Here is a 59,039-nt window from a genome sequence, read left to right on the forward strand (position 1 = left end):
AATACCTTAGTTAACATGAACACCATTAGTAAATTACATATTAGTTAACTGTTAATTAAGGGTTAGTTAATGCTTATTAAGCATTAAGTAACCCTTAACTTAGTGACCCTTATTGTAAAGTGTTACCAGGTAAACAGTAGTATTTACCGCTGGCATTGTTTCTATACATGTAGGCCTATGTGCATTTGCAAAGTGACATAAGTGTTCTATCGTTTTTTTCTGAATGTGTGAAATGAGAGAACTTTCTATTATTAGCTATTAGTTACCTTTTCAAAATATAATTCACTAGATAGCTGGCTGTTTACTTGCTACAGCTGCTGCCAGCAATCCCCCCCAGTCACTTACTTTAGCTTAATGGCTAGCTAGCTAGCTGCCAGCTGTGGTAGCAGCTGGTTTGATATTTATATAGGATAACCAGTTATAATTGCCAAAACATAGAATTACATTTCCTATGCAGAGGAGTAGCCTATTCATTTCCATTTTTGACATATTTTACACAAAGCACCTGGTATTTACCATCTGAAAGCAGAGGTGAACAGTGTTTCTTGTTTACCAGTTGATAGCAGAGGTGAACAGTTTTTTCTTGTTTACCAGTTGATAGCAGAGGTGAACAGTTTTTTCTTGTTTACCAGTTGATAGCAGAGGTGAACAGTTTTTTCTTGTTTACCAGTGGAAGGCTGAGGTGAACACCATTTTGTAGAAGTCAGGGCTAAATCCCAAATGCATGAATGCAGCACTCACTAAAGCAGTGTGTGTTGAGGAGGAGGGAAAGGGCTAAATGATTGAAACTGTGTTTTATACAGAGAGAGAAACAGGCAATGAAGATGGAGGGGAGATGGTGAACGTGTGTGGCATTCCAATCAGCTATATGTCTGTATATCCAAACATGCTAATTATGTATTATGGCCGTTAATGAGCCATGGCACTGATTGCCAAACATTAGCGCTCTCTCTCTGAGCCAATCAGGGTTTTATGGGTCTTCTTTATGTGGATGGGATTTCATACCAGCTGCATCTGTCAAACAGACACACACACACACTCATAGGTACACATGCGCTTGTGCATACATGCACAGAAAGGCACGCAAAGTACACAAACCACACAGTACACACACGTGCAAGTGCTGTCAATCGCACAACAGACACCCCCAAGCCCACCCACACACACATACACACATACACACATACACTTCCCGGAAGGAAACAAACAAAAATCAATTAGTCTCTTTAACATGTGTTCTACACACTCTCTCTCTTTCTCTCTCTCTCTTTCACACACACACACACACACACACACACACACACACACACACACACACACACACAGGGTTAATTGCATAAGTGGGCCCTTGCACACATTTTACATGCACAGCTGCTTCGGAGGGTGAATTGTATTCCCTCCGGTGTGTATTTTTTTATGGAAATCTGTTTGTTTTTTTATTCCTCAGTGAATAAAACATCCATTATTTGTCACTAGGCACAATACCTGTAAAAGAGAGAAAGGTGTTAAATATTCACATGGCCTTTACCTCCATACAGTGTCAACAACATGTTTGATGTGAAAAGTGCATCAGAGAGGAGCCATTTGATTTTCTCTTTGAAATACAAACTGTGGTTTAATTGACAATTTTGCTGCATGTTCTACCATGCTTGGCCTTCAGAAAGGGGCAATAGCATTAATAGATTAGCAATCATTTTGAAAAAATGGGCAATTACTTGTTGAGTGATGCAAAAGCAGTTATGGAAGGAAAAAAGACAATTATAGATTGTGAGATTTTTGGACCCTAACAAAGCTTTATAGCTTTTTCTGGGTGTTTTCAAGCTTGTAGTGCATTTGCCGAATCAGGGGAGAAGTTGTTATTTTGTTGAATTTATGATTTGATTTGGTTATGTTCACACGGCAAAATCTCAGTCAAACCGTAATTTGTGAACAGCAGCCATGTTTGGTTCAGGAAAGGACTTTTTTTTCCATGGACCATCATTGACTTTTGTACAACATTAAACTCTCAAACTGTGGGAACTGTTGATTTGGTCAGATCTTGGTATTTGGTGCCACCCGAGTTCAAATGGCGTCGTTCTCACCTGCCCAAACAAACCAAACTGAACGCTCCAGAGTTCAAATAAACTGCTCCAAAAATGCTTGACAGAAAGCACTCCAGGGTTCAAAATAACTGCTGTAGTTTGTTTGGTGTGGTTGAAATCAATCCCTGGTTTGTTTACCCCCCTGCTTTGGTTCGTCTGGGGAGGTGAGAACACCCTGAAGGAAGGTGTTCCCAAACAGCTGATCCCTGGTCAGCCTCAGACAGCTTTCAGGTGAACCCTGGAGTGGTTTGGTTTCCAAGAGTACCATTAGGGATGCAGCAGTCATGTTTTTTTTTTGTAAAAACTGCAAGTATAAACAGTAAAATTTCACTTTTTCAATTTCAGCACTGTGTTAACAGATTGTTCTTATGGCTGCATGACATTCCTGGCCTAACTATGGAAATAATCACATATAATAATCATCCAAACATAATAATTACATGTTAGTGTATGCTTCACTCTGATAGGTAGCAGGTAGTTTTTCATTGAAGCAGCATAGACTCTGCCTTCTGTCCAATACATTAAATTATTTCTAATTATAAAGGCTGAAATCAAACTGTACATTTGACAAAAGACAGCAGAATAGTCGGCAAATTGTACCTTTAATAAAGCTAATTCTAAATTTCTCATATACTATTCCATAAATCTACTATTCCATTCATGTATGTCTACAAGGCCATCATTTTTTTGTTTTTAGTTTATTGGAAATAACCTAACAACATAATACTGAACAAATCAGCCAAAGCTGAAACGACAATATTGATTTTGGTAAAACATCAATATCACTGGCTGGCCTTGTTCATAAAGTATATTGTTTCTTTGCCAGGTTAACACTGCAGTATGGTTTGTTTGCCAATGAAACCCTGCAGTAAAGGAACATTCTCAGCTCTGATTTAGGAAACTATAAGTGGGAAGATGACCTCAATCACAGTCTGTAAACTGAATAAACTATTCTGTTGTTTTTCTCACAATAGGCCAACATAGTCTACAGGTTCCTCTGAGGCAAAGTAGTTCAACTGAAAAGAATAAGATGATGCTTTAGCAGGTAATCAGTCATTTGTAAAAGAAAGGAAAGAAAAGCAAATGAGCAACAGAAAGGAGGAGTATAACAGCAGGGTGTAGAGAACTGGGACAGCAGGCTGGCTTGTGTGTGAAGCCAATATGAAACTGTTGACATGTTACACATTCAGAATGCATCGCCCATCCTTGAGTGCCCTCTACCCTGGAAAAGCGTGAAAGTTGTCCCAGAATAAGTAAAGAGGAGAGCGTCGGTGGGTTCGCATGTAAATTGCAGGTATCAGAATTCATCGCTGTTTGCTCCCGTAGGATCAGATCCTGCCTGTCATATCTTCTGTGTGTCCTTTTACTCTCTGTCCCTGCCAGTTTTTCTGCTAGAATTAGACCAAGATGTGGGTCAGATATTGGCATTGTATTAAAAACCAGATCTAGTCCTAGTCATTGTTGTCTAACTCTGCTGTGATGCAGCTTGTTTGGTTACATAGTTGTTGTAAGATACGACATACAATATGATACGACACCATATGATATGATACAACATGATAATATACGATATGACATATGATACAATACGATACGACATAACATACGATGTGATACAATGCAATAGAACTTTACTGTCAGATTTCCCTGACATTTATTATGCATCATAGCAGCTCTGTTTTACAAATATAACACACATCATATACAGGGCAAACACACAATCACATTGCACATAAAACACATAAGCCCATATATTGCACCCTCCACTCAAAATCTTGGTATTGCACATTATAGAATTGAGCATGCATGAATGTTATGAGTTTTAGTGTCCCATGCTGTTTTAAATGCTGTTTCCGCCCTGCCAAGAATAACATACAGGGGAAAAAATGGAATACAATATATTTTTTTTAGGAATTATTGGCATGAACATGGCACAAATATCGGCTATTGGCAGCTTCAATTCAAAAATTTCTGTATCGGCCTTCAAAAACCTGGATAAAAATATGTATCGAACCTTATATCACATTATATTGTGTCTACTGTCAATGACCCTCCTTTGAAAATATAGATTCTACTATACTATACTGAGAGCTGATGGATTTCCACTGACACACACACACACACGCACACACACACACACACACGCACACCACACAAGTCTCTGCTCATCACCCCTTTCATCTTGGTAGACACATCCCTCATCCTGCTTTAATTGGTCTGGTCTGAATCCCATCAGCTCCAATGGGGCAGCCATGATGAGACAGGCTAAGTTTATTAGCCTCCATCAAAGGGGCCAGTCTCAGTGTCTTCCTGCACCTAACACTCATCTGCTGCATGGCTGCTGACCCACTGTCCTCTGCTTTATAAAGCCCATTCTGGACACTGGCTCTTTGAACTCTTCAACTTTGAACTCTTAGATGATGTCTTATAATACCGATGGAGAGGAGTGAGTGGCGTTTTAGAAATGATTGAGCGAGACTGCAAATTGAATTTTGTTTTAAAAGGAGACACCCAACATAACATTTGAAGAAAGTGACACTTTTATTTTGAAATGTAAAGCTTATTTTGGAAAAGAAAAACATGTTATTACCCATTTTAAAGCGATACTATACAATTTCCGCACGTTAGCGGCCCCTAATGGCAGCAAGAGGTAACTGTTTGTTTGTTGAATTTTGAGGACTTCACTGCCCAGCTTCCTCACTCACTGCTGTTTGTATTTTGCTTTTAAGTTTCGATTTGTCACTTTCTGTGTGGAGATTTCCCTGTGACCACCGGAATTTCATTTGGGCAAATAGGGCAAATCTATGGCATCTCAATTAGTGGGGATGGGACACTCTTCTTTGTTGCAGCCCCACTTATGATTTAGGCTCAGGTGGGTGTATTTTTACATGGAAATCTTGCTTGTTGCCTTGCATTGGCATCCTTGCAGCTGCTGAATCCTGCTGTATTTTTACATACAAATGCATTACCCAGCTTCAAGACTTTCCTACCAAATACTAACATTTCTAAGGATGTAATTATCTATATTTACATACTGCTGACTGATGAGGTTTTTCCTAAAATCAAATTTATTGCATTTTGTAATGAAACCCCCTTATCTTCTACTGTCCAACACACATTTTGCCTTTTTTTTTTTGGACATTGCACATTTTTTCTAGTACTTGATGGGCAAAATAATTGCCCTGCACACAGTGAGTTCAAAAACACTCCGAAAGTCTTCTCGGCTGTATGCGGAGGGCCAGTTTTAGTCGGAATTCGCGTGACTCATGAAAAAAAAAAAAAAACCACGACTCATCCCCCAAAATGGTCCGCCCGGCTAAACCTGGAAAGCCTCCCGAATGCTCCGCGCGGCGCACAGTAAATCTTGGGCTTTTGAGACGCGGTGTACCTGCCAGCTGGCCCTCCGGATGTCATGTCCTTCATCCATTATTGGAGCGAGCGTACTATAAACTCCGGGCTAATAACCGTCTGAGGATTACGCGGACGCCGGCTGGAAGGAGGGGAAGAACTCTCTCTCTCTCTCTCTCTCTCTCTCTCTGAATGCTGGAGGATTCACGCTGGAACGGGATTGTGTCACTCTCCCTGCGTGTGTCCGTGTCGAGGTTTTGGGGGGGAGAGCGCGGCACAAACATGTTGATTTTCACCCCAGCGTGTGTTAATAAGCACATATGCCGGGCTGATAATTAATGCGATGATGCCATATGTTTACGAAATGTTTGGTTTGTTGAGTGATCTACAGTAGGTTTTACAGCACTGAGGTGATGACACGGGCCAAAGAAAAAGAAAAAACACAAAAATGCCTAAATTTGCACTGAAAACAGCCCAAAATCTGTTTTTCCCAATTCTTAACTTCTTAACCTTCACTTATCCAGGAAAGATTGACTGAGCTCTGGTGCTGTTTTCCAGAAATTCCCTGCTTTACATTCATACAGCTCCACAACTTTACACTGGGAGCTGCCCAGTACAACCACAGCCTTCTACTGTTGACCTTGCTCCAGGGCAACAACATATCTCTCTCTCTCTCTCTCTATCTCTCTGATATTTTGATTGACAGCTCTTAGCAGGCTGAAGGCGCTGGACTTGTGGCTTGTTTCCAATGCAACATGTAGGCAAAGTTGCAATTTCAAGATCCCAGTAAGTGACTACAAGTGTGGTCTTACACTACATATTCGATGTGTACTGATCGTATCTGCAGTATAGGGATTGGTGCCTCTCCAGCTTCATACTCATGCTCTAATCAGTAAATTCAGCTGCTTACTGACACAAACTTTGGCACAATACAAAGCTTTTCCAACAGAACAAAGATTGTCTTGAAAATGCTGAAATGCTGCTATTTTTGAAGTTCATAGTCATAGCAGCTGTTGTTTAGAAGAGGATCCTTGGCCATGCAGGCTGAATCTCACTTTGTTTTATTAGACTTAACCTACCACACTGTTTTCTATCTGTTAACAAATTTTGAATAAGCAGTTTTTAACCATTAACCTATTGTGAATAAGCTGTTTTATCTGTTAACCTATTGTGAATAAGCTGTTTTATTTGTTAACCTATTATAAATAAGCTGTTTTATCTGTTAACCTATTGTGAATAAGCTGTTTTATCTGTTAACCTATTATAAATAAGCTGTTTTATCTGTTAACCTATTGTGAATAAGCCGTTTTATTTGTTAACCTATTATAAATAAGCTGTTTTATCTGTTAACCTATTGTGAATAAGCCGTTTTATTTGTTAACCTATTATAAATAAGCTGTTTTATCTGTTAACCTATTGTGAATAAGCCGTTTTATTTGTTAACCTATTATAAATAAGCTGTTTTATCTGTTAACCTATTGTGAATAAGCCGTTTTATTTGTTAACCTATTATAAATAAGCTGTTTTATCTGTTAACCTATTGTGAATGAGTTGTTTTATCTGTTAACCTATTGTGAATAAGCTGTTTTATCAGTTAACCTATTCTAAATAAGCTGTTTTATTTGTTAACCTATTATAAATAAGCTGTTTTATCTGTTAACCTATTATAAATAAGCTGTTTTATCTGTTAACCTATTGTGAATAAGCTGTGTTTCTGAGAGTCAATCAATAAGCTTTTTTTACCTATAAGCCATATCTTCTAGCCTATGTTATGGTTATTTTCCATTTTTTTCTAATCATATACTATTATTATTTCGTTTTTTTATTTGAGGATTGCTTTAAAAATATCAGTGCATAATTTATATAAGTAATAAATAAACACAGTTGATGCACTTGTTCTGGTGATTGTTTTATAATATGCCAATAGTAGGCAGCCTGGATGATTTGTAAATTGGGCAGAACTTGGATCAGCACAATGAATCTCCTTAAAGTATCAGTGCTCCTCCGCTCCATGTGATCCACACGGCTAAATCATAATGACTCGCTGCTTCTTTGTTTATCGCCGCCTCCTCTAATGGTGTGTAATCAGCCGCTGCTGTAGAGCCACTGTAGCACTGTCACCGACCCACTGCTCCCTCCCACCGCTCAGCTGTTCACATGACTCCCGCTAACATTTCCTCCTTTTCAGCAGAGCCACACGTCACCAACCGCTCTGTTGCCTGGCTGCCACTTCTCTCTGTGGAGATAACACTCGGGCTTTGACAGATATATGGGGCTAGTGTTGGTCTTTTATTAAAAATCAGATCTGGTCCAGTGTCGTCTGATATGATGGATATGATGCGGCTTGATTGATTACATATTGTATAATTGATCAATACACTGGTTGTCTATGGGAAGCCTTTAACCTGAAGTGATTCTAATGCAACACGCGTTATATCCTGGGTTTCAGTGGAGAGTTTTAGTGTCCCATGATGGTCTAAATCAGTGGTTCTCAACGTGGGGTCCGGGGACCACCAGGGGTCCTTGAGGGGGTTCCAGGGGGTCCCCAGCAAATGATGAATTTTTAAACTTCACCATTATTTCATTTACAAAAAGTTAACATAATCAGAGAATGTGGAAGAATGACTGTTTTGATCATAGCTTCACTGTTATCTCTCTACCTACAATACAGATAGTCATGGTATTCTGGACAAAATCATATCTAACAATAAAAATATTCTCAGATTTGGGTCAGAGAGACAAAATCTCATCAAATCGGGGTCCGTGGCTCTAATGTGGACTAAATTAGGGGTCCTTGATATGAAAAAGGTTGAGAATAACTGGTCTAAATGTTGTCTCAGAGGCTTTTCCACCCTGACAATAATACAATCCTGTGGGAAACACTGAGTAGACCTACTGATACTAAAATACTGTCTATCTACAGCTTCAATCCAATTGGTATTCAGCATCCCATATCAGTTGAACCCTAATCCCACTACAACAGCACACTGTATGCAAGTCACATAGTTTGTCCCAGGGATGTCAGGAGCATATAGTGGCTTATGGGGGATGCCAGCTGAAATTAAATCTCTCTCTCTCTCTTTCTCTCTCTCTCACCCTCTCGCCCTCTCCCTCTCCTTTGTGTACCACTGTTTTATCGCTCGTTACTGGTGGGGGGAGGGAGAGGCCTGGTCCTGTGATCAGTATCGATCTTTGAGAGCTTATGCTCAAGGGCAAATGTATCCATGATGATGTTGTGTGTGTGTGTGTGTGTGGAGAGAGAGAGAGAGAGAGCATTGTGCATATGCTTTCATCCGAACCTCTGTGTTTATCAGTCACTAGATGAGCCGCAAAAAGGGATGAAAGTGAGTTACAAGTCGTTACGGGACAAAACGTGTCGAACGATGATACAGCTTCATACTTCATTCAGCAGGTTCACGGGTGCTTAATCAGGCAGGTCACACACACACACACACACACACAGGGTCAAGGGCATTGCCATGACTGAGCACGGCAGCGTGAAATTACATGTCATACAAATGCCAATCATGTCTAGCCAGCAGGGCACATCGCTAACTTCATTACGACAGCGAGATCAATTAGCAAATCATCTCATCTGACTCTCCCCTGCTTTCACTGTGCTGCTGAATGCTGACTGTGTATCGCTGAAGTCACTTATGTGTTTTTTGAAAAATATAATGTGCTGCGAATGGGTTTTATGGGTCTTATAATTCAAGTCAAATATGGTAGGATTCCTAGTTTTACAGTAATTTATGCACTGACTTTATACATATGTTGCAATGCAAGATCATGATTGCTCTAGCTATCACCACTGGAAATGATTCCTATACTGAAAGTGCAGGTGTTCTGCTGTTAGTGCAGCAAACAGCACAGTTACTGTAAGTGTTAGTACAGTAGCAGTGCTGTAGTGTTTGAGAATGCTGCCCTCATGTGACTTTTTGCAGGAATACAGCATCAGTGTGCAGCTGAGCCACAAATCCTAGATCAGTTACAAAGCTCTATTCTATTCTATTCTATTCTATTCTATATTCTAGAAATGAAAGATAAAAAGGGCCCAATGCGTTTTAGCCCCATGAATAGTTGTATGCTTCCCATGCCATATATGTGAAGGTGTTATTATAAACATGCTGCATTCCTTTTTTATCTCCGAAAATTATTATAATTTCAATAACATACCTTTCTTTCCCATTGCAGGTTATGGACACACTCTCCAAACTTTCCCACACAGCGGCTGCACAGCAGACTGGAAGCAGGTATGTCATAGTTTCAGAGTTGATTTTTTTTTAGCCACATGTACCATTGTATAATATGGAATTTGCATCATCATTCTGATATTTCAACCCTACATTACTGCATTTCACATTATGTGCTTCTATATTGTAAAGACTGGAAGAGCTGTCAAACATGTCAAACAAAAAATTACGATTTAATATAATGTATGATATATAAGATATGATCTGATATAATATGTGATGTGTTATGAGATATAAATATACATATGTATATATGTATACAATGTGATACAATATGACATGATGCAATACAATGAAATATGATATGATATGATGCAATATTACATGATGCGATGCGATACGGTACAATGCGATACAATATGATTCAATAAGCTACAATATGGTTCAATACGATACAATAAGATAGAAGATTCAGTGTGTTTTGTGTTTTTTCCTTCTAAAGGCCTTTTCCAACAGAGGAGAGTGTTGAAGATGAGGATATCTACAACCACCTGGAAGACCTCATAGAGTAGGTTTCTCCTCTCCTCTCCTCTCCTCTCCTCTCCTCTCCTCTCCTCTCCTCTCCTCTCCTCCTCCTCCTCCTCCTCCTCCTCCTCCTCCTCCTCCTCTCCTCTCCTCTCCTCCCCTCCCCTCCCCTCTCCTCTCCTCGACCCGACTATGGAGGACCACAAGTGTCACAGAAATAGTAATAAAGCAATTCATTAATTAATAACTAATTGTACAATAAAAATAGGCATTCATAAATTTGTTTACAAATTAATTTATTAATCTATGAATAAATAGACTAAATGACAAAGTAATTCATTATTTGATATTTTAATGGGCAATAAAAAGAGGAATTATAAAAGGAATTTACAAATGAAATATGAATCCATCAATAAATAGTTCAAATTAAAAAGGGATTTACAAAAACAACCATAAAACAGTCAATAAGTACATCAATATTCAACGTTTAGTATATTCAGTATCATATTCATGCATTACATTAGAATCAGATTAAGGGCTTCCCATACACAGCCATTGTAGTACTGATCAAATCTATAATAAATATGTAATCAATCAAACTGCATCATATCCATCATATCAGAGGCAGACAGCACTGACTGGACCATATCCAATTTTGAATAAAAGGCCTATATCGGTCTATAACTAGCCTCCACTGAATCTCATGTTACTCCTGCTAATATATAAATATGCAAAAATACCGGCCGGATTTTTCAAAGGCAATTTAACACAGAGCCAAAGGTGTTCCAGTGTAAGCCGGTGCAGAGAGACGTTTCTTTGTGTTTCTGCTGCTTTTTGGGAAGCCGGTGCCGGTGACACTGGGCTGTGGTCTGTGCTTAGCGCTGACAGCTCCCAGTGTAGGAGGAGGCAGCCTTACCAGTCAGCAGTGACAGAGAGGAGAGCACCGGCCTGACAGCAGCCAGCAGTGGACGGGAGGTGGAAGCGGCAGCCCCGGGTTACGCCGAACAGACCCGCGTTCAGCTCTCCGCTCCTCATCTGCTCCACGCTGAGCAGCAGTCAGAATGCCCACCGACAGCACGCAAAGACACACAGAAACACACGTATTTGTACTGCTATACTTGCGAGGACCTGACTGACTGCATTCATCCCTAATCTTGACCTTTAACTCTCGCCACCACATTGCCTCATTTGAAAGGAATACGCCTTTTTTGGGGAGTTTGGGTAGTTAGTTCTTAGTGGTTTTTTTATTCTAAGGCCTGTAGATTCATACTTTTTAAAGATGAAAAATACTATTAACTCAGTATAGCTAATATAGCTAGGTTTATTTTTGGATCTATTTCAGGTGAGCAACCACGTGTTCATCCGCTGTGCAGTGATTTTTCGCTGTGCACAGTCTCCCGTCATCCGCCTCCTTTACTTTCTATGGAAACAGGGAAAGTAGTCCATGCTAGTTCCAAACAGCACGTTATTTTTATATCAATCCATACAACACTGCCAGACTTGGACACATTTCATTTAAATTTACTTATCACTTTGATTTGGAGCTACTATTTCTCATGTTCTCACTTTTAAGAGCTAATGATCTACCTGGGACACTTGGATGATTTTGGTGTCTATGTTTTCATCATTTTATCATTTTAAAACTTGGTGTATTCATGTAGCCCTCACCCTGATCTCAACTTAATTCTTAATCCTGGGTTTAGGTTTAAAAATGGGGTCAAAGGTTAGGGTTACATAGTCTGTGGAGATGCACCAAATAGGCAAGTGATACTTTGTTGAACATCTACTTTACAAATAAAGTGTTACCCGACATTTATGTTCAAAATAGAAGATAAATGATTGCCATACTTTGAAAAATGTTCTTGTTGGAATATTTAAATTTCTCAGACTTGACATTACATCTTCCACCCATCAAGGGTGCGATGGCTGATTTCCATTTTAAAAGCATTTGCTGCAGAGCCAGACCAGATGAGGAGGCTGCAGCTTCTGATGGAGCCACAGAAACTTATTCTAATCTTCACTTCAAATTCCCTTGTAGCGCTGAGGACCAGAAAATGTTTCTCATCTCTCTGTCCTTGTGAGGACATTTGATCCCCATACGGATAGAAGTACAAGAACACACACGCACGCGCGCACACACACACACACACACACACACACACACACATTGTGAGTCATGCTGGGTTAGTCCAGCTGCTAAGGTAATTGGCTCAGATGTGGGCAGTCAGTACGGGCCTGTGGCTTCACACATGTGAGTGGTTTTTTTTTATGTGTGTGTGTGTGTGTGTGTGTTTGTGTGTGAGTGAGTGAGTGTATGTTCCTGAGCCGCTTTCACGGACTTGGATTAACTGTTGTCCCAGACTAACAAGATTTGCTCAATAGAATTAAAAAAATGTTTTTAAAACCAGCACTGTGTGTGTGTGTGTGTGTGTGTGTGTGTATGTGTGTGTGTGTGTGTGTGTGATGGCGTTGTTGTGATCATGTACCTGTAGTGTGACAGTGTCACTGTGATGAAGCTGTATTGCAATGTCAGTATCATATCTTACTGTGTGTGTGTGTGTGTGTGTGTTCCAGTGAGAACGGGGTGGAGGATGAGGAGGATCTGTATGACTGTGTGTATGACGATGAAGATGGCGGAGAGATCTATGAGGACCTGATGAAGACAGAAGCCGTCCCTCCGCCGGTCAGTCCACCTCTCCTTCATGTCTATATGAATGAGCAATTACATGTTACATGACAAGAAAATGTGTGCTATATGTTTAAGATAGTTTAAAGAGTTACTAAACCCCAAACCCAAATCTGTGTAAAGCCTGACATCTAGTGGTAAAAAGCATGCTGCTGAAATTGCCATCTGCTATTGGCTGATCTTTGGTGCCAGGTGATGTCACCTTCTATAGAGTACAACAGGTGGTGACATCACCTGGCACCAAAGATCAGCCAATAGCAGATGGCAATTTCACTAGCATGCTCTCCACCACTTCCACCCCACCACACATTAAGAAGAAGACATTTAGTTTGCTGACATCACCGCACAGGATTTCTGGGTAATGAAGTCCTCAAAATGTAAACAGTTACCACTTACTGCCATTGTTAATGGGAAAAAATTGCCCTGTAATTGTATTTTATACAGCTTTACTTTACAGTGCAACTTTGCATTGCAGTGCACAGGCTACCAGTAACCAGTAGCTTCATAAATAGTTAGAATTATGTGGTTGATCCTCAAGGCGTAGAAAGTATTAAAATGTCTTAAATAAAGTTATTTGAGGTCTTTTTCCACTCCTCCATGTAATAACAGGTTTCTTTTTCACTCAGAATTGGAATTCTGCTTTACAACCCTGCAGTAATATAAGATTCAAAACATGTTTTTATCTCATCTGCTTTAGTAAACACAGTTGGATATCATGTCCTTGAACATTTCATTTCTTGGTGTCCTTTTTCTTATACTGCTCTGTAATAGTTTGAGAACTTCCATAAGTTATATTCAGTTGGAAATAGGCTGGTTTTGCCAGAATTTTGTTTCTTTATTTTTATTTTTACTTTGTGTGTGTCTGACCTCGCTCAAAGGATCGCACTGGCCACATCTGGCTGAAGACTCAACAGTTTGTCAGCCCACGGCACTGACCTACAGTAACAGATCTGTGTGTGTGTGTGTATGTGTGTGTGTGTGTGTGTGTGTGTGTGTGTGTGTGTGTGTGTGTGTATGTGTGTAGGCGTTCCAGAAGCAGGTGGAGACTGACATCAGGAGTTGCTGTCTAACAGAGATCAAGCAGACAGAGGAGAAGTACACTGAGACCCTGGAGTCAATAGAGAAGGTACTGACTGGATGACTGACTGGTTTACAGGCTGAATGACTGACTGGCTGGCTTTCTGACTGACTCACTGATTGACTGACTGAACATCAACACTATGGGTCATGATACGATACTTTGCATGTATGACTGAAATTTGCAGTCATATATACAGAAAATCTCTTGTTTTTTGCATTTAGTGTTTCCTCTTTATTCAGCAAATAAAATATAAAGAATGCAGACTCCTGTGAGTTGTAATGCAATGACATAACTTGTGGAAACACATTAGTATTCAGATTTACAACCACAAGCAGGTCTGTGTAAAAGTGAAAAATGAAACCTGCTCTTCTCTAAATCAGCAGGTGTTACAAGTATCGATATCAGGACTTATAGAATTGAAAATAAAATTTCTAATATCAGTATCAGTAGTAATATTACCAATCAATCCAAAAACTATATCCCACCACCATCTGACCTGACCTGAATCATGTGAATTAGTCGTCCTCCTCCAGCTAGACTAGACCAGAAATGGTAGTGAAGTTGACTTCTCTGTGGGTGGAAGTGTTCCCACCACTTTCCAGTAAAAGGACGGCAAGAACATTGGACATGAATTTGTTTTCCTGATCATTCAAAGGAGAGGGTAGTGACTTGTCCTGATTTTAGAAGGGAAGAAGAGATGTAATTTATAATGTGTGAATAATTTTGGGGGTGTAACGGAAAAAAGTAGGGATGGGACGATACGCTCATCTGACGATACAATTCGATAGAATTGATATATTGAATTTCGATATATCATCCCATTCCTATGGATAAGTAATGAGTAGTGTAACACATTTCTACTCTCAGAGAGAAATAAGAAAATAAACTCACTCTCACTTTTGAAATGAGTAACGACTAATGAGCAAGGAGTAAGGAACCCAACACCGGTGAAAATAGAAGACAAAAAAAACCCCTCTGAAAACAGCCCTTTTTTTTGTCATGGACGTTTTCCACCTACCATGCACTTTTTACCTGGACTATGGGTGCCCCCCCCCCTCCCCACATCTCCCACCACCTGATCACCGCTGCTTGTCTTCCCTCTCTTGTGTACGCTCACGTCTGAAAAAAAAAAAAAAAAAGCCCTCGCCTGATTTCCCAGCGGAGTGTCTCAGTAGATGACTTTCGATATGAAGTAGATGGTGGAATTTAGTTTGTGCTTTGCCCGGGTCCCTTTGAGATGCAGAGGTGACTATGCGTCGGGGTTGGGGTGGGGGGTGTGGGGGGGGGGGGGGGGACTTCTGAGAGGAAATCATTATATTGCAAACTCTGAAAATGAGATTATTGTCGTGACCCAGACAGGCCTCTTGTTTTTTGCTGACGGCAGCCGTTTGCAACTTGGCCCCATAATATAATAGCCGCTCTCAAAATGACTTTCCCACTCTTATTCTGGAGGGACGAGCCTCATTCTCTTGCATTCTCTCTCTCTCTCTCTCTCTCTCTCTCTCTCTCTCTCACACTCTGCTGCAGCACTTTATGACGCCCCTCACCATGTTTTTTTCCACGGCGGAGATGGAGGAGGTGTTTGTGAATATTCCGGTAAGCCATCGTCTTTCGGTTCTCCACCTTATATTTAATATGCAAATTCATATTCCCGGTTTAAAATTGGAGAAATGCATATAAATGAGCAAAATAGCCTGAAAAGAGAAAATAAAAGCCATCAATTGTGGTCAAAGTTAACTTTTCTGTATGTTTATGCCTGCAACATGGTAGCCAAGAGTATTGGTTCATTTTAGGGGCGGTTCTAGACGTTCTAGAACCACTAATCGAACCCTGGACTATATGTCATACTTAAAGCATTTAGCTTGAACACCAAAATCATGCACAGAAGGAGTAAGGTTTCTTTGCTGTCGGCCCTGCAGGACCTGGTGAAAGTTCACAAAAGTCTCCTGGTAGAAGTCCAAGACTCAGTCCAACACAAAAGTGCCCAGAACCTTTACCAGATCTTCATCACCTTCAAAGAGAGGTACGCATATACGACTCCTCTTTCTCTCTCTTCTCTTTCAGGGTCTTCTCTTTAGGTCCTTGTCTCTCTTCTCTTTCAGGGTCTTCTCTTTAGGTCCTTATAAAGTCTGGAAAAGTCTTAAAAGAAATGATCTAAATTTTAGGGTTAGTGGTACAATATACATCCTATCTGCTTGGACATCAGGTCCCTTAAAATTAAGTTCTTGACCCTTTTCTGCCCATTTTCAGAACTTTCATTCGCTATGCCAGCTTTGTTTCTTTGTTTTGGTTTATAAATTGGTCCTTAATTCCAGGGAGCATTAAAAAGGTCTTAAAAAGTCTTAAATGTGGCTTTCTGAAACCTGCTATCCATCTATCCTCTTGCTGTTCCTTCATGTGCCTTGTCTGTTCCAGGTTGTTGATCTACGGGAAATACTGTAGCCATGTAGAAACAGCCATTGCTGCTCTGGATTACATCTGCAAAGACAGGGAAGATGTACGCATGAAGCTAGAGGTAACACTTTTCATGCTTTTAGTGTCAGTAAATGATTATTTTTGCAGCAGCAGTCATAAGTGTTCATTTCTCAGCATCTTAGAATGGTCATAGAATGCCCTCAAGTGTATACATGAGGCATTGCAGGTGATGACACCACAGCTGACAATATAAATTACAGTTTTCTACAAAGCAGTAACCAGGGGTTCCTACACTTTTTCATTTCAATACCCCCTCAGCTGCATTAGGCCACAGACCCCATTTAATACGATTTAAGAAACTATGACACCCCATTTGAGAAGATTTTTGTTGTTAGATATGCCTTGGCACAAAATTGTACTGTATATACTGAAGGTGAGCTGATACCAACAGGGTGAAACCTAAGAGCAAAATTCTAGGGAGTGAAATTAAACTCATTTTTCTGGGGACCCACTGGAATTCCCTCAATAACCCCTGGTGGTCCCCGGGCCCCACTTTCGGAACCACTGGTATAGCCTGCTCATGCGATTACATACAGTATTTGTACTTTTAGCTTTTTACAACCACTATAAGTATCACTTTGTACAAAAAATGAGACACTTACCTGATTCTGAGCAACATTATATATTAGATGTAATACAATACAATAAAAGATGTAATATGTAATTTACCAATATATGATGTAATGTAACTAACAATCCCTTGTGCCATAAGAAGTGGATTATCGCTGTAAGGCAAAAACATCGTAACTCCAATTTTGGTGGTTTTCATGTTTTCTCTTCAGTTGAAGGATTACATGCTCCTGTCTGGATTGAGGAAATTCTCTGACCTTGTGGGCTGATGAAACCCTTTCAAAACCCCATTGGATAAACTCAAAAGCACATTGTCATCCAGCCCAAAACAAGGCTGCTTTTCTTAACCCCTGAAAAGCAGACATTCTGGAGATACAATAAGACATATTCAGACATAAGATGATTCCGTTTTGCTTTCTTTGTGCAGGAATGCTCAAAGAGAGCCAACTATGGCAAGTTTACACTGAGGGATCTGCTGGTGGTTCCTATGCAGCGAGTCTTGAAGTACCACCTCCTGCTGCAGGTATAGCACTCCTACTATTCAGGATGACTTGATCATCTTTGATTGTAATGTTTTAAACGGGAACACTGGCCATTTAAAAAACATGAATATTATTATAGAGCATAACAGAAGAGGCAGCCAAATAACTCAGAGAGGTTTGGCATTGTTTTTCTGTGTTATGTGTTAAAGAAATTCAAATTGTGACAGAAAGTTTTTTTGTTGGAATTCATTCTCCCATTGGAAGGCAATGGATTTATACTGTGATGATGCGTCCAACTAGTTTTACAGCACGTTCTCAGTGAAAACACAAGCATAAGCATGTGGCGTTGTCTCTATGTTCTATTACCTTCTGAACAATATTACATTTTTTTTTAAATGGCTTATGTTCCCCTTTAATGTTGCTGTAGTGAATGTATTTGTATTAAAGCTTCACAGCAACGTAATGTACAACCAGCTGTGTAGTGGAGGCTATATGCTAGTTTATCCACGTCTGTGTGTAGACTTATATCCCCGCCTATCAGCCTGTATTACCACTGAAACACATTGTCAGCTACTTTACAACTGTGTATAATGTCACTCACCGTCATTGTAAATCATCAAAGTAGCACAGAACTAAAAGTTAAGAGCCTTCATTGGCTTAGCTACTTGACTGGCAGTAAATGAACCAGCCCCACCAGGGAGGTTTTGATTCATCAAAGGCTCCATCATTGTCAATCAAGCTCAACACACAGTAGGAGCAAGAGGACTCATGCTGCACTGCTCCATATGTCCACCAGAGGCGCTGTTGTCCACGTTTCATCCCCCTCCATCGTCCTTCGGGGCTTTGAGAGTCCTCTTGTCTATTTTGGTGGTTTCTGTCTTGTAGTTTTGAAGTGACCAGCACATAATTGTCATCTGATCAAGACGATCAAGGACTAGGAGAGAGAGGAAATGGAGAATCTGAGCCAGGAAAGAGAGAGCAGCAGGCAGAATGAGACAAACAGCTAGGGAGAGAGAGAGAGAGAGAGGTGAATTATTTGTGAAATAGTGGGAGTCTGAGGCTCTACTTAAGGCAGACACCAGTGTGGAAACTCACGTTGAAGGCAGCAGGAAGGTGGGAAGGTGTGTGTAGTTGAGAAAGAACACACACTCCCTTTTTAGTTATTTTGCTGATCTGAAATGTGTTATTAATAACAAAGCTCAGACACCTTTATCTCTCATAACACATATTCAATGTATTGCGTTTGATAAGGATATGTTGTATTTCTAGTGCTTTCATTTTCATTTCATTTTGCTAATGCCTAATTTTCACACTGCCAATTGTGTGTGTGTATGCGTGTATGTGTGTGTGTGAATGTACACCTGTATGTGAGCATGGCACATTCTTCTATCCTTCTGCATTTTGTGTAAAAAGGAGCCAACATGCGTGGCTTCAGTCTAACACACACACACACACACACACACACTGTACACTTGTTGTTATACTCCATCCCACTGGACATGTCAGAGGCGGAAGGTGGTGTGTGTATGTGTGTGTGTGTGTGTTTTGCTGTGGCATAAGTTGGCGAAAAGAGAAGCAGCAGCAGCCTCTGGGCCCTGTCTCCTGATGGAAAGGGTGTGTGTGTGTGTGCATGTGTGTGTGTGTGTGTGTGTGCGTGTGTGACGAAGCACCTCCGCCTCGCTCCACTGGACCGGTCAGCCGCCGGGAGGGGGGGGGGGTTGTCAGGCTCATTTATTTATTTATTTTTTGGTTTTCTTTGTGTGTGTGTGTGTGTGTGTGTGTGTGTTTTTGGTGGTTTGGTGGGACAGACTTCATCAGCTCATCAGGGGGTGGAGTAATTTGGAGGCTCTACAGCTGTTTATGAGGCACAAGCTCCTAGCTGAGCTTAGTTTGGCGTGTATGCATTATCGGGGAATGTGCGGGTCCTTAAAAAGTTTTTAAAATGTCTTCAAAACAGTTATTACAGGTCTTGACAGGATTCTTTGCACTGCATGTCCCTTCATGTCCCTTTACATTTAATTCCCTGGTGTCCTTTTCCTTATACTGTTCATTTATGGTTTCAGAATTTTCATCAGCTATGTTCAATCAGAAATAGTCTGCTTTTACCAACTTTGTTTCTATGTTTTGGTTTTTTAAATTGGTCTTAAATCCAATTCCAGGTAGCATTAAAAAGTAAAAAAAAAAATTAAATAAGCCTTTCTGAAACTGGCAGATACCCTCAGATCTCAACCCCATATCAAGTCAAGTCAAGTTTATATAATGTATATCGCTCTTTATCACAAGCATGTCTCAAAGGTCTACACATACCATATCATATACATGTCATAAACCATGCTACATCAGCATACACCATATACCATACTACATACAATATACTGTACATACTACATATACACCAGACTACAACAGATCAGATATTGTGTGCAGGAACTGAATGACACTATTAAGTCAGCATGGACCGAGCTCCCTGTGGACCGTTCCTGGCACCTAGTCGAATCCGCGCAGCCTGGGAGAACTCAGGCTGATCTGAAGCCACACACGGGTGTCCTGCCTGCTACCGGCCAGCTCCACCTAATAAAGCGGCCGCCGGGTTTACTTTGAATGAATTTCCCACAGGGTGACAGCTGTGGAACCTGTCCAAACCCCACGGCCTCTTGTCGCTTCATCTCTCTCCCGGAGTTTCTTTCTTTTCCCTCCTCTTTTCCCTCATCCCCCCCCCCCCCTCCCCCCTCCAGCCTGAACCCACCATAACGCGATTCCCTCCATAAGTCCATGATGTGCAGTCCCGGCTATCTGTCTGACCGCTGCCTTCCTCTCTATCTGTGTGTGGATGTGGGGAGGTGGGAGCAGGGCTTGATAAATAGGACTCTGTCGCCTAGCTAGTGATAATAATGCCCAGGTTGAGCTTGACTGACACCGGGGATTTGAGCAGTGCCAAGCAGACATATATATCTCCCTCCGTGGCTCAGTGTGTGTGTGTGTGTGTGTGTGTGGAGGCCGCTTATATGGGCCTGTATGAAGGACATGCATGGCATCCTCCCTTATCCTCCGCTGCTGAGGTCTAGATGTCTTGTTTACGCTGCAGCCTGGCACGGGAAAGCAATTTCAGATACACACACACACACACATACACACACAACCCGGGAAAGCAGATAAAAGCACACGCACACACACACACGCACACAATCTGATTTATTGCAGGGCAGGATTCTTTCACGGTAGCCTTTTTCATTTCATATCTAGAGCCGAAGAATTACATTTTTGCGGCCGGACCGATGTTCATCTGTTTGTACATGTGTCTTTGCGTTATCAGTTGCTTTTCATTCCTCTTCACCTTCTCCACCTTCCGGGCGCTAATGACGGCGTGTTCTGTTGTTCTGGAGTGATGCTGAGTTACTGACAGAGACAGACAGAGAGAGAGAGAGAGAGAGAGAGAGAGAGAGAGAGGAGCCTGAGGCCTGCATGCCAAATGAGGTTTAGCGTGTGAAGGAAGGCGGAGGAGTCGGCCTCGGGTCAGCGGGTTATTTGTGTTGTGCTTCCATTCCAACAGGAGCTGGTGAAGCACACGCACGACTCCGCTGACAAGAGCAATCTGCGGACGGCACTGGATGCTATGAAGGTGGGTGGAACTTGACCGGGCGTGATGTAGTAAGGTGAAGTACGACCTCAAGTCAGTGATCGGGCAAACAACCACCTATATGAACAGAAATCAGTGTATTATATTGTCAGAAAAATGTCAGTTTATGCTTTTTTCCTTAGATACCAAATACATAGACACCAAAGTCACCATAACAAATTACAATTAACATGTGCAATACAACATATATACTTTGTTAATATTTTGCTATTTTTTGTATTTTGTATATATTTTGTTAATATTTTGCTATTTTTTGTATTTTGCTATATTTTGTTAATATATTGCTTATATTGTAAACTTCTTTGCTTATTGTGTCGCCTTATGTACCATATGCACCAACCACACCAAGTCACTTTCCTTGCATGTGCAAACATACTTGGCATAATAAAGAATTCTGATTCTGATAATGATTCTGATAATCAATATAATTAAAGAGTAACTAAACCCCAAACAAAAATCTGTGGTGAAGCCTGACACCTAATGGTGAAAAGGAGGGTACTGCACTGGCCATCTGTTATTGGCTGATCTTCGGTGCCAGGTGATGTCACCTTCTATAGAGTACAACAAGTGGTGACATCACTGGCACAAAGACCAGCCAATAGCAGATGGCCAGTTCAGTGCCCTACTTTTCACCATTAGGTGTCAGGCTTCACCACAAATTTGGGTTTGGGGGTTTAATTACTCTTTAACATTAATATTAAATATTTCAAATTTACTTCATGAAGAGACATAACATGTTTATCAGCCTGTTCTGCTTCTGGTGACACACACACTGACATAATCTTCATAATCAACACATTATAGTCTGTTGCTGTAGTTCAGTTAAGTGTTTCCTCCTTTTCATCTTTCTAATTGTTTGCTAGCTGCAGGCGATACAACCAGGAACTCTGTCATTACCTGCTGTGCATACAACAAGCTGCTATAACTCAGTCAGTTTGTACACAAATTAATTTCAGCATCCGCACATCAGTTGCGGAGGAGAATCTCCCTCAATCGATTGCGTAGATTTTATTGCAAATTATTTGGCTTGTTCTATTTCACCATTCATACGCCTCCATAACTCGGCGCTAAACATTGTTTTTCACAGCTCCGGCAATTTTAATGTCTGGCTCCAAGTGTGTGTGTTTTGTCTGATTAATAAGGGGTTAATTGATGTAGGTGTTATTAGTCCATCCTCCATGTAAACCGGGAGTGTTTCTGCTTTGCCTTTTTTTTTGCACAGTGCCTGCCAGCTGGATTCTTTGTTTAATCTGCTCCTTTAGCACAATAAACGCCTATAGCACAATTACATGTTTGCTTTATTCTCAGCGTGTGTTCGAGCCTTTTAGTGCGCAAGCTTTGGCCGGCCTTAATTTTTATTTAGGAGTGATGCTAGAAATGGAAAGGGGGAGAGAAAAGTAGGCTTGAAATTGCACACCCACAGCCGTTTGCACATCCAAATCCTCAAACAGATACATTGAAATGCAAACACGCTGGAAAGAGAACACAAGACATTGTACAGTCTGTCGATGTTTATGGGTTTGCCGGCTTCTAGAAGTCATTGCATGTTCAGAATCTTTGACTACACATGAAAAAATGACTTTGCCACTGAATGCAACTTTTGCTGTGTAAGTCTTAATATTTTTTTTACCCTGAAAAACTGCTCAAATGCAAGCTGGCAGTCGGCACTTTAACCTTATAGTATCATTTCAGATCCAAAGGAATAAGTGCAAGAACTCCGAACAACTCACTTTCACTCTATGTTGAAGCTTCTGAAGCAAAACCTTTGGTTCAACTGCATTGGAAAGAGTTTGTGTTGGGGCTCCAAGCAAAATACATTGAAGTTAAAAGGGAAGTCTTTGTTGTTTTCTGCTTTGTGTGCAGGACTTGGCTCAGTACGTGAATGAAGTCAAGAGAGACAATGAGACGTTGCGAGAAATAGATCAGTATCAGAAATCCATCGAAAACCTGGTAAGCCACCTGACGCGGCCGATTGACTCGCACAGTATTCTTCCAAATGCTATAATAACCTTCCAATATACTGTAATAAGTCGTACGAAAATGCTTTTATTATGTCTCTTTCTCTCTCCCACTTCCTCTGCAGAATCAGCCTCTGAAAAACTATGGGAGACCCAAGGGTGATGGGGAGGTACGGGTGGCCTCGGTGGACAAACGGGCTAAACAGGATAGGTGAGATGGCAGGCTGACAGACTGACTGGCTGGCTGACTGACTGACTGACTGACTGGCTGTGACTTAACTGGAAGCGGGTCCTCTGGTTGGAACACTGCCACCGCCAGAGTGACTTCAAGCCAAAGTGCTGCTGGAAACTAAACCTGCCTGTCTGTGTGTTCAGAAACAGAATAAAGTGAATGCAAGAGTAGGAGTTCTTGAACGTTTTCAGGTCATGGACTGGCAAACTACATTTGATAAGATTTAGTCCCAAAGTTTTCATTGTTGTTGATTTAGTATTGAGTCTAACTGTCTATACTGTATGTTGGGAGATAACAGTGGTGAAACACTACATACACAATCAGATATAATCAGGTATAATCAGAACAGTCATTCTCTAATAAGGACCATCTCTAGTGAATTCAAGTGATATTAAACTGTTCCCCATGTTGCTGGGGACCCCCTTGAGCCTCTTCAAGGACCCCTGGGAGATCCCAGGACCCCACTTTGAGAACCAAAGTTCCCTGCTCTGTGGCTGCTAGCCTCACTTTGATAGCCACCACCAGCTCACCACTGGCCACACCCATAAGAAATGGTATATGGCCCAAAACATCCCCAACATCACTGAAAAGCCAATTTCAGGCAAACAGGGGATTTACGCTGTAGACACAGACAGATCATTTTAATGTCATTGATCATTAATGTCATTGTCAATGATCATTTTAATACTGAACCACAGGCACATCTTCCTGTTCGACGCGGCGGTGATCGTCTGTAAGCGGCGAGGAGACAACTACGAGATGAAAGAGGTGATCGACCTGCACCTCTTCAAGATCACCAACAACCCCACGTCCGACAAGGAGAACAGAAAGGTCTGCACACACACCAACTTGGCTTATGTAACGATGTCACCCTATTGATATTGGTAACTGTTGACTCTTTCCCTCGATGCCAAAGTTTTCCCTACCTTGATGGAGCTGCTGACCCACCTAGAACACTTTCATTAGTCAGTGGAGAGTTTTAGTGTCCCATGATGGTCTAAATGCTGTTTCAGAGGCTTTTTCCAGCCTGACAAGAATACAATTCTGGAGGAAACACTGGGTCAGAATAATGAATGAATCGACTTGATGATGGAAAGTCATGGAAAAGTCCTCAGGGCCACATTGGGAACCCTGTAGAATGTACATGGGGGTGAATTCCCCCTTAAAACAAATAAACTGAAATCGGTGTCAATAGGTTTTGGGAGATGCTGGCCTGATCTGGTTCATTTTTTTTTTAAGTTTCAGATCTGACCATCATCTCCCAAAACCTATTGACACCGATTTCAGTCGATTCGGCAGCTCAACCGCCACACGTTTCGACAGCTTGACTTGCACTGGAAGCCACATAGCCGCACATCAACACCAGCCACAGGGCCAAATACAGCGGAGAGAGAAATTCAATTAAGCGATACTTCAGTCCCAGTTGTGTTTTTTTCATTTGCGCCTCCCTCTGCGCTCAAATGAAGACCCGGGCGTTCTCTGGCAGCAGCTTATCTTTGGACTCGTCTCCGTGTTTGCCGAGGCCACTGGGACGCCGTATTAACTCCAGCGCGCTCCAACACTGTCATTAGCCTCAATTATATGAAGCCGAAGTCAAAAGGGAAACAAAACAGGTAGCTTTATTCTATCTGCCAGTCTTGATATGGCTCGCATTTGCACGAAACGGCGAATCCTATTTTTCCAGTTTAACAATGCGGAGGAAATTCGGTTGCAACGGAGAGCTTTCATCTGACAACAATGGCCTCGTATTACGTTGCAATTTTGAGTCTGTCCCAGCTATTATTGGCTTAGTCCTCAACAGTCTGTGCTTATTAGCCGAGCTGACAGACAAATTGTGTGTTTCAACAATAGCACTTGTTATGCGCCAGAGAGATGTGTGGCAATTGAGAGAAAATTGTGACTTAGACCTTCTAGTTTTTAATCACAAACCAGATTGGCTATTGATCCGCGCCTCACTTCTGATTGGTTGAGTCACTTTGAAGCCGTTGTGAAATCCCTAATAAACACACGGCTGTGACCACCAGTTCATTTAAATACCAATGCTGTAATATTATAGTATTTAAACACACACACACACACACACACCTGTAACAGTTGATGTATTGGTTAGCAGCCCCTTTGTTTAGCTACTGTTCAGGTGCTATATTGCTAAAATCACATTACATTAACACCGACTGAAAAAGAAAATGTTTCTTGGAACATCTCCATTCTTTTTGATTGTACAGTGTGCTACCAACATTTTATATGAGCATTAGGCCACTCAAGGCTGTGGTTTACAGTGATTTTATAACAGCTAAGATGGTTATTTCACTCAGCGCTGTATGCCACATATAGTCATTCTCAGCAGGACTGGAAAATCCAGTGAGTTATCTGTTGAAGCATACTGTATATTTTGGCCTATATTCTAGTGTTGCAACCCTCTCAATGCTCGGAAAAGAATCAATCCACTCCAGTGACCCACGGCATGGAGTTAGGCTTGGATGTTAAGTCAAAGAATAGAGACTGGGAACGATAATTTATTCCAAAATTCTAGCATTTGATCAGGAGTTAAGAGAGGAAGTTGCTTTGGAGGCAGAAAATCTCTCACCTGGAAGACCTCAATTTCTGCTCTGGAGCTAATATAATATAGAGAAATGTAATAATAATAATAATAACAGTAGTAGAACTTTACTTATGAAAGTTACAAAGTGCTTTAAAATAAAAAAAAGAACAAAACAAGCATATCATATAACAACCAATCAGCTATAATGGAGGGAAGTCTTGCACCGCTGACTCCATTATTGCCTCGTTATGGCCGACTCAGCAAAACTGCAGAAACCACGCTGGACTCCTGACAAGCCAATTAACAACGCTACTTCAGCGTAATGAGAGCTAGAACAATTTATCAGTTAAATGCAGGTTTATGAAATGAGAGTTTCGAGGTGGTTTCTTGAGAGATGGTGCAGAGGTTGCTTGTATTTGGAGTGAGTTGGAGTGAGTGGGACTTGTGGGAAACACTGTTCTGCGCACCAGTAACTAGCCTCCATCGGGTTGCATGCAGTGATTTTTTCCAGCTCATAACACAAGACAACAACAACAACAAAAAAATCCAAAACAGTTCATTCAAAAAATATTTTCGGCTGTTTGGCTCTTAGTTAATTTGGCGCAAAGTGGTTCCAGCACATATTTTATATTGTCTTGTTCATTTACCAACATAACATTGAAACGGTGGCAGACTTGAACAGTCTTCCTTCTCCCAGATGGTGTTATCATTAAACCCCGCTTTGGGGCTGATTATACACTCACACACACACACACACACACACACACACACACTGAGAGTGAGCGCCCAGCAATGTGTAATATTGCCAATCATTATGAGGAATGATACATCACACTACAGGCTTGCCAGGAAACAATGATTTGGGTAATAATGATGCTGTAAATAGCAGTCATTAGTTGGCTTAGACTGATATATGGAGTCGATATTGGCTTTTTATAAAAAATCAGATATCAGCCAATCAGCGTCATCCACCTCTGATATGATGGATATGATGCAGTTTGTTTGATTACATATTCATGGTAGAATTGATCAATACTACACTGGTTGTCTATGGGAAATATCAGCCTTTAAAAGCCTAACTTTAAACCTTATCGTTTCCAATGTTATGGCCACACACACACTACATGACCATTGTGCATCAAGATGTTAAAGTCCCACTTCATAAATACAGCATGACACTTTTGTCCCACTGCTGCCTTTGCTTGCTCACTGGACCGAAGCCATTGTTCACGCTGAAGCTGATTGTTTGGAGTTTTTTAATTCGACAACTGACAGTATGTGACAGCTAAAGCATGAGTTTCACATGTATTTTATGGCTAATGTGAACAGTGTTACTGAACATTGAAATAACCAAGACATCTATTCTGAGTCAGGATCGGGCTACGATCATTAGCTACCATTGTGCCAGAAGATGTCAGTTGTGTTGACGATGCCCATTCTAATATACAGTAAATATATACAGTACTGTGCAAAAGTCTTAGGCATATGTCAAAGAAATCCAAGTCAAGGATGCTTTCAAAACTAATGAAATGAAAAGTTTCTGAATATCAAAAATTTACAATAAACAGCAGTCTACTGACACACTAATGCAGAAAACAAATAAACATCTAAGACTTCTAAGAAATTTATATAAAAAATCTAGGGTGCCTTTTGCACAGTACTGTATATATATATATACATTTATTTTTATTTTCTTTTATTTATTTTTTCAATATGAGTCTTGTTTTGTTTTTTTGGTTGTTGTTTTTTCTAGGTAGGGTGCACTTTATGTGGGCTTGAGAGGAGGGAGGGGAATTAAGGGAGGCGGGTTTGTTATGTATCCAAAAAAAGTGGGTGTTTATGTATTTATCTTTTCATGTATATCTGCTTTCAAATCCCAAATAAAAAATAAATCAAGAAAAGGATCGGGCTACGAAAGACGAAAACATTAAATTCCAAATTAAAGTTGCCGGTCCTGCACATTGACCCATATTGGAGAAACAGCTCCATGTGTGTATTTCAGGCAGATCTGCAACGAAATACACTGTGTATCACTCTGGGCGCATAACGCAAGGAAACAAACAAACACCTGAAAGACAAACGCCTCCTCCGTCTCTTTACAAATTGATAGCGAGACGGCATCTTTGCTGAGGCTTTGCGTCCACTGGGAATGCCTCTTTAGAGTTTCTCTTCCCTTTTTTTTTTTTTTTTTTTTTTTTTTATTCCAGTGGAGAAGACGAGCTGTTATGCTTTTCCCGACAGCGCTGAGAAAGAGCTTGGCACGTTTTTTTAACCCCTCCGAGTGCTGCGGGTTCAAACTGTTTGAACCGCGACCCGAAAAAAAATAAAAATAAAAAAAATAAATAGAAAATGCTTCCCACCAGCATCTGTTTAGTGATGCGATCTAAAAAAAAAAACTGGTGGACATAGGGGCTAATAGAGCGATAGTTAGCCTTTGAAGTGCTTAATGGTTAGATGATTAAAAAGGGGCCCCGCTCACTTTTCAGGGTCCCGATGCCCGGCGGTCGTATGGCACATCTTACCCGCATCCCCCCTTTTTCCCGTCTTCCGTTCCCCCCACTCTCTTTCCCGGTCTCTCTCCCCGCGGCTTCCCCCTCTTTCATTTTGCATCCCTTTGCCTCCATCTGTCTCTCCGCATCCCCGTCTCGTCTCTCCCCCTCCTCATCTTCCTCTCTCTCTCTCCTGTTTTTGTCTTTCGCCTCAAACCCTCTCTCCCCTTCTTGTTGTTTCTCTCTCAAATGTTGTGTTTTTTTTCTTCTCCACCCCCCTCCCCACCCCCCTCCCCACCCCCTCCCGCTGCAGTGGTCCCACGGATTCTACCTCACGCACAACCAGGGCCAGAACGGCTTTGAGTTCTTCTTCAAGACCAAAGAGCTGAAAAAGAAGTGGCTGGAGCGGTTCGGCATGGCCATGTGAGTGCGTCTGTCTGAGCACGTGTGTGTGTGCTTTCATGCGTGACGGTGCGATAAGAACTGCGTGTGTCTGTGTGTGTGTGTGTGTGCGTGTGTGCCCCTTTGTCTGCACTGTATTTTTGTCACACACACACACACATCGCCCATCCTGTTCTTCAAGTTAGGCCACTCGATGATTTATGAGGGACACAGTGCTGCGACACAGATCACAAGACACACGCTTAACTTCCAAATCCACAACACCACTGCAGAATGCGGCACCCGTCACGAAAAGCACAGGTGTTGCATTCGATACACAGCGTTCATACTACTTCAATACTGCTGCGAAAGATTGAATTCGATATGGGATTTTAGAAAAGTTCAGTGCTTTCACCAAATGTGTTCCGCAAGCTGAATTCCACTCCAGATGGACGTGCAGATTTGGAATAGTTAAAGAAGGAGTAGAAGAAGAAGAAGAAGGATTAGAATGGGCCGAGTGTCAGCCTGGCTCTTGACAGCAGACTGCAGCAGTATTAGCAGTATTAAAACATTCAACCACTCTGGATCCCAGTTCACCTAAACTGGTTGAGAAACTGATGCCAGGAGTGAGATAGGGAACTATTCTGCTTACAGAGCCGACAAAGATGTCAAACCGACAAAATCCCTGTGAAAAAACTTGCTACAAAGCAAAAAAAAAACCAACCAACCCACTCACACTCCACCCACTGGACACATGTACAACCAAGTATCATTAGAGATATAGCCTATTTTTTTTAAGAATCTTTAAAATGAAGTTGGGGAATTATATATTTTCATTCAAAATATAACACATAATCATCACATTAGTTGTTGACGAGATTTCCAATCTCTCTGCACATAATTGTCACATCTCGGCTTTCTTTGTCACATTTACCCACTTCTTTATATCGTTCGTGCATGCTCATCTCGTAATTCTGATATTTCTGACAGCACCTTGAAGGCAGCGTAACGTTCATTTGTTAGATCGACTCAAATTTATGCACAACACAATCTGTCTGTCAGCTCAGCGTACGAAAGGTAGAATGCACCAAAGTAAAAGTTGGACTCATGAGATGTGATGAACTTATGATATTAAACAAAAGGGAATAAACCATAACCAGTTTTAACCGGTTCTAGGACAAGCAAAATAAGAAAATATACTGCAGGGAGGCTTGTGAGGATGTGGACATTTAACTGAGCAGAATTGCTGTAATGAAGCCTGTGTTTGATCTACAGTAGGGGGCCGGGAGTTGGGCTGGGATCAATTCCCCCATTCAAAAGCGTGAAATAAAGCAGCAATTCAATGGAATTAGAATCGCTTTTTCCACAGAGTACAAGAAATGTACGGGAATTTGTCTCGGAGACATTGGCGGAGAGATATTGACAACATGCACAGCAACACAGTACGTACTTGCAAACATGGTACAGTATAAGATAGGGTTGGAGCTGCTGATAGCTGTTTTGTGCATTTCCATTTTCAATCTAAAAAATGACAGCTGTTCAGTCTTTCTCCCAGAATTTTCTTCTTGTCAGGGTGGAAAAGTCTCAGAAACAGCATTTAGACCAACATGGGACACTAAAACTCTCCATTGAAACCTAAGATAATAATAATAATCGTATTCATGCATACTCGTGTAGAATCTGATCAAAATTTTGCATTAGAATCAATTCAGGTTAAGGTCTTCCCATAGACAGCCAGTGCAGTATTGATCAATTCTATAGTAAATATGTAACTAAGCAAACTGCATCATATCCATCACATCAGAGTTGGACAACACTGACTGGACCATATCTGATTTTTAATAAAAGGACAATATTGCCAAACCCATATATTGGTCCAACCCTAGTACAAGTACAAGACGGTGCAAGACATGTGGTAGGGATTAAACTATATACCAATGTGCAATATATATACAGAATTAAACCCCAGCCTCATCCTTTCCCAGAACTCCACAGCGAAAGACCAGTGGGCTCCCAGTCTTCCTGGATTTTGTTTAGCCTGAGCCCAGATACCTGTAAACGGATCAGGGCATTGTTAGAGTCCTAACCGCAGCAGACAGCAGCAAAAATCAGTTTACAGCCGTGGGACTCCCAAGCAGCTGCGATTACACCGAAAAACAAAATATCGAAAGAAAAATGGAGATAAAAGAGAAAAACGACCGTCCAATCTGGGAAATAAGGTTTTTTTTAAACTAAACTAAAATGAAAGAAACAGGCTTGAGGAAGAGGCGAAGATGAGGATTAAGAAGGAGAAATGTGGTGTGATGCAACACTGTGAAAACAGAGGCTTTGGTTGATTAACTTTGGGGCCATATTAATGAGCCTGGAGAATAGAGAGGCACTGCCAGACAGTCGCATGCTCCCTGGTGAGGCTTAATAGCTGATCTGTGAACAGTTGTTTTTTCAAGCGCTGCCTTTTTTCCTCCAAACCACCCACTGTTTGGTACTTGACTAGGATTCAGCAGCCATGAGGACGCCGAAGTAAGGCTGAAACTACTTTAAAGCTGCACTAGGCAAGAGCTTTATATCAAACATACACTGAGATCCTGTAGATTCGTCCTATTGGTCCAAATGAAATTCTGGTGTCAGGTATGGACACTTCTCTGCCCACAGGGACTGACAACTTAAAACTTAAAGAGTAACTAAACCCCCAAACCCAAATCTGTGGTGAAGCCTGACACCTAATGGTGAAAAGTAGGGTACTGAACTGGCCATCTGCTATTGGCTGGTCTTTGTGCCAGGTAATATCACCACCTGTTATACTCTTTAGAATGTGACATCACCTGGCACAAAGACCAGCCAATAGCATAAGGCCAGTTCAGTACCCTACTTGTCACCAGTAGGTGTCAGGCTTCACCACAGATTTGGGTGTGGTTTAGTTACTCTTTAAGAGCGAAATCCAACCTACTTCTGAGTTTCGAAGCCTTCAAAATTCAAACAGTTACCTGTTGCTGCCATTTGGGGCCGCCAACGTACAAAATTGACTAGTGCACCAGAAAGAAGGAAGGCAAGAGGGATAGAAAGGCAAGCTAATAGGAAAGATTTCTGAACAGAGCAGAGGGTTATGTCTAGACCGTTATGGGTTTTTGAAGGCCGATACCATATTTGCCATATTTGTGTTAATATTCAATATATTTCAATGTACCCAGAATCTAATGTTTCCTGCAAACTTTATTCTTGTCAGGGTGGAAAAGCCTCTGAAACAGCATTTAGACCGTCATGGGACACTAAAACTCTCCATTAAAAGCCAAACTAATGAAATAGTTTTAGGTGGGTTGGCAGCTCCTTAAGACAGGGTGAGGCAGGTTTCACTGCAGGTTTTACAGACTGACGCCCCTAAAACTGTGGATCTCCCAGTAATTTATGATTTTTCTCACGTCTTCTCTGACACTTTCTTCCATCTCATTGGAGTTTCCTCTAGGAGTGATTTCCCAGACAATGTGTCACAGCATTTCAATTAGCGCAGACAAATTGTTACAATTTCAGAAATTGCTCTTCCCAAAGCCTCTGTGCATATCAAGTGTTGGGCTTCTGTCACAATATGATCATGTCTAGGTATTGTAACACGGAAAGCTGTTAAGTAAGTAGACCCATCCTAAATTTTCTTGCTATGGGCAGAGTTGGGCAAATCACACACACACTCACACACCTCAGCCATGTCCCAAGGGGCCAAGAATAGGTCTGCGTTCACTTCAAGCAGACCTTGCCTGTCTGCGTGCAATTCTCCCCTTCTTCCCACTTCAAAGAGCCGTATCAGTAAAATGTTACTTTAGCCACGGAGGAGCTTGTTGGCCGCAATTATAAGTGAAAAATATTTTTCGCTTTGAAATTGATGTTTTCATCAAAGTGCAAACCAGTTCAAGAATGGAAACAAAGGCAGCAACGATGCAAAAACCCTCTTTTGATTTGTTCATTTGTGCTCATCTATAACTTACAGTACCTTCTACATGGAGGTCAGTTTTTATTATAACATTTGCTCCAGCGAATTCTCTGATTATTAGTTTAAGCACATTTGCTGAATCACTTATAGGCTAAACATTCATTTTTCTACAGGGCAGTATGTCCAGCGGGTGTTTCATTTTCCAGACTTTCAAACTTTATACTGGCCCAAAGCTGTTGCAGTTACCGACTAGCAAGAACTCATCATAATTTTGAATCTTTAATCTATCGTTACCTTTAATAAAATATGTCATGAGACATTGTGGATTAGGGGGATATGAAGGCAAGGAATCAAAGACGCAAAGGAGCTTGTCCCAGAGATACTTTATTTGCTTGGTCTTCTCAATTCATGGTGACATTTCAGAAGTATTTCAATGCTCGAAATCTTCCATAAGGCGTCTTCAAGAGGTTCTGAATTGAATGTGTTCAGAGATTCAGTGTCTTTTAATAGTACTCTTGTACTATTTAAGCTAAACAATAGATTTTTAAGGCCTTATAGCAGGGCAATGCTCTGCTTTTCGTGGGGATATCTTATTTGTGTGGTCCTTCTCAATTCATGATGACATTTCAGAAGCGTTTCGATGCTTAAAGTCTTCGAAGTCACATCTTTAAGGGGCTCTGAATTTAGTGTGTTCATAGATCCAATGTAGATCCAATGTCTCCTGTATGTTGTCTCATAGATCCAATGTAGATCCAATGTCTCCTGTATGTTGTCTCATAGATCCAATGTAGATCTAATGTCTCCTGTATGTTGTCTCATAGATCCAATGTAGATCCAATGTCTCCTGTATGTTGTCTCATAGATCCAATGTAGATCTAATGTCTCCTGTATGTTGTCTCATAGATCCAATGTAGATCCAATGTTTCCTGTATGTTGTCTCATAGATCCAATGTAGATCTAATGTCTCCTGTATGTTGTCTCTGGTGCAGATCCAACATCCACCCTGAGAACGGCACTAACAACTTCCACGAGTTCCAAATGCACACCTTTGACAGGATCACCTCGTGCAACTCTTGCCACATGCTTTTAAGGTAGGAGCTCAGTTCCCATTCACACACACACACACACACACGCACATACATACACTGGAAGCAGCACAAAGGGCTTCTCAAGGCCTTCGTCCAACATAAAGATTGAAGAGGAGACGTGGACCCTTTCCCATCGAACCGCTGCCAAGACTGATTTGAAAGAAGTCCACTCCTCACATTCCTCTCCAGTGTACCCGTACAATCTATTCGTCACTTCTCTTTCACTTCTGTCCATCTCCTCTCTCTATATGCCTTCGCTTACACAAAGTTTCTTTTGAATTCGCTGAATGTTACCCCCACCCAGAGGACTGTGGCTCATGGTCTTTCGCACAGCGGGGGCTGCTGGGCGACTTCATCCGCCGAGAACGGTGAAGAAAACTCTCTGTCACATTTCAGCACTTCTTCAAGGGAACGGATGGTGAAAGGGACAATATTATTGAACTGTCAATGTACAGCCAGGCGCTGAATTCACTAATATTTCCTGACGATGAAACGCAAGAAAAACATGAAATAAGCCAGGAAGGTCTCAAAGAAGCTTCTGAAGTGCAGTTGGTTGTGATCGTGTTCGGATCTCGCCATTTTCTTCATTACTTCTTGACTTTTCCTTTCCAACTTTACTGTTTTATTTAAGAACTCAGCGGACCCTTGGCTCATTAAGTTGGTAACAAGGGCTCTGCAGTTTTATATTAAGTAAGTAAAAGTAAGTTAGGACAACTAGCTAACATTAGCTAAACTTGAAAGGGAATTGAAACAAATTATCCAACACGCACTAACACTACACACGAACCATGAGTCTAGACTAGTGTTATGCTTTGATTTTAAGATAAGTATGAGTTTATCTTTATGATTTATGAAAGAAAGAGGGAATTTGCAAATTCCATTTATCCTTCATGTTTTTCTCAGAAGTGATGAAAACTTTTCTAGCACTTTCTATGACTACCATATCTATTGTGCATTATAAGGACACTCCTAATGCACTCATGTTTTATCACCATGTTTATAGCAACAACACATAATGCTTGTTGATGCATCATAACAGCACTCATTATGGATACAACTTACAATGAATTTTAAGTACAAGTGCCTCATGAATTAGTAGATTACTTAATGGTCTCATACCTTATGGTTAAGAGATGTGATACAGCAACTTAAACCAGAGAAATGTAGGTTTAAACTCTGTGGTTCTTCTGACAAATTTAAGGAGATTTGGCAACCATTCTTGTGCTGTGCTAAAACTTTGCTAGAATTTTGATTTTGATATTATTTTCCTGTCTATCTGTCTGCAGGGGCATCTTTAACCAGGGATACCTGTGCTCCAAGTGTGGTCTAGGGGCCCATAAGGAATGCCTGGGCCGCTTTGGTTGCTGTGGGAAAACAGGTGACATGCTACTGCTTTACACACACACACACACACAATTTAGTCCTCAAAGCAGTGTCAGTCTTTGACCCATTCATGCTATTATAGTAAAAATCTACTCTGTTATTAATTTGTCACTGAACAAAAGCTCTGCACGAGAGATTTGATTGTATGAGCACAATTTGCTTCTATAGAGTGAAAGATTACACATAATGGCATGTAAAGCCTGATGTGTGAGTGTGTTTTGTGAGTAATCGTGGGTATAGATGCGTGACTGAGATAAGTTGCACTGTGATTTAAAAAAAAACCACACACAGCCACGGGTAGTGAACAAGAGGTATTGTAAGTGAAAATGGTGGAAATGAGAAAATTAAATGGCAGAAATGAGAGAATTGAGGTGGGGCACCTCTTGAGCACCTTTGTTTCTTAATCGAGGCTAACATCCCTTTACTTTGTGTATCTTTATACAGACTCCTGAAGCTAAATAGCTTTTATAGTTTTATTGAGGGGTTTTAAGGAACTCCTGTCTTTCATTACGCCCTTGTTGTGTATCTGTCAGTCTGCTCCTCTGCATGAAGACTGACAGTCCTGGAAACACATGGAGGGGGGGAACTTCACAGACAGGTGGAACGACAGAGAAAAGAAGTCCTCCAGTCCTAGAAACCAGCTTAGCATGTCTGTATGTGTGTGAGTGTGAGTGTGTGAGAGAGAGAGGAGAGGAGAGAGAGAGATGTGATATACAGTCAATTCTCACTTTTTTGTTTTTTCATTGGTGTTAAATGTGCATTGTTGTACCTGGTCACAATGTTTTCATAACCAAGCAAGCACGTGAGTTTTACTGTTACAATGTGTGTGCATAATTTGTGTGCATGCATTTGCGTGTGTGTGTGTGTGTGTGTTTGTATTCCCTGTGGCAAGCTGCCAGCTCCTGTTGGACTTGGCATCCGTCACGGCGCTATCGGGTCGCGGAGGCAATAACGCCGCTGCCAGCTCCACCTGGGCACAATGTGTCCCCGAGTAGATTTGGGCGACACCACCGGGGGTAGAGCACAGAACTGTGAAGACTGGGATGTCGGTTCAAATTCCCCCCTCTCATTACTCCACACAGTATCCATCGTCTGCTGGAGCAGGGATATGTGCAAGGGTGGAAAGTGTTGCAAAGTAGTAGAAGTACTGTTACTTTGCTCAAAATTTTACTGAAGTAAAGGCAGAAATACTAGTGTAAAAATGGAACTGAGGAAGCAAAATGTAGCGCATTTAAAATGTAAGAGGAAAAGTTACTGGCTTACATTACAAAAAAAACAAGCATTGCTACATATTATCTTTCTCCATGCAACGCAGAAAGGACAAAAGGATAAAGACTTCAATACGTGATATAGACCATGGTGAGCGTTAAAGAAATAAGACTCTTAAATGTTTGTTTTGCTTCTAGCTAACCAGCTAGCTAACGAGGCTAGGTTACTAGCTAGCCAACAACCAGGCTAACACAAACCAATGACACTGTAGGCCTAGCTGGATGTATGGCTTTTTGGCTAATGTTAACTAAACTACTATTATGGATATGTTTGAGTATTTAATGTTACAGTTAGTTAACTTAACATAACTTAACTTGATTCAGATGTAATTTACAGTACAATTAATTTCTGCTAGGAGAGCCTGCAAAAATGGATGTGATTTAAAATGTAATGAAATAAAATACTTCAAAGTCAAAAACATACATAAGTAAAAGTAAAATTATTGACTTCAAGAGTACTCAAAAGGTACAAGTATACAAAAAATAAACAAAAAGTTCCTCTGTTACAGTAATGAGAGTAATTTTAATGTGTTACTTCCACCTTTGGTTATGTGGCACTACCAGCATAGGGAATTTTTTTTTTATCAAATCAATGCCTTTTACTGTTCATATTCTTGGTTGCAGCACTTTGCTTTGTTTTGGTGTGCTGATGTGCATTTGTCCCCAGCACACTGAATATTGCTCGCGCTTTGCTTTGCTTATGAACTCTAACACTCGGAAAGACACAGCGGTGGCTGGTGAACGGATTCTGTCAATATAGCAGCGGGGTCGAACTACTTGAGCAAAAACACAATCACACCTTCACAGCGGAGGGTGAACGATGAGCTGAAACTTGAAATAACAACACACTGCTTGTTACTCTACCTCTTGTACTTTGTGTGTGTGTGTGTGTGTGCGTGTGTGTGTGTGTGTGTGTGGCAGAGATAAGCCATTGTTTGCGTGCGCTTGTGTTATCAGCTTACTCTGCGTAGGTTTGTGTAGCAGTCAAAGTTCACTCGAAGAGCAGGCCTGCTGAGAGAGAGAGAGGTGTGTGTGTGTGTGTGTATCTGCTGCCATATAAATGTGTCTTTGTGCAAGTGCTCAGACTGTGTGTGTGTGTGTGTGTGTGCGAGCAGGTATGCGTGTGTGTTTACACAAGTGCTCTGTTTGCACAGGTATGTGTGCGTGAGTGTGTGCGTGCATAGGTCTGTGTAGGTGTGTGTGTGTGTGTGTGTCTAGGGGGTGTAACTCGTCCCTCAGGGAGCCAATGAAAGAAACTGGTGGAGCAAAACCCACAGGTCTGCCCCCCCCCCCCCCCCCCACCACCCACCCACCCCCCCCGCCTCGTTACCTCCTCTATCCTGGCTGTCAGGTAGTGGCAGCGCAGCAAAACAAAAGCGCACTACAGTCAGACTCGAGCGTCCGCCTTCTCCTTCCACTAATGAGGGAGTGTTGCCGCTGTTTACCGACGAGTGTGTGCGAGTGTGTGTGTGCACCCGCTAACCCGTCGCTCACCATGCCTGTTCTCAAACTTCTTTCAGATCCCGGCTCCGTCAGAACTCAGGTGAGCTGCTCTCTCTCTCTCTCTCTCTCTCTCTCTCTCTCTCTGTCTGTCTGTGTGTCTGTGTGTGTGTGTGTGTCCATGTTGATGTGTGTACAATCTGTTTGCATCTGTTGTTCGCCTCTTCTCCAAAGCTTTGCTGCACTTTGAAGACGGTTCCCTCCTGCAGCTATTTGCCAAGTACACTCCAATTGACTTTGCTCGCTGCAGCCTACCTGACATCAGTAGAAACTTGGGATGTTTTTTTTTGCAGATTTACCCAAGGTTGTTTCCACCGACCGCTCCGCCAAAACTGCAGCGTGCTCCACTGCTATGTCCCTAACAAGTGTCCCAAAGCAGGCAATTAGACTAGAGTTAGGACAATATACTGTAGCGGTTTGCCGTTACCTGGGGCTGATCCTGGCCTTTTATTAAAGCTGCACTAGGCAAGATTTTTATCTAAGTCTAAGTGGAAGAGCGTTCCATCCCCTCTAATTTAGACGCTGTAGATTCACCCTATTTTGCCAAATCAATTTATGGTGTTGGTGTGGACACTGGCTAGACATTTTCTTGAAGGAACAAATCAAAACTTAAGAGTGAAATACTGTCTTCCAAACAGCAGCGAGTGAGTGCTCAGTCTAGAGAATGCTAGACTCGCCAAACATTATGTAACATTTATGAGAGAGAATCCACACAAGTATGCATGAATATGTTGAATTATCACTATTATTATTAGTAGTAGTAGTAGTGGTAGCTGTAGTAGTAGTAATAGTAGAAGTAGTAGTAGTAGTATCTTGGGTTTCAGTGGAGAGTTTTAGTGTCCCCATTGTCTGCAATAAGCTTTTCCAAGAAAAATAATGAAATGAAATGAAAATGGTCAATTTAAAAATATGTTAAAAATCAGCACAAAATGTCCGGTATAGGCAGCTTCAATCCAAAAATATCGGTATTGGCCTTCAGAAACCATATCGGTCCAACCCTAAGTGACACATTGCCTTCTGCAACTCCAATCTTTTTGTTGCAGCAGGGTATAGTTTGCCTGGGGGAGGGGGGGCGGTCAGTGCATGCGATATGGGGTTTTAATATGTTGTGTAGTCTCGTCCATGCCAGGTTCACCGCATGCGGCCTGTATGGGCGAGATAGCGGGCTGGGTTAAAATATTCATTCTGTGTGTGCAGCAGCAGGCAGGCCTATTCGCAGCATTAGCCTCTCTGTCCAGACACATTTGCCTCACTGCAATATAAGAGTCTAGCCAATCATTTATTTATTATGTCATAAGCTAGTAGAAGGGGACGGCGGGTGCACTGACTGTAGATGTAATAGTATAATGTAAGTATGTTTAGGCTGCCCACTTTCACCTTGGGTGGGATGTGTGAGTGTAAGTGATGGAGAAAATGGGGAAGGCAGCGAGATGTGATGTTTTAGGAACACTTTTAACCTCATGAACTGGCTGATCGGATGAGTCAAACGGGCTGTAGTCAGGTCAAGTTGTAAAAAAATCCTTGTTCCGTGTATGAGCATGTTTATGTCTGCTTGTGACTGGGCATGGCTCTGCTTGTGTCAGTGTGATTAACTATTGAATTTCTCTCTGTGGCGGCTTTTGTGACTCTTCGCAGGGCAAAACGTTGAGTCGCACAGATCGAGATCCAGGTAAGAAACTCAGAGCAATAGACATCTCCTCCTCTATGATCTGTTTTCTTTCATCGGCTATGTTTACGTGCACGGACATTGACATTACCTGCTTTTGGGAAACTCTGAGAAACCGATAAGAGGCCTTGCTTACTCACCCACACCCACTTTTTGGGAAATCAGTTCATTGGTCAACTTACCTTTTACATGTTACGATAGGAGTACCACCAAAGTTACTTTTTGTGTCTCTGGTAGATATCTCTATCCTGTGCACATGCTAATTCGTTAGCATACAAGACGTTACGTGTCCGTAAGGAGCTAACATCGTCTAACCCAGTGGTTCTCAACGTGGGGTCCGGGGACCACTAGGGGTCCTTGAGGGGGTTCCGGGGGGTTCCAGGGAGTTTAAACCTCACCATTATTTCATTTACAAGAAGTTAACACAATTAGAGAATGTAGAGGAATGACTATTTTGATCATAGTTTCACTGTTATCTCGGGCCAATTTCCCAAAAAGTAGTCCTTTAAGATGGTTACTGTGGCATGGAAACATCTTAACCCCTTTCACTTTTGGTTTTCAGCATCTGCACAAACTCACACCCGCGCAGCATTATGGGTACATTTTGATTTCAGCCCAGAAAAGTCATATAATTGCCTGTAGCAGGTTGTTTGTTACGAGCGTCGAGAGGCTTGCATAGACTGCTGTTGGGATCATTTCTATCCCCTGTATCAGAGGTAACTTACTGCTCAGTCAAAGAGGGAGGTGTAGCTGGCGGGTGTTAACTGGTTTATTCATGGCAACAGGGAGACTCAATCACAGGGTATCAAAGACTCGTGTTAACAGCTTAACCTGAATAAGACCTGATTGAAACCAGAGTATGGACAATAGCCGGGCTGTTCAGCGCATGTAAACGTAGCCTCTCTGCCTCTCAATCTGCCTCCAAAAGAATACAAGTCAATAACATACAGCATCCTTCCAAATTGTGAGTGTGCGTGTGTGCATACAGTATACTGTGGGCCTTTAATCTCTCATAAACTTGGCCGCAACGCTCTCCTTTTTCCATCCCTCCATTCGTTACGCTGCAGAAAATCATTTCTGACTGAAGACGCATTAAAATCAATAGGCCCTTGATTGCCCCGACCCTTGGCGTTTCATAATTTTCCCATGCCGGTCTCGTTTTGTCTTTTTTTTTTTTTTTCCCCTCAAAGGTGCGCTAACACGTGGCTCGTCCTTGTGTGGATAGGAATGCATTTCATGCCCCCGAGACTCAATTCTCCATGGCTGTGTGTCTTTAGAAGTCCTATGCAGGCAAGCTAGCACACGCTCTTCTGCCAGCCTCAGTGCCAAAGCGGTAACCAGACTCTGAGAGAGGAGTACGGCAGATATAGATATATAGGCTTTCAATACAGCGTTGTTTACTTGCTGCTATTTCTGCCCTTAGCTTTACCCCCTTCCTACTTCTTCTCCTTTCATTTTCTTTTTCTCTGTTTTTTTTTTTTTTTTTTATTATTTTTGATTTTATTTTATTTGGTGCACCACTCAATTCAGAGTTGGAAGCTACATTTTATTGCATTTTATACACTATCCTGTGCATATGAGATATGAAGTTGAAACTTGTTTGGTGTCCTGGGTGGGGGGTTAGAGTATGGGGTGTCATTGGTGAGACATTTCAGTGATGGAATCAAGTTTAGTTATGTTTAAAAATCCAACATTAGCCAAACTCACTCCATCAAGCCAGAAAACCCCTGAGCATACTGTACCTTCATATAGTCTCCATATAGTGTCCATTGCTATTGATTGGCATTCATTGAAGGAGAGGTATGCATTATGTGCACTATGAGCTCAACTGAAGCCAAGGAACAGAAGAGAAATGGTGAGAGCTAGATAATATGCATTTATGCTCTGTCTCTAAAGACAAAACCATGGCCAAACATGCTTTATAGGAAAAAAACAACATGATTCTTTCAATAATTCTTTATTGTGAAGGTGATGGTGTAGAGTTTTTCTCAAATCTCAGTCATGGAAAAGGTGTTTATGATTCTGATGAAACCATTCTGACAGTCTATTGGTGCATCCAGGAGGCCAGCTGATGGTGTGCAGCAGTAAACAATGTCCAAACTGAAACGCACTGCTGTTTATCTCTTATCTAAGAGCTAGATAACAGGCCGTGCACCAGAGTGCACTGTTGCTCAGTTGAAATATGATAATGAATAATCAGTCCAAATGATTGCCAAGGGCAGTACACTGGCAACGAGGGGTATGTGTGTGTGTGTGTGTGTATGTGTATGTGTGTGTATACATGAATACCTCTAATTACCAACTATAATGGGGCCATGAATAGTTTAGTAGAGCAAAGACACATCTTTTGAATGGTAAACATGCCCTTTAGACCCGAGTTCACACACATGCACACGTACACACACATGCAAACAGGCATTTGTGCCTGAAGAAATCGAGCCACTGGCTTTGCTTCTCATATTACTGAAGCAGAATCACACAACCATGCAGCAAAGTGTCACAATTCACCTTACTATGTGGATTCAGACACCCTGAATAGAGGCTGTGCAGTTGATGACATGGGTGTAGATTGTTGTGGTTGGTATTTTGTGTAAATCTCCTATGCAAAAGTGCTAGTCTTGGCCACATGTCATTTAAGACCTTGCTTATCTTGCTTTAGAGCTGTTATAAATTTGTATTTTCTCACTTTTGAGATAATGCTAGTTTCCTACCACTCAACATAGCGTAGCCTATGCTAACATTAGCAAGTACAAACCTGAACAGTGAAGTACACAAACACACACACACACATATAGGCTATGCATTGAAACACACGAGCACTAACCCTCTCCTCCTTGTAGGTCTGCCCAAGATGCTGGTGATCAGGAACTACTTTGGCGTGCCGAGCCCCACCTCCGGCCCGCCGCTCACCGTCCAGACCGGCGACATCATCGAACTGATCTGCGCTGACATCCACAGCCCTTGGTGGCAGGTCAGACTTCACACCGTATACACTTTCCTCTCCTCGTATCTATCCATGACTTATCCCAAGATCCATATGTCTCCCTTTCATCTCCTCTACCATCAGTCCATCTACTGTATCTCTCCCTTACTTGAAACATCTGCTCTCTGCTCTCTTCACTGCTCAAGAAAAACAAAAACCTCAAAGCAAGTTACGAAAATGGTCAAATTTAAAGATATTGAATATCAACACAAAATATGAGCTGTCAGCAACTTCAATCCAAAAAATAAGCCAGTTCACGCCATTTGTTTTTCTTTCTGTCTCCATATTAATTGCGTCCCGTTGAGCAATCCACAAACTTCTGGCTAACGCACGGCTTGGTTCATTTGGACAACTGTCGGTAACAAGCAGCGGCACGCTCGAATGAGATAGCCTTAGCAACATGTACAAAACATCCACCCAGTCAGGGACATGATATAACACAATATCACTCCCACGCACCAGGACTGTTGCTTTGTTTGTTGCATGCATGCAATTACAGTTAATTCAGTGATGAGACTACATCCATGGAGGACAGATAAGCTCTTTTCTGCAAATTTGACCGCATTGTTGTATGGTAGACATGTAGGTGTGTGTGTGTTTCTGTGTGTAGTTTGACTGTGTGAGAGAGGCTGAATAAAAATCATAACAATAATAATAATAATTATGTAACACTTGAAGCATATTGTGAGGCCTCATAGGAACATTATCATCGTATTTATGCACAATCATAATCAGACATTTACCTGAATTGGAATGCATTATGACATGGATTACAGTGTGTGTGTTATAGCATATTATAGAATACTATGAGTATGATGATTATAATGATTATAGTGCATAATAGTATGCTTGTGAGGCCTTATAATAAGTTACAAAGTGCTATGAGGAAAACCAAAAAACCAATACTTAAAGACAAAATAGATAATATAAAGAATAGGTGTATTTATTTCGCTTCACCCCATGCAAAATTCCACTTTACCCGAGGCAGCTGCACCCCCGCAGTCCCACTCACCAACAGTGGACGGAGTCAGCAAACACTCGATATCCATCACCTTGGTAGCCAGCAGACCATAATTCCTATTCTGGGGGTGCCAGACAAATAGAATCGATCACTGTAATTTCATTTCACCCGTTGGCAACCATCTGTTTACTCCGTCAATGTTGCCGGCTTAATCATTATCACGCTCTTATCAGGGATGTAACGTATAGCAGGGCTTTACCACAAGGGCTAGGGGAATGTCGTTAGGTTAAGTGTGTGACAGGTGCCTTATGATGGCCGTAACACACGACATGCAAAATTGTGCCTCTTAACTGAAGAATATGATAGTGGTAATTTAATTTCAATAGCAACAGCAAACTTAGCCTGAATATAGAGGCGAGCACAGCCTGTATGCCACAGGTTGATGGAGTTGACTTCAGACGTCCTATATGAAAATTACCATGCAACTTCTGACTTTGTTTACATTTTGATTTATTTGATTGGATACCTTTATTCACTCTCAAATTGAGCAAGTTATTGATACACATACTTAAAGCGTGATGCAAGAGTTTTACATGGATATTGAAGCTTTCAAAGGTTTGCAATTGTAAAGAGTGCCAAGTCAAACTCCTCAAGAATCTGCTTGCGTATACGTAAAATTTATACAGCTAACTCAATTCTGCATTGGCTCTATACAGATGCATATGCACAAGAAAGACTCTTATTCCCAATAAGATCAAATAAGATGAAAATGTTGTGAGCCATCCTTTTTTCAGCAGTGGAATCCATGATTGAATTATTGCCCCATATAAGTCAGACAGATATCTTGTCACTACACAGCACAATGACACAGCGACAAGTCTCGGCACCCGAGTCAGTCAGAAGGAGATTACCGCGCCACGCTCCTCTTCAAAGCAAAACTGCACTGGAGAAAACACTTATTTGTCTGGCCAGACTTTCTCCGGGGTTGCTAAATCAAGGCATCGAGCTTTCGGAGTCATCGCCATGGGAGGAATAAGGAACCGCATCCGCTCTCGCTCTCTTCCCGCCAGCCATTATTTCAACAATAGTTAACTAGGGCTGTAAATTTGCACTGCTCTGTGTTGCGAGCTAATTGTTCCTGAATTATGGAGACGGAGTCAGCCAGATGTACATAACGCAATTATCTCTCTGTGGTTTCAGGGCAAAATCCTGTCGACGAAAGAGGTTGGCTTCTTTCCAAGTGACGCTGTGAAGCCGTGCCCGTGTGTAAGCAGCCTTTCCTTCGCCTTCTTCTCCACATCAAGGCCTGTTGTAGCGGCTCACATTCGGTTACGCTACATGTGTTTACTGGTGGTGCGATGGCATGGGGATGGTTAGGGGTTTTTTTGTTGAGGGGAGGGTAAGCAGATTTACCTGGTATAAAAAGAAACAGCCAATGGGTTTTTATGGTGCAAGCACAAGGAACTTGGCTCGCTATAACAGATAAAAATGGTTTACTGTCTAATTCTCTTTATCAATACGAAGCAAAGAAAAAACCCATATCTTAAAAGGAACAAGAAGCATTTCCAATATTGCAAACTGAAACGGAAAGCTGGAAGCGAAAACAATTGGTTTGTATCTTCTTCGCTGGCTGAAATGTGAATCAATAGCCTGTTTTTATCAATGTCCTCCCTGTTTTAAATCCCCTCCCTGCCACTGGACTGTTGCGTTGGATTTGGCAAAATGAAATTCAGACACTATCCAGCTGCTCCAAGTATATGAGTCCTCCAGTAGATAATAAACAGCTATCGCTGTTTCTTTACACTGTTGTAAAGATAAGAAGAACATTAGGCTGCTTTATTGGGGTTATTAGAAAACCACCTGTTCTAGACGAAGACCAAAACATCGGCTCGAAAAACAGGAAAATGTGGGATCGACACCAAGCACAACAGTTTGCCACAGTGGGAAAAGGAATGTTCTGCCACAGAGAGAGGGAATGATTAAGTCAAATTGAGGTTGGATGAGTGATGGCTTCATGAGAATAACAAACGAGAAAAATGCCCACTTTTTCTCTTTTTTGCTCCAGGTCCCGAAGCCCGTCGATTACTCTTCCCAACCCTGGTAAGTTCTCAACCGCAGAGCCTTCTCAGTCTGAATGTATTTTAACTTACAAAAATCTGCAAAAATGCATCAAATTCAGGTGTAAACGCACCCAAGATGAATTAAAGATCCAATCATCCAAACCAGGTCCAGAGGTGGTCAGACACGCATTTGGTCACATTAACAACAAAGTGTAAAGAGTCTCCAATCCACACAAAACAACTATGTAAATGCAAATAAACTTTTGCGTGCAGATCCAACCAGAAAATACCCGAATCAAACAGGCAGGCAGCTCAGATAGTAACATCCTTGTCAAAAATGAATTGTCAGGATAACAGGTGGATGGGGAGCGAGAGAGACGAGAGGTCACCTGTCAGTTTTAAAGGATGGAATTATTACCAGAGGAAGTGATGTGTGTGACAATCTGCGTTTTGGCAGGGCAAAGAGAAATCAGATTATTAATGCAAGAGTAGTACTTTGCCCTTTCTCAGCAACTTCGACAAACATTGTAAGCAAAGGCATGAGGATGGCCAATAACTTATGTAACATTCCATAATGGGGTTTAGGTGTTCATTCCTTTTAAACGGAGCGTCTATCGTTCTGGAATGAAGCTCTCTGATTGGTCCTCTTGTCTGTGGTGTTGCTGTGCGGCAGGTTTGCAGGGCCCATGGAGAGACTCCAAGCGGAGGCCGAACTCGTCAACAGGGTCAACAGCACCTACCTGGTACGCCACCGCAGCCGAGAATTCACAGAGTACGCCATCAGCATAAAGTAAGTCAGCCGTTTTTGGTGTGATTCATTTCTATACCCTGACATTTGACATGGTAAATTAAAGGTCCCACAGGTCTCAGGTAGGGTTAGACTGATGTATCAGTTTGACGATATTTCGGTTTGACGATATATCGGTTTGACGATATATCGGTTTGACGATATATCGGTTTGACGATATATCGATTTGATGATATATCGGTTTGACGATGATTGACAATATATCGGTTTGATAATATACCGGTTTGACCATATATTGGCCTTACAATATATCAGTTTGATAATATATCGGTTTGATGATATATAGGTTTGATGATATACCAGTTTGACAATATACTGGTTTGATGATATATAGGTTTAATGATATATCAGGCTGGATATTAGCCTTTTATTAAATGTCTGATGTCAAGCCATCATCTCTGATATGATGGAGGTTCCTCCCTGACGACAACTACAGAAAAAAAGTTTCTTTCTTCTTTTATCCATTCATTTAATTAAGTTTTTTTTGTAAATTCATTTTAAGACCTAATGTATCCCAGAGTTTCCCCTGCCTTTGAATATGTGGGTTGGAGAGTTTTAGTGTCCCATGATGGTCTAAATGCTGTTTCAGAGCCTTTTCCACTCTGACAAGAACAACATTATGGGGGAAACACTGAATACCTTTTTCTACTTTTTTGGCATGGTTACATTTAAAGATATTGACTATCGGCACAAAATATCAGCTATCGGCATCTGCATTACTCATAAAACTATTCTGGTCTATTTGAAAGGTTTATGCATTACAATTATATGACAAATTTCCATCAAATTGGATTAAATGATTCCAGTGATTCAAGTGTTATCATTAATGACACTGACTCAAATAGAACTAAAATAAATCAAATGAATATATTTAAATGTATGCAGTTTGTGCTCATAATGCCAGTGCATTTTGAATGCGTTAATTTTATTTGCATCTAAATGACTAATTTCCCTCAAACTGAAATAATCAAACTATACGTTATCTGGTTAAATAGACACAGTAACAGTCACACACTTCAAACTACTTTAGTTCATTTTATCTGTTTCAGTCTAGCTGATATGAAACCTAACAAATGTGTGTTGGTTTATTTTACTTCTTTTCTAATATTATGTTGAAACTGTGTTTATTTGGATAAAATCAACAGAAAAACTCTTTTATTCATTTTGACGAATGTCAATGTTGATGGTTTTTTTTTAGTCTGCAGAGATATGGCCCCATCATTCTCATTTTTGCATATAAATTAAAAACCAGTGGTGACAACAAAAATAAACAAACATGTTAGATTGAAATATTCTCTGAGTGAGAGTTAAGGGCGAAGTTTCAGCTATTGACAATCAGTTCTTTTCATTATTCTTTTCTTTTATATGACAGTTTCTCTCTCCTCTGCGGCATGCTACGTGTGATTGTGTGATTCATTAGACGCCTCAGCCAAACCACATATTGACCAGACTTAACTCCCCGCTATACCGCACTATTTGACGGAGAGCTTTGTATTTACTTGGAAGGACGATCCGGTCTTCCTCCCCAGGCTGAGGCTGTGGTTAGCGGCTAATTGTCACGATGCGTCTGAAACCCACCAAAACAAAACTCTCCGCTTTGTCCTCTCTTGAGTTCAAGTGACAACCGACAAGATCCTGACTGTCTGTGTAGATCATAGGAGAACAATTACAATTTGGAGAATACATGGGTGTAATGAGAAAACATTCCAATTTAAAAATCCTGTAAAGGTAACTTGATCTGAGTGTTTTTTTCTTGTGTAGTGAGCAGAACAGTGATATATTTTACATGGCACATCTACAGAAAGCCATACTGATACACTCATACATATTCATACATCCAATAGTATTCAACAGGGGTCAGTCAATATGGGTTTTTGAAGGACTGGGTATTTTTACACTGAAGCCGATTGTCAAAATTTTGTGCTGATGTTCAATCAGGGGGGGGTCATAAGTCACCCTGAGGACTTGAATGTGGCGCGAAACATTTCAAAGCTTTTGCATTTCAATACAACGGGCCACCAAATTTTGCGACATGATTTATCAATTTTAGAAACTCAACTCTTCTACTTTTCCAGCAAAATAGAGTTGAGTGTATTAGATCTGTACAACCACTTTACCTTTGACCATTCACAATTATTGCTTCATAATTGGTATCGTTTGCTTGTCAAGCTGTTCAAAGTACATTTTACGAACATACGGTATCTTGTGGTAATCATACCAGTGACCCCGCCACTGTCTGCACCTTACCTGTGTGCTGCAGATAAATGGTGTCACTGTGAGTGCAGGCGCTTTTGGAAGAGACCGGTGATATTGCCGAGTTTCTGGGCTGGAACACTCCTCTCCGCAGGGATCCGGCCCGGCTTCTCCGCGAGCAACGGAAACATTCCTTTAAACTTAATTTAACTTTTTCAGCCTCCCTGTGTTTTTTTTTTTTTTTTTTTCTGCCAAAAAAAAAAGGGCCCCTTTCAATGCCTTCAAGTTCCTTCAGCGCTGAGGTCTTAATTGCTTGTGTGCACACAGACGCAGCGCTGTGAACAGACCAGAGACGGACTGTGAGGCTGTTCAAGGTTATTAAAACCTCGCCATGAAAGAGAGAGAAGCAGGGGAGAGAGAGAGAGAGAGAGAGAGGGTGAAGCCTACGTAGCTGTGGGAGCGACATTTAAAAAAAGTATTACAGACAAATGGAAATGCCCTCTCCTTCATTCGCTTTTCTTCACAGCAGAGCTAGGAGAGGATTTTTGATGAGTGTGGCCAAATAGCCAAGAGACCCCAAGCCTGTATGAATTAAGCTGAGGCATTTTTAATGTACTGTCGGCCCCATAACTGGCTGCTTCCCAGAATGATGTGGCCACAGAGTATCTGTAGTTCCTGGAAAAATATGAAAATCATCTAAATTTAAGGTCTTGAAACTAGGGATGGGAAGATATTCTTATCTCACGATACGATTCGATCCGCGATATGGGGTTCACGATTCAATACAACCACGATACGATGTAATAAATAAAGGTTCAGTGACAACAAAGTCTGACTGTGCAGAATTATGTTTATTTGTGAGACACTAAGAATGGCTCTAACAATGGCATTGGCTCGCTAGAATGTAAACAACAATTTAAAAATGTCATTACAAAGTGCAAATGATATAATTTGGATGGAGAGCTTGTGAAACTGTGATGGTCAAGAGTCTCATTTGTGATTAATACAGCAGAATAAAACGGAGCTAATATTGCGATTCATTTTTCTGCCATATGTTGAATTTTGATATATCGTCCCATCCCTACTTGAAACATATTAAAACGTCTTCAATACAGTCACCATACATTGACAAGTTGCTTCTTCATTAAAAATAATCAATGCTGTCATTTTATGTAAGACTCATTTAATTGAATTCAATCAAATAGTGGCATTGACAGGTTGTTTCCATTCATTTATAATTACTGTGGTGTGTGCAGGGCTGTAAAGCAGAACAGTATTAAAACCTCTCATCTTCTTCACTAAAACACAATTGCACCTGTGTCCTTAAACATTTAATTTATGCCCTTTTTCTTCTACTGCCCTGTATTCATGTGAGAACTTTAATAAGGCATGTTCAGCCAGAAATAGGTTGGCAATGAGAGTTAAGTTAGAAAAGTCTTAAAGTCTTGAAATTGGCTTTTTGAAACCTGCAGAATGTGTGAGATCAAGGCAGGACAGGACATCTAAGAATCGCTGATGTCATTTTCTCTCTGCCTTTGCGTTCGGTTGTTGTTACCCATAAAGCATCACTGTGATTGACAGACACCTTAGGTTTCTGCACACCATCAAAGCCTGCGCATCCCGCCCTCCCAACCGCAGTGTTTACTCTTCCAAACAGGGATCCGGCCCCTTGCTCCTTCGCTCTTAACCCCCATCAGCCACCCCTGTTAATACAAACACAAGGGGAAGGGGGGGCACACACACACACACACATACTAAATTCACACACACACACACACAGATTTTCTCCCGACCGCCCATCATTCGCATGTCAGAAACCTCTGGGCCCCCATGCATTACAGCGACGGCCGTCGGGTCCCCGGGGGCCGCGGGGGTCCCGGGCGCCGATCGATGGCGGTGATCAGAAGGGGAAATTACACTCATAACTTATTCAATGGCCCACAGGTACAACAACGACGTGAAGCACATCAAGATCCTGACCAAGGACGGCTGCTTCCACATCGCCGAGAACAAGAAGTTCAGGAGCATATTAGTGAGTCTTTTCAGTGTGTGTGTGTGTGTGTGTGTTTTCTTTAATTCCACCACTGCAATTCATAAATAAATCAGCGCGTTCCCCTTAATGAAGTGTCAGAACCTGAATTTTATTTTAGCCGCGCGTCCAAAAATAGCCGTGATTAGAGATGTGTTTATACTCGCCTCGGGGGCCTCAGCGTTATAGATAAGTCCAGTGCATATTGGAAAGGTTCTCCCGTTCTGTTTATCCCGGGACGGTGTTTGCACAAGCTCAGATCCGCTTGAATTTGATCAGAATAATCGGTGTGTGTCTGAACATTGTCACTTTGGTATGAAATGAATTTTAAATGAGGTGTTAGAGGTGTCAGAGCGCAAAATGTCTATCAGATGCATAGATATTAACTCAAATCTTTAGTCAGCTTTTATAACATATCCATGCAACTCACATTTTTGACACAGCAATATACCTTATATTAACATAGTAACATCTCTTAAAATTAAATTTGATGGCTTGATTCCAGCTACTTATTGTTTTTAAGGCATATACTGTAGATATTGGTCTATTTGTTTTGTCCATTTTACAACTACAGCATCTAGAAAGCAGTAGGTACCTGAAAGTGACAATAAGATACAATTCTATTTTCAAGCAAACTCTTCACTGTTCTACATCTATGCAAATTATATAGATGTTATACATGATAAAAACTACCATAAGAGATGAATACACCTTTATGAATATGTCATTTAGCTAGTTTTCAATATATTCCAAACCAGTTTTCAAGAGAAATGTGACATACTGTAAATACAAATGCGATTAATTGTGTGTGTGTGTGTGTGTGTGTGTGTGTCCAGGAGCTGATAGAGTACTATAAGCACCACTCCCTGAGAGAAGGCTTCAGGAGTCTGGACACCACGCTGCAGTTTCCTTACCGGGAACAGGAGAACGCCGCCATGCACCGCCTCAACCGGCCCGGCGGAAACAGTGAGTAGCCCGGAGGAACCGCCAAGAAATTAACGACAAACCACTGAGAGTCGACACCCTTCTGCCCTTTTCAGTTTGTCATTTTCTTTTCAACTTGAATATCGTTTTCAGGTTTCATTTTTTTTGTTCTCGATTGAGCTTAGAAATTTGACTGGAAATGGGAGTGTTCAGATCCAAATTCAGTATGCCTTTCACTGTGACAATGGCAAGACGGTGTGTAGCAACTGATAATGTAATAACTCGTGGATAGTGTAATAACTTATCATAATGGAATAAAGAAAAGTCCCTCTAAATGGGTAGAAATCATAATACAACCTGCTAATGTAATAACATTGCTGGATAATGTAATAACATATTCAGAAACATACTGAATATGATGGATAGATACTTGATATATTATCTTATTACATTAACAGAACAGTGTTTGGGTAACTCAGATTACTTTTTTTGTGGTAGCTAGTAACTTAAGGCGTTAGTTTTTCAATTCCTTTAATCTCTTATGAGTTACTTTTTAAAAATTAAAATGTAAAAAAAAAAAAATGTATGAATGCAAATTTGAAAAAAGTAGAAAAGGTAAAGTGAATCATTGGCATTGATCAACAACCCTATCAACTGCCCACAGATATAATATAACGCAGTGGTTCTCAAAGTGGGGTCCGCGGACCCCCAGGGGTCCTTAAGGGGGTTCCAGGGGGTCCCCAGCAAAAAGGGGAATAATTTATTTTTACTATAATTCCATCCATAAGTAACACAATGACAGAATGTATGACTACTTTGGTCATGGGCTTCATATACCTTCTGTAATAAAACATCTAAAAGCAAAAATCTTATCAGATGGGGGACCCTGGGACAAAATCTTATCAAATGGGGGTCCGTGGTCTAATTTGTGTCAGTTTAGGGGTCCTTGACGTGAAAAAGGTTTGAGAACCACTGATATAAGGAGCAGTAAAAAATCTTCATACCCATCGCTGATTTTTCCATTGAAATGATTTGAGTTCCACATGTGATATCAAAAATGCAGCCTCACCAACAGAACGCCTTTAAAGTCATACTTCAGCTGTCTGGTCACCTTGCCAAAAAAACAGCAGTTTACACTCCAGACTGCCATAAATTTGTCAGCAGCAGCACTCGGAAGAAGTTGGCGGAGAACTTTGTTGCCGTGGATGTTGCGGCGTGTCGTCTGGCAGGTTCCTGAGGGGTGAAGATCTGAGCTGCGTGACTGTTTTTTGTTTTTTTTTTCTCTTCCCTCCGAGTCGGAATGAGCTGTTTGTTCTCCTGTGAACGAACTTGGCAGTACCTCAAGACAAAGCAGCTGTCGTCGCCACGCGGCATCCAGCAGTTTTTCGGAGGAGCGGAATTGTACTAAAACGCGGCGCATGACGGTCGCGATTATTTATGCATGCGACTGCTACTTCCCGTCCCGCGTAACCCTCGCTAACCCCCGGTGCCTCTCGGCGCTCAGGTGTTGCGTAAGCTCAAAGAGAACAAAACAGCCGGCGAGATGCTTAGCATTTCTTTTCATGCACACTGGGAATTTGATGGGTGTGGTTTTGTGTAGCTTTGGACGGGGGAGATTTTAATGAGATGAATTTTGAGGTGAAGGTGAGGTGAAGCAACAGGTAAAACACTAATATAGACATGTGCCAAAAACTATACAATTTCACTCCTATTTCATAATATTCAGGATGTTTTAACAGCAAGTTTGGAGTTGGAAGTCAGTTGGATGGGCTGCAATATTGTAATTAGCGTGTATATTTTGTCTCAGTCTGATGAAGGGTGTTTTTGAAACAGGGCAAGGGCTGAAGAGTTTATTTTTGGAAAAGAGATGAAAGATGAAATCATATCCACACTTTGTTTTAGTGTTGTGAAAGGTCTGGCTGGAGTTGTTGTCAGGTGGGAATGTGGTGGAAAAACAATCAAAGAGAGGTTTAAAGACTCGCCGTTGACTGTCCCCCACCTCCAGAACCGAAGTGGAAATTGCTATTCCCCAACGAAACATCCAGGTTCACCACACGCCACGCTCGAATCTCACAAGCCGCGCCAGAAGAAAAAAAAAAAAGGTATAAAACACAGTGTGCGAGCCAGGCAGCGGCACAAAGCAACATTGCCAATCAGTCGGTTAATGGAAAATTTATGACTCATCGCAATCAGTGGCAAAATGAGATTTCATTTGAACGCCGTATGCCACTGTGTGCAAAGGAAAAAGAAGAAAAAAAAAGAAAACGGCCCCGGTTTGCTGAAGATCACGTTCCAAGGGGGGGGGAAATGTGAACAGATTGCACAGAGCTGTTTGGTTGTTTTAGAGGAGGCCTGTTGTTCCAACTCCTCTTCAAAGACATTGAGAGACCAAAACACAAGTCGAGACAGCTCCAATCCAAATTTGTTTTCTTCTTGTGTTGTCTTCTCTCTTCTAGGCATCCTCCTGGTGCCTAGAAGTCATCTCCCTCTTTTACTTTTAAATGACTCTTTTGTTTTGCTTTCCATCCTCCTCCAGCATGGCTGGAACATCGCTAATTAATGTTTGTTTTGTGGGGGGGGGGGTTTTTGGACAGTTTTGCCGAAGGCGTATCTGTAGAGAAAACCTATTTTGACTGATAGTTCTTAACCTATACGCTTAACCAGAAATACCACTCAATATCCATGTAATAAGCACAAAGTAATGTTTGCTGAATGGAAAGATAGCTAACTTCTCAGCAGGCAGCATATGTGAGAAAGCTGAAAAATACTCTGGGTTGCTGATTGGATTTTAACTCTCATCTTCACTCCCTTGACTGAAACTCTGTGTGGTATGTGTGTGTGTGTGTGTATGTGTGTACTGTAGGTATTAGTCTCCTTTATTATTCAGCCAGCCCACATTTTGTATTCTATTGTGGTCTGCAAATCAGATTTCACGAAAATGAAGCATGTAAAATGCAGCCGGTGTTTTGGCAGCTGTTTGAAGTGGAGGGCTATCCCTCTTCATATTTCTCCTACCTAGACACCATTACGGGTTGCTGAGCTTTCTCTCAGTGCGCTGATTAGTATTCATTTTAAAAACCAATGGAGCTCTGCACTCCTTACAGCATATCAATAAACCAGGCCTGTTAACTTGCCAACAGTATTGTGGGGAACGGCGTCTTTTTTCATAATATTTGGGCATTTTACCTACCGGTGTGTGGATGGTTTGTTATTTTCTATCACAGGAATGTAGGCAGCTGTGTATTGATACAGAGACTGATGTGGCCATGTAGCCAGGGTTAGGGGTTCCATTCCCTAGAGCAAGGCACTAACACTGCCAGGGTTAGAGGTTCAATTCTCTAGAGCAAGGCACTAACACTGACAGGGTTAGGGGTTCAATTCTCTAGAGCAAGGCACTAACACTGCCAGGTTTAGGGGTTCAATTCTCTAGAGCCATGTACTAACACTGCTAGGGTTAGGGGTTCAATTCTCTAGAGCAAGGCACTAACACTGCCAGGTTTAGGGGTTCAATTCTCTAGAGCGAGGCACTAGCACTGCCAGGTTTAGGGGTTCAATTCTCTAGAGCCATGTACTAACACTGCCAGGGTTAGGGGTTCATTTCTCTAGAGCAATGCACCAACACTGCCAGAGTTAGGGGTTCAATTCTCTAGAGCAAGGCACTAATACTGCCAGGGTTAGGGGTTCAATTCCCTAGAGCAAGGTACTAACACAGCTAGGGATTAGGGGTTCAATTCTCTAGAGCAAGGTACTAACACAGCTAGGGATTAGGGGTTCAACTCCCTAGAACAAGGCACTAACACTGCCAGGGTTAGGGGTCCAATTCTCAAGAGCAAGGCACTAACACAATTAAGAGCTTAAAGGATAAGTTTGGCGATTTTGGACCTATATATAATTTGTCTCTTACATATCTGTAGTACTTGGACCCGCAGACAATATTGGCTCCAGAGTCAGGTGTTGGTTGAAACGGCGAGCTCCGTTGCTAGACCTCTTGCTGCTAACAATGAATCCAAACAGAGTATGTCAAAATATCTATTGTGTACTATGTCTCCTCCGTACTCGTCCGTCCTCGTGCTTAAAAACCATGTGATAAGTGTTTTTGTTGTTGTGCGGGTACCCACCTTGCTCGCTAGTGCTACTTTTGTCGTCCCTCATGATATAAGCACGCTCAAAATCGGCAGCAGTTATGGGCTTTCAAATTTTGAAGTTTTGGCAAAGTCAGACAAAAGGTGCCCAAGATATCACATTTGAGTTAAAAAATGTTCACCTTTAATTATAGTGCCCCCTTTAGGCCTGTCACTGTAATATGTAAGTATGGGAGTTGTGTAGCAAGTTACATGTCTCGCTTACAGTATAGGAGTTTTCAAAGTTAGAATTTTTGACCTTAAATTATAGCACCCCCATCAGGCCAATCAGTGTCATTTTTGTAAATGCCAGATCACACTGCCAAAATGCGTTATCTCTCCAAGTTTCATCAAAATTGGACCAACAGAGTCTGGGTGTGAGATATCACATTTGAGTAAAACATTTTGACCTTTAATGAAAGCGCCCCCATTAGGCCGATCAGTGTAATATTTTAAATGCCGGAACACAATGCGAAGATGGACAATTTAACAAATCAGCAGGGCAAATTCATTAACATCAATGGAAAAACTACCTACCAATGGACAGGACCACTGAGCAGAACTCTTCATTTATTTCTTACGCACTGTGTTCTTTATTCTTCTGAAAAAGCTTTAAGTTGCGATTTTTAAAAACATGCTTTTTTTGTTTTTCTCCTTTGCTTCTCTCTCCTTCTTCCGCCCCCCCATCCCTGCCCTCTCCCCTCTCCCATCTCTCCCCCCCCCCCCCCCCCTGCCTGGCCTGTCCTGTCCTGCCATAGCCCCATTGCTCTGCGGCCTCTCTTTTGTAACTCCTGCCGGCTACAGCTTTGTACCTCCCTCCTCTGCTCCCTTCTGGTCAGGTACAGGTATCGCTTTTCTCTCTCTCTCTTCCTCACTCCCTCTCTCTCTCTCACTCTCTCTCAATCTCATTCTCTACGACTCTCTCTCTCTCTCTCTCTCTTTCTGCTGCTCTTCCTCTCATGTTTTAGGCTGCTTAGCATGCTGGCTGTGGCTCAGTGCGTTCACATCACCGCCCGCATCTCTGCCTGCACATCCTCCATCTAGCTCTCCATCGCACCATCTCACCTCTTCCATAGTCGTGTGGGCCATGTGTCATGTTGTGCGGAAGATACTGAGTGTTTCGTTTTAGGCGTGCATGCATGTGTTTTGTGTGTGTGTGTGTGTGTGTGTGCGCGTGTCTTGCATGTGTCTGTCTGTGAGAGAGAGAGAGAGAGGTGAGAAAGGAGTCGTGTTCCAGGTGTGTTTTTGAGGGTTTACGTGGTTGGATTTTGTGTGTGTGTGTGTGTGTGTCCGTCAGAGTAAAGGTGGAGGTGTCCAAAAACACAGTGCTCCTCTCTATTAGATATTCTATCCCCATGGTCAGGGTGTAGAGGTCTGACATCCCATTTCCAGCTGTCAGCTTAGCCCAGTCCGACCCACCAGTCAGTGTCTGGAGAGGAGAGGGAGCCGCCAGGGTGGGGAAACAGCAGCGGTAACTAGCTAACCTGCTCCATATCTGTCTCTCATAGCGCTATCTCCTCCTCGACAGGACTTCTACTCTCTCCCTTACACACACACACACACACACACACTCCTGTCAGCACACCGCAGCCAGACTATCCCTAGCCCAGAGACAGAGGTGTCTTTTTAAAGCTCTACTAAAGCTATGGACTACACAGCGAGACCTGCAGTAGCCACTGTGCCGCACTTCAAACCGCGGCACGAAAAATAAACATATTCGAGTGGATCTGCAGCCGGGGGAATAACATTTTCTTCCATTTTCTCAGTCGGGCCGATGTATAATTAATCAGGCACTAACTGTGAGTGTGGATTATGAATGAACTGCTTACAAATTAGCTGGTTTAGCGCCGCATGTTGCTCAAAACATCAATTCCAAAAAATTCAAAATTCATGGAGTTAAAGAAATGCACCACGTTTCTGGGAGACTGGCCTGTGATGAAAACATAGTCACCAAAATCATCCATGGGTCCCTGGTAGATCATTGGCTCTTGTGCTCCATACTAACACTTTAGCATTCACTATGACAGTAGGTTTTTACCAAATGCCTGTAGATTTATGCCAAATGCCTGTAGATTTATGCCAAATGCCTGTAGATTTATGCATTTTAAAAATGAAATATGATTAACTCAATATAGCTGAGGTAGCTAGGTTACAACCATCCATCTCCGTCTGTGTGTGTGTGTGTGTGTATGTGTATGTGTGTGTGTGCACTCCTGCCTGAGATGTTGATGCTCTTCTGATTCTTGACCAGGGAGAACTAAATCCTCTCTCTCCCTCCCTCTCTCTCTCTCTCTCTCTCTCTCTCTCTCTTTCCTCTGTCCAGTGTTTACTCCCAAAGTGATCGGCGTGGCGATAGCGCGGTACGACTTCAGCTCGCGGGACACCCGGGAGCTCTCGCTGCAGGAGGGCGACGTGGTCAAGATCTACACCAAGTCGGGAGCCAACGGCTGGTGGAGGGGCGAGGTCAACGGCAGGGTAAGTGGCCCCCCCTCCTACTGTCAATCAAACGTCAGCGTCCAATCGCTGAAGGGAGACGGGAATGTAAAAAAGTCAGTCGAGGATGCAAAACATACAACATGTTCGAGTGTAATAGCTATCCTCACGTGTGGAAAGCATTGTTTTTTTTAGAAGAAATTTGGTTGAATTTTGCTGTTTTTCCTCAGATGGGCTCGTTATGTCTAACAGGATTATCTGCAGATCCCTAAAAACTCTGAAAATGTCTTAAATTTTAAGCCTTAAAAAGCATTGAAACGTTTTAAAAATTCATATTTTTTACTCTGTTATGCTGGTTTGTTTTTAATGAAATGATTTGAAATGAAATGAAACATTTTGTTGAACATTTGAACATTTCATTTCCTGTTGTTGTTCATTGCTCATTTATAATTTCAGAAGTTTAATCAGAAATAGGCTTGTTTTTACAACTTTTGGTTGTGACATTGGTCATATATCCAATTCCAGGTGGCATTAAAAAGCCTTAAATTTGGCTTTCTGAAACCTACAGATACCCTGGTCTACAGGTATCCGGGAGGGACTGTTCAAATTTAGCCAGTTGTCATCGGAGCCCAACCTCAGTATACACCTGTCTTACATTTCTATTTCATCACTTGGAACAGTTCATTTGCTGCTTTGGCACGTCTTATATGCATAAATTTCCCCAGCCAATACCAAGGGTGCTATATAATCACGCTTGCTGCACTGAGAGGAATACTGATTCTTAGTGCGGGGAAAATATATGTACCGACTCCCACTCAGATGCACCGCTTTTCAGCTTGGTGTTTGACTGAGTGACGGCTTGAGCCTGTGTGTGTGTGTATGTGTGTGTGTGTGTGTGTGTAACTGCTGCAGCCTGGGGTAATGTGCCTGTACTGTAAGTGTGTTTCGCGAACAACTGTGGCAAATGGAGAGGCTCCTCTCTATTACTGAGCCTGTTGTGTGTGTTGACTCTGCTCTAGTGAA

The 59,039-nt window shown here is 41.6% G+C and overlaps 1 protein-coding gene across 1 annotated transcript; it reads left to right on the forward strand.

The window, feature by feature from the left end:
• Window positions 1-9,626: 9,626 nt before the first annotated feature.
• LOC139639296 (guanine nucleotide exchange factor VAV3-like) lies at window positions 9,627-58,058 on the forward strand (the record flags this gene model as incomplete). The annotated part of the gene is made up of 25 exons (XM_071513380.1): window positions 9,627-9,682; window positions 10,125-10,190; window positions 12,722-12,830; window positions 13,867-13,959; window positions 15,442-15,510; window positions 15,834-15,937; window positions 16,330-16,429; window positions 17,387-17,482; window positions 20,992-21,060; window positions 22,942-23,028; window positions 23,162-23,247; window positions 23,967-24,099; window positions 28,613-28,722; window positions 33,589-33,690; window positions 34,974-35,065; window positions 37,859-37,881; window positions 39,474-39,507; window positions 42,345-42,475; window positions 44,649-44,714; window positions 45,514-45,548; window positions 46,182-46,298; window positions 50,454-50,541; window positions 51,375-51,508; window positions 56,388-56,422; window positions 57,907-58,058. Coding segments are annotated over exons 1-25 (2,187 nt in total), but the record flags the coding sequence as incomplete, so codon positions are not given.
• Between the last annotated feature and the right edge of the window lie 981 nt (window positions 58,059-59,039).

This window comes from Centroberyx affinis, unplaced genomic scaffold (assembly GCF_046629955.1).
Source record: "Centroberyx affinis isolate AG114_WGS23_722 - 3 ecotype Tasmania unplaced genomic scaffold, CSIRO-AGI_Caff_v1 ptg007076l_1, whole genome shotgun sequence".
NCBI lineage: Eukaryota > Metazoa > Chordata > Actinopteri > Beryciformes > Berycidae > Centroberyx > Centroberyx affinis.